Consider the following 68837-nt stretch of genomic DNA (forward strand, 5'->3'; position numbering starts at 1 on the left):
AAGCCGTTAATGTGCACATTACCAAGCTAACCTGCAGATTAACTGATTTGATACCTAGATAATCTGTAGAATAACTGATTTCTGCACTTTAGCGGTAACATATATATTTTGAGAAACATCATTGAACTAGAACTCCTTCTGCCCACACACACCTACGTGATAAAAAAGCACAACTATAATGATTATTAAGATTGATGACCGGTTTTTAATTGGTGTGTTTGTGGTGAAAAAAGCAATATAATATGATATCAATGGATAGATACTTTTCAAGTAATAATATAGTAAATTGAATTTTCAAGTTTTGTGCAAAATTTAAAAGGTTGACGTTTGCGTGTACTAGACAATAAATATAATATATTAAATAACATGTGAACTAATATAAAATAAATAACATGTTAAATAATTAAAATAAATAACATGTTAAATAATTAAAATAACATGAGTAAAACAAACGTGAAGAGTGTAGCATCAAAGGCATGCAAAACTTGTATATATGATTTTTTTAATTAGAATCACTGAAAACAAATTATTGTAATTTGTGATAATACTAGTATTATTTAATTATGTACAATTATCAACAGTTAATTTTACAGTTAGTTATCAACAAAGTTTTACAGAAAAACTTTTCTGTTCTGAATATTTTTCAGTATCAAGCTGTATAATTTTTTTCATTTAGAACATTAGTAAAAAACTAATCACCAATCTCGATCATAACAGTGTGTTTTTCATCTGATAGGTGGCAGAAGAGGTTCTAGTTTAAAATGATGCTGTTCAATATAATACATCTATTGTATCGTTAATTATTTTCTAGAAGGCAAAATTTTTTTATTTTAACCCTTTTGTTTGTAATTGACAAAAGTAACCAAGAAAGACACTGTTTTTTTTCATAGTGTTAAACGTCTAAAGTCTGGGAATGACTGAGAATCCAAAAGTTTTTTAAATGAAATTTCACTCCCCTCCCCCCCCCCCAAAATCCAAAATTTTAAGGGGTACTTTTGAAAAATAGAAGTGTATTTTTTAATGAAAAACAGAGAAATAACTCATAAAAAACATAACATAAAACTTGAAGGGTATTTTCAATACTCAACAAAATATGAGTGGGATGAAATAGAATTTTAATTCCTGAATCACGTATTATTCGTATTCGCAAATGTCCATTTGACACCGCTGTGAATAAATGCTTCTGGGTATATCGAAATTCTGTGCGTAGAGGAAAAAACAAGTCTGTGCAGGTGAAATTAAAGAGAATGTGCCCTCTCTGGAAGAAAATAAGGGAGTATTTCATGGAGGAATGAACAATTTTTTCTTGCCCCCGGGGCATCTCTATGATCATCGTGCACCCCCACCCCATGACGATCGCGGGATAGGTTAGTTTTACCCTATCGTTAGGTATTTTTCCCTTGCATGTAGAGTGGGACTTCAGCTCGGTGCTCCTGTTATGGAGCGCCAACGGACACGATCCCCATTTGGGGGATTTTGGAATTTTACGTGCTTTACGTTTGCAACTTTTTGTGCATATATATAACTTACAGACCCATCCTAAGAGCATCATGGGCCCCACTTTTAGTTCAATCGGGCACAGCATGGAAACCCATGACAACCGCATCCTGAAGCAGCCGCTGTGGTGGTCGAGTGGTCATAGTGACGGACTCGCATCGCGAGGATCCCGGTTCGAACCCCACCGGCGCTAAAGTTGGTTTTCTGTGGTTCCCAACTTCAGGGCGCGAATGCGAGCCGGTTTCGCCACAGAGAGCAACAGGCCTACAACGTTACAAATATTCAATCATTACACTTCACTCACAATTTGAGGTAAAGATGTGGGCTCTTCACAGAGAAAAACACACAGCCTCCATTTTTGAAATATTTATTACGCGCACAAAACATACAAAACGATCGCACACAGACATACAAAAAAACACGCGGCTTTTCCCGCCGACTTCTCCCGGCAAACTCACTGTTGCCACCCCTAATCTTTACAATATTACACATTCACTTGCGTGCCGCCAGTGAATGAGCTCGGCAAGTGAAATCCTGCGGCTCACTGACCTCAGTGAGATTTTACATGAACAACAATATTCGTATAAGCATAAAAAATTCGGAACATAAAATTTGTATCAGCATAAAACATAGTATTCATATGAGCATAAAAATTCAAAACACAGAATTTGTATAAGGATGAAAATCCAGAACATTATATTCGTATGCATTTCTAACAACGTTTCATGAGATCAGCTGCGGTAGTAGTGGTGAAAGGACCTGAATGATCTCCGACTTTCTTGACCTCATATCTGTCCTTAGCATTCACTTTAGTCACTCCATATGGACCAAAACATTTGGGTCTCAACTTCAGTCCGGGGCCGAACTGAGTCCTTTGTATAGCCACCAGGTCACCAACTTGGTACTTGGGTGACTTTTTTCTCTTTTTGTTGTAAGTACGCCTATTTTCAGACTGAAGCTTGCGGATATTCTTCTTCGCCTCTTCTCTAATGACATTTCTTTGATCGTGGAATTCATCTACAGCTTCTTCCACCAGGAGATCTCTTAGTACAATGTCTTTTTTATTTCTCATTTTCACACTGGTTAAAAGTTCAAATGGCGTGTATTTCGTACTTCGACTAGTCGTGCTGTTCAAGACCCTCTGCAACTTATCAACGTGTTTGAACCACTTTGTTGCATCGTCGAGAGTCAACTTGGTTAGGACTGGTATTAGAGTGCGGTGGATTCTTTCGACCTGTCCGTTCCCACGAGGAACACCTGTGGCAATCTGCAAATGCATGATGCCCTCTTCAGCACAATAATCACTGAAAGCTTTCGAAACGAATGCTGAGCCTCTGTCAGTTATAATCCGGTACGGACTCCCAAAAGTCTTCTGCTGAAGCTTCAACTTCTCTAAGGCGTCTTCTGCTGACGTAGACTTAACCGGATACAACCAGGTGAATTTCGTGAACGCATCTACAACAGTTAGTATATGCTGGTAATTCTTATTCGTTGAAGGTAAGGGACCTATGAAATCAACGTGATAAGGTCCTAGTGGTACATCTGTTTTTGGGATTGGGTTCAAAAACAATTCCCTTTTCCCACATTTTTTGTTTCCCAATATGCATGGAACACAACTGAGAATAACTCTTTCTGTCAGCTTGCTCAAGTTAGGAATATGGAACTCTTCCGTGAGAACCTCTTCCGTCTTAGATGTGGAAAAGTGACGTTTTTCATGAGCTAATTTTATCAGCTCCATCTGCATGTCTTTTGGTTGGGTTCACGACCATTCATAAACTTGTAGAGAATGCCGTTCCTTACAAAGTATTCTTCAGATCCACTGTCAGTAAGCAGTGTTCTAAGGGCACAAATCTGTTCATCTTCTAATTGGGCATTCTTCAGTTTCGCCGTCAAGGTGTCATTCACAACTATCATGACTGGGTGTCTACTTAAGGCATCGCAATGCTGCATCCTCTGACCGGTCCTTAGTCTATGAGTGATTTCATAGTCAAATTCTTCCAGAAGAAGAGCCCATCTAGCGATTCTTGTAACAAGATCTTTATTGTCCATGGTCTTGAAATGGTCTCTGAAATGCTGAACAGTCTGTGACAATTTTGAATCTATTACCCAACAGATATACTCGGAACTTCTTCAAGGCTTCGATAATTGCTAGTACTTCTAACTCATAGCAACTGCACTTCTCCTCAGCGGGACTTGTTTTTTTCGACATGTAGTAAACTGGATGTAAGCTTCCGTCATCAGCTTCTTGTAGTAATACTGCACCGTAACCATGTTTGCTGGCATCTGTATGCAACTCTATTTTCCGCCCTTGCTGAAAAATACTTAGCACTGGACTTTCGGTTAGTGATGTTTTGAGCTTCTTGAATGCTTCTTCTTGTTCGGGACCAAAATCAAATGTACGGTCTTTTCTCAACAAATCACTTGGTGGTTGGCGATCTTGGCGTATCCTGAGATAAACTTTCTGAAATATCCAGCAAGTCCTAAAAAACTCTGTGTTTGCTTCATGCTCGTTGGGACAGGAAATTTTTTCACTGCTAGTGTCTTTTCCGCAGACGGGCGTATCGACCCATTTTCTTCGATATGGCCAAGGAACTCTACCTGTCGTTTCAAAAATTGGAATTTTTTAAATTTGATCTCGAGGCCATATTTTGACGCCACTCTTAGAACAGTTTCTAACTTATCCAAGCCATCCCTTTCATCAGCCGAGGGAATGATCAAGTCATCCATATAAATAATAACAACACCTTTATTCATGAGGTCCCTGAAAATGCTGGAAACATACCGCTGAAAGACACTTAAACTGGTGCTTAGTCCACATAGGACCTTATTAAACTCAAACTGACCGTCGGGGACCACGAAGGAAGTGCACTTCCTGCAGTCTTCATCAACATCTACGTGGAAAACCCCGTTTTTAAGATCTAGTGCGGTGTACAATTTTACACCCTGCAACTTATCTAAAACATCTTCTAACAACGGCAGAGGAACACTTCTCGCGCACTTCTCGAGTCTTGGCGACCCACGGCGAAGACGAAACCGATCGCGAAATCTCCAGTACAGTCTTGTGAAGACGAAACTGATCGCGAAATCTCCAGTACAGTCTTGTGAAGACGAAACTGATCGCGAAATCCTCAACAGTCTCGCGAACATGAAATCAATCGCGAAAAAGAACACACAGCCTCCATTTTTGAAACATTTATTACGCGCACAAAACATACAAAACGATCACACACAGACATACAAAAAAACATGCGGCCTTTCCCGCCGAATTCTCCCAGCAAACTCACTGTTGCCATCCCTAATCTTTACAATATTACTCATTCACTTGCGTGCCGCAGCGCCATCTACCGACTACAAAAAGAACTGAAAATAAAAATCCCACATAGATGGCAGCACTGAAATATCAGATACACCACTAGCTACACAGTCAGACTGTTAGGTGCACTCACTTTGTTCCAGACTCTACCACGAAGCTGGGCTGAAAGAGATCTTGGCAACGGGATATGTCCGGTGGCAGAGACCCTGGCGTTCATTCATTCATTCGCATCCTGAAGCAGGGCCCGTAGCGTGAGAACTTCGGTAGGTCCCTCCGAGGTTAGGCTCTTCACAGGCTTCTATTATGAACTTAAAGTACGTAAACAAAAATGACTAATCCCACCGGGCTGGAGTCCTGCCAGCCCCCCTCTCCCCTTGTGGGGGACCTATGATGCCTTAAGACGGCAGTAGGGACACACTTTTTTGGGATAGATATTAAAAAAATTGTTTCAGCCATATATTTCTCATTATCATCAAGGGTTCCGCAGAACAGCCTTATAGTTATCAGGGGTTCCGCGTGAAACTCTACGTTGGCAAACTCTGCCCTAAGTCATTTACCCTAAGCCTTTTCCGACTTTGTATACTTTTTCAGAAGTCGCCTATACTAAGGGGTCTTCTCTTATCCTAAATTTCCCCTCTTAACTTGTTTTTCATCTATTCTATTTTGCCAACTATTGTATCACGATTTTGCCAACTATTGAGTCAGGAGATGGTTCCTGACTCTTCTGGCAGGGTTTACCAACCGAAGGCCTCCTAGAATGTCTTGGTCATTGTCGGCTGCTTTCTTGGAAGCGGATTGGTCAACAGGTTACAAGGTGGCATGAAGTCTTTCCGAAAAAGGGATTTTCAGAGAGTTTTGTCAGACAGGAGTTTGAACTAGCAAAGTTGAGATGAAAGTTTAGTAAAAGCTTGTGTGGCAGATGCAGCTGGGTAAACAGGCCACGGATCAGATTACATAGAAGGACAAGGTAAGGGACTTTATTTGTGTCGTTATATTTTCTTCATGTTACAATTCATTTTCCTTCCCAATTGATTCCTAAAATGCTTTATTAATTAAATAAACTACAGTCATTCTCATTTGCCTTGGTATTGTTTTCACAATTGCATTCTACACTCTTTAATTTTTAACGAAATTGAAAAGGAGGCATTAAGTCACCCAACAATCTGTCATTAAGTGAAAGTCATCACGCTTTTACAAATGCTTAGAAAAAGCATAATAACAATGAAAAATAGAAAAATAAACAAACTACACCGATGTTTACTGTACAATTGCATTACTTGAGTATAAAAAAAATTATAACTTGCACTGTATATTAAAACTTCAGTTGAACCCTACCATGTTTGTTAGAAGCATAAAAGTGTTTTCGATACAAAACCAACGGTATGCCTGAGGAACGACAGGAATGTAAGATTGTGATTTCAGATATTTCTCTTCTATCACGGAAACTAAGCTATATCTAACCATGTCACGTAAAATCAAATATCAGTCACTCTTTTGCTCTGAAAAAAAAATACAACAACAACAAGGAACTTATTTTAGGCGTTTTTTGCTGCTTTTTCAGTGTATATATGTACTTCCATTCAGGTATATTACGGAGATGTTGTTCATATTTTGGAAACATTATTTCCGCTTCCTCCTCTCTCATAATGTGGCAAATATTTCATTTCTGCCACGAGACAATATTGCCACTGAACCTTAATGCGTTGAATTCTAGGAATTTCGTTTTATTTTTCGTATAAAAGAGAACGGGGAAGTGGAAAAAAAGTTTATTTATTGGATATTGCGCTCGCATTGAATTGCCTCCATATTACGCACCGAAACAACACTTTTGTACTTCCCCGAAGCACTATTTCTTGGCCGCTATGTGAAATTCACGAGCAATGGGATGCTCTTGAGCTTAAGTTACTGCGTGATGTTTCTTTTGAATGACGATAAGGCCTGGAAAGTGTATACAGAAATATCAAAAACCGGGCATTTTTACATAGTTCCATACTTTTTGGTGATTTGAGCTTGTTGCCTCTCACATGGGAGCTCGAGCAATATTGCATTAAAACAGTTTTCGCTTATTTGCTTTAAATTTAGATTGCACGTTTTGGAAAACTCTTGCTTCTCATTTCTAGTATGATTGAGGATGACTGTATAATACGTGTTTTACGGGATATAGGGCATACATGTGTGCAAATCCCAACTTAAAATTGGCTGCCATGACATTTTATGATAGATGTTAACCCCCGGTGTAGCCTATGCAATTCGTCATACAAGATTCCCCGGAGGTAGCATTTATTTCCTCCAGGGGGAAAAAATGTCAAAAAAGTCAACTTTACAATTCCCCCCCCCCTTCCCCAAGGTAGCGCCATTACAGTCTCAGGGAGCAGCAATTTGGTGCCTCTGGGGTTTAAAATAATTAGTTTACATTTTTTGCATTGAATTAAAATATTTATGTCCATTTGACACATGCAGGTATACATAAATATTTATGCAAGTTATTCCGATTAACAGTTCGAGAGCAGATATTTGAAGAGGCCGACAACTTCACATAAAAAGAGAACTTCAATGACCATAACTGCACATTGTGCCATACACATTGCCCCTTCCACTACACATGCCACGCTACAGATATAATTTCTCAAAATTCTTCGACATTTTCTGCCACATCATTACTACCCCGATATAATTATGAAGATAATTCGTATCCCTGTACTTTTAATGGAAGCTTTCTTCAATCCGTAATCATGCGCGAAACTCTGGATGAAAACAGCTTTCCTCATAGTTTCTGCCGAGACTCGAACCCAGGTCCTCTTGCATTCCTAGGGTCGTGTCTCCAGTGGTGTAAATGGTAGCATGCTTGCCCAGTATGCAAGATGCCCTGGGTTGGAGTCCCGGTGGAGACAAGATTATTTTCCTTTCCGAGTTCACGTCAGCATAATATCCGGAAAAAATAGCTGTTTCCTTGTCAACTTTCCTCACTTATAAGTTACAGTACAACGATTATGACTATCGATATAAATATTTATATTACATACTTCAAATATCTATAATCAACATTTTGCGATACATTTGAATGAACTGTTATCTTCATTATATTTCGGTTCTCACATTTGCATTGTTTAGCGATTTCAACCACAATTGAGTTTTTCTAAGTTTGGAAACGACTGTCATCTGTTTCGGGGATGACTGGCAACCCATGTTTTCCCATATTTAGAAACTCAATTTACCATATCCATGGTATAGGTTCCGCTATCTCATTCGTATAAGCCAGCGTTTCACCAACCTTTCTGAACCCAAGGACCAAATGAATGCTTGAAATAATTTGATGGAGCACTTGTGTCCCGTATTACAGGACATTCCTTTAAATTTGATTGTGCCGATTTTTTTTACAATAAATATTGAATTTGTAATATTTACTTAGGTCATATATGTTTTCATAGGTCAGCGTTTTCAGAATATATAATTTTATATTATGAAAATACATATTTTTCTGGTTCAATTTTTTTTCTCGCTATTTCTCAGCAATTTTAATAAATTACAGATCTTCCGACAGCGTTTTTGTTGATAATTGGTGATGCCCCGTATTTTATCCTACTTAAACAGGATTGGAACATGGGCAAATGAATGGAGCAAGACTTTTAGCGTTGACAAGTGCATGGTCGCTTGCTCATTCTGGTTCGGACAACCCACGGTTCTGTTACGAGTTGAATGATATCACTATCCCGGATGCAACTAGGGTCACCGACTTGGGAATTCTCATTAATGAACTGCTTAGGTTTTCCGAACATTGTTCAGCGGTGGTCAAAAAAGTGAAGAGACAATGCTAGATTTCATTTTTAAAAAGGTCTCTTCGCGTTCTCTTGAAGTCATTCTTCCGGTTTTCCGAGGCTTAGCTCGTCCTGGACCCAGCTTGGGGCCGCACAAAAATGTTATCCGGTTGAAATTTTCTAGAATGGCAGTAGCCCGAGTAGTGGCCTGAGTAGGGCTTCAGAAAAACCAATTGGCATGGGGTCCATGATTCTTTTAAGACGGTCCTGCCCTTAAAAACTCATTACGTAATTCATTGTTTTGTAGTACATCCGGGATGAAATGTCATGATCAATCAGCATTATTCGGGCCATAGTTTCACTTTTGGAACATATGAGATAGGAATCTGGAATCTGTATTCTCATTTGAATTTAGTCTGATTCAGAGTTTCGTGACTTCTAAAAATGTAGAAACAAAGAAAAGTCAGACCTAGAATGCGGTACATATTCTGAATTTTCCAGTTTCAGTCGCATCAGTCCATTTCTCAGTAAGCGTCTATTTAACACTTGTATGCAACAACAAGGCAACACATAAATTGGCTCAGATGCTTATCGAAAATATGCGATACGTTCCACTCCAAACGATTATTCGAGCAATAAATTTCGATTTGAATGTGGAGAGTCAGACGCGTGAAATTTGAATTGCGATTCCACATGTAACAGCTACTTTGTTTATTTTAGAAACGAAATTATATCCTGCCATCTGTGTGTTATGGAAAACTGCAGCTGAAGTTTTCAAGAATTGTTTTAATTGTCTCATATACACACTCATTTAAATCATGTAACACTTTCGCTGTTTTAGTAGAATTCTGTAGCGAAAGAATAAAACAAACGGGGAATTCGTTTCCGAATTCGGATTATGATTTTATTCACAACTTCCTAAAAACAAACATTTTATCCGAACATATTTTAAACTTATTTGATCCGAGATATTTTATCACATGCTATAAGTTGCCGGAATAATACAAGTAATATTTTTAGAATGATGAATGAATAGTCAAAGTTCATGAGAAAATGTGCCGTTTAGTTTTGAGAGAAGAACCATTAACCCAGAAAAATTTGAAAAAGAAAAATCATTATTTCAATAAAAAATAAATATATCGTGTGTATATATTTGTTACGGTAAAAATGTGATAAATTGGTTTTTATACATACTAAACGGTTATTGTGCATACTTAACAATCGTCATTGTAACATTGATAAATTTATCACTTTCACCGGAGATTATGCATAATATAGCTCGAAATCGATTAAAACTTTAACTGGTAATCAACAATTTTTAATCAATTAATTGATCGATTAATCGAATTTCAATCGAATATTTTTCATAATTATATAATATTAATTGATGCTATAAAAATGTAATTTGTTCATTTCACGCACCTATTCGCTAGAGGTAAACAAGTATAGGAATGGATTAAAAAATTAAGGCTGAAACTTGACACAATTGAATGCTCGTATGCCGAATATATTTTGTTAAAGCCTGGAATTTCTTCATTTGGATTTTGTGATTTTTTTTTTAAATCGATCATTTCAGATTGGTCACTGATTTCGAAACTATTATTGGTTATGTGCAGTTACTTGTTTACCCTGAAACTCCTCCCAAATAGGGTCATTGTGAAGGAGGAACTGATGTTTCTCAGAATGCAAATACAAGGCCACAACAGGCAAAATGCTCAACGAGGTGGCTGAGAAAAAGACGCCCACAACAAATATGGATGGCATATATTTGTAAAATACAGCAACTATATATATATATATATTTTTTTTTTTTGGGGCTGGCAATCGATCAAAAGTTCTAACTGGTTAATAATAAAAATTTAATCGATTAATCGAATATTTTTTGTGACAATATAATATTAATAGATGGTATAAAAATATATTTCACACATTTTACTCACCTATTCGTAGATGGTAATATAAGAATTTTAGGTCAAGAAATTAAAGCTGCCCACTTCAAGCAATTTAACATGCTCAACATAATTGTCAAAACCCCAATAATAACCACAACATAATTGTCAATATTTCTCCACTTGGATCTTGCTTTTCTTTTTAATCGGTTAATTTTGGACATTATTCGCTGATTTCGAAAGCACTTTCGATTATACTGTTGCTTGTTTTCCCAGAAACGTCTCTGGAATGGTACTTATGAGATGAGCTCACAGATGCTTCCAAGAATACGAAAAACTATTGTTCATAGTGGAGACAATAAATTTTGTTCCTCTTCTAAAAACCACATCAAACTCAATTTGATACCGAAATCATCAGTTTTCGCTGAATCTAATTTAATAAAATATTAATTTATATATTTTTAAATATGGTCCTCTAATCAAAATGTTCTACATAGAACATGATTTATAACACATCTAATCGGTTGTTTTAAAAAAAATCAAGTTAATTCACAAACTTTTAATGAAAATTTTAATCGAATTGATCGAGTCGATTAACTCACTCAAAATGTTTAAATGCTATTGGCAATTGGTCGATTAATCAACCATATTTATCGGAGCCTAATATTTATTTATTTATTTATTATATACAAACCTGTGCAAGGCCAGTAGGCTCTAACTCCACAGGTGCACTATTCAAACAATCAATAAAATTGGAAAGAGACGGCAGGGAACATCAGTACACATTCATACACACGAATATATGCAAAGAGAAAAATAATGCATAAAAGATGACGCCAATAAAAAAAAAAAAAAAAAAATCCCCGAACACAAAACAACAATAAAATAAACATGTTTACACAATAAAATTCAATATATAAATCAGAATAAAATACATGTATATATATATATATATATATATATTTAAAAAAAACACAAAAAAAATAAACAAACAAATAATAAAAAAAAAAAAAAAAAAAAAATCATCACATGTAATTCCAAATTGAAATAATCAATAGAACTGATGGAAAAAAAAAAGTTATATAAATAAAACAAGCATATATGCACCAATAAAACCCGACATGAACTAAAATGCATAGCACATTAAAAATGTTGAAAGATCAGAAGCGTTGAGAGAGTGACAGAATCTGTGATATGTAGATGAACATACGAGATCTGGTGGTAATTTGTTCCATACTCTTCCAACTCGGCATCGGAAGTTATAAAATTTAGCATTGTTCCTGGCAGTTGGAATTTTTATTTGTAATGAATGTCTTCTCAGTGTGTCTCGTCGTCATATATACATATAAAATGTTTATTACATGTAATAAAATATTGTGCAATGCCATAAAATGTGTTTATGGTCGTGTTGTTCTAAGTATGGATAGCTTCTCGATTTACCCCAACATGTTTATTGTATAATATAGTGTAATGCGAACTATGCCTAAAAGTGCGAACAATATATCTTGCCTTCTCAAACTCCCATCGAACTCAGTTTGAAACTGGAATTATCGCAATTTTTTTGTTGGATGGACTTGCATTTCACAATGACAAAATTTGATCAAAATATCGATTCTTGTACAATCGTTTTTAGGACACTTTGGTTTCACTAAATAAATCAAGTCAAATTATCATCTTTTTATCAAAATTTTGATCGAGCTTTAATCGGATTGATCGACTCGATTGATTCAACTAAAATTTTTATTTGCGATTAGCAATTGATCGATTAACCGACTCGATTAATCGGACCAACTCTAATAATAGCCAAGCGTAATTGGTGAATTTCATGAATATGAAAAAAAATTCCAAAGGAGCCTAGTATGATGAATATAGTCGGACCCTGATATAGTGATAAATCTACGATCATACCCCCGATATAATGATACGATATATGTATGGATTATCGTTATATCAGTAGCATGTTTAGTAATGTATGGGAATATATAAACACATATTCATATAGATATTCATATAAATGCTGAAAAACCGTTTCACCCGTATCTAACGCTGTTCTTTTACAAATTTCCTCCGTTTTTCGGATTCGGATATCTCAGCGAATATTGCACTTAGATACATGGAATTTCATTTATTTGCATCAGGAGGGTCAGCGCAACAACTTCTTAATTGGAAGTTAGAGCGGGGGGGGGGGCGTTTAAAAATTCAGATTTCTTTTTTTTATATTTTGTTAGACACTGTATTTCCACTTAAAAAAACTGGTACAGGGTAATCTTTGAACACTTGTTGAGCATTTTTCAAATTGGAATCATACCTCTATGACAGACGGTTATTGAAATAAAGGCCGTGCTAGCACTCACTGGACACCCTGTATATAGAAGTATAGCCCAGTGATTCCCAACGTGGGCGTTAACGCCCACTGGGATGCGATCGAATGTTCCAGGGGGCGGTAGAAGCTCTACGGGTATAACGTAGGATCCTATGGGTTACATTGCGTTGGGGGGCGCTGAGAGAAAAAAAATTCTGAAGAAGGGAGCGATGGGACAAAAGGGGGGAAACTATGGTATAGACTATACAATGCTGAGTATTACATAGTTTTACTGTCTGAAAGGTTGCAATAAAAACATTTTGGAGAAATTAATTCATGAAAAATAATTGTACAATAGTTTAAAAATTCGAATAGAGCGAAAAATTGTTTTTTATATATAAATATTTTTACATTGTCTTTTCACACATTTTACTAATATTGAATAGAATTCGGATCCAGCTCGCTTTTTATAGAAAAATATTTTATTTTATATAACAAAAGTATATTAGATAAGGGAAAACTTATTTTTCTAGGTACACATTTTTTCGTATTTTTTGTAGGTTATCCCACGTTGTGAACCCGATGAGTTCCGTAACGAAAGCTTTGGCGATAAATTATTCCAGATGCGACGCAGGTGGCTTCTGGACACATTTCCTTTCACTTTCTTCCATTTGGGAAGAAACATCTTCCGAAATACCGAAGTCCGTAGAGGTATGAGTGTGTTTTCGATCATCCGATGACTTAATAGTAGTATCTACTAGTTGTGTACACAAATACCTATTTTGCTACGATTTTTTGTTCGTATCAATCACACTACGATGTCATTTTGCATGTCACCGGTATGATTAGGAAATAGAACTTCACGAAATTGAATTTTGTGTTTTTATCTGATTGAACTTATGAAGATATCGAATTTTTAATAATATCTAAAATTCGATTTTTTAAATTAAAAAAAAAAATCAAATTTACATGGAATAACTATAGACAGCTAAACTACAGAGTATAGTTTCTTCAAAAATCTTGAGGAATTTCTAGACGATCTTGAGAAATTTCTAGACAATCTTGAGAAATTTCTAGACAAACTTAAAAAGTTTCTAGACAATTTTAAATAATCTTGAGAAGTTTATGGACAATTTTGAATAATCTTGAGAAGTTTATGGACAATTTTGAATAATCTTGAGAAGTTTCTAGGCAATCTTGAGAAATTTCTTTAAAATCGTAAGGAATTTCTGGAAAATTTTGAGAGATTTCTTTAAAATCGTAAGGAATTTCTGGAAAATTTTGAGAGATTTCTTTAAAATCGTAAGAAATTTATGGAAAATTTTGAGAGATTTCTTGACTATCTTGACAATATTGAGAAATTTCTTAACTCGAGAAGTTTCTTTGCAAACTTGAAAAGTTTCTTTACAAATTTGAAAAGTTTCTTTACAAACTTGAAACGTTTCTTTACAAACTCGAAAAGTTTCTTGACAATCTTGAGTTTCTACACAATCTTGAGTTTCTACACAATCTTGAGTTTCTACACAATCTTGAGTTTCTACACAATCTTGAGTTTCTACACAATCTTGAGTTTCTACACAATCTTGAGTTTCTAGACAATATCGAGATGTTTCTTAACAATATAGAGACGTCTCTTAACAATATAGAGATCTTTCTTAACTATATAGAGATCTTTCTTAACAATATAGAGATCTTTCTTGAGAGTCTTGACAGTTTTCTTGAGAGTCTTGACAGTTTTCTTGAGAGTCTTGACAGTTTTCTTGAGAGTCTTGACAGTTTTCTTGAGAGTCTTGACAGTTTGCGTGAGAGTCTTGACAGTTTTCTTGAGAGTCTTGACAGTTTGCGTGAGAGTCTTGACAAATTTCTTGAGAGTCTTGACAAATTTCTTGAGACTCTTGAGAATTTGCTTCCAACGTTTCTTGAGAATTTGCTTCCAACGTTTCTTGAGAATTTGCTTCCAACGTTTCTTGAGAATTTGCTTCCAACGTTTCTTGAGAATTTGCTTCCAACGTTTCTTGAGAATTTGCTTCCAACGTTTCTTGAGAATTTGTTTGAAACGTTTCTTCACAATTTAAAGAAGTTTATTTAAACAAATTTGTGAAATTTTGGAATAAAACCACAGACATGAATTTTCATCGCAGGCTGAATGAAGTTATCTCTGCGACTTTTTAGGCTTGAATGAACTATCTATTCAGCAATTTTCTTGTCCAACGGCTTGGGACCGAGACCAATTGTTAAAACAAGGACCAATTATTGTCCTTGGCTGCCGAAAAAAACCGAACGTATTAGGATCAGTCGTGAAGCAATTTCTACTAGTGATCGAAATGGTCAAGAAACAAATTAAGTCTCACTCATTCCGGGCCTTAATGGCCGTGAAAAAGAATGGATAAGTTGTTTTCGCCAATCTAATCACTTCTTCAAGAAGAAGAAATAGCGTGATAACAATAAAATACAGGGACTACTTCGCAGCCGAAAACAGATTGAATCTCGTTGAGGTTACCATTAATTTACTGACATTGAATTATCGCATTTGCCAAAAGAAATTACTACAGCTATCGATTTACTAGGAGTGGGTTGGACATCTGATGTTTCATCCGCGATACAACATGTTCGAGTAAAATATTCAGCAGTAAAAGGAACCTTGATACGGTCCGATTCATGTGTCGACTACATTTGTTCAGCATAAATGTTTGAGAAACAATATTGATTTCCTGATGTCTCTCGCAATAAATGAACTTTTTTAACGAAAAATTTGCAAATGCTGTACTTCAAATTAAAGGATCTATACAGGGTGTCCTGAATTCTAGTAGGGTATTTTCTTTTCTTTAATAAGGTAACTTCTTATTTGGTCTTTATCTTATTAACCGTTCGTCCTAAAGATATAGTTCAAATCTGAAAAATAAAATAACGTTCAAAATATACTCGGAATAATTCACTCTCTAGAGTGGAACCTCACTAACGTGTTCCCTGTTATACTTTTAACATTGGTTCACGTGAACAGAATTCTTGGTCCCGGCATTCTTTAAGTCGATATAATGTTAAAATTATGCTTAGAACCTTTCAAAGGGGAGATAGCTTAACATGAAAGGTAGATGGTTTTTTTCTCAGCCCGAGATAACAAGGAAACAGTTATTTTCCGGATATGATGCTGAGGTGAACTCAGAAAGAAACGTCATCGTCTCCACCGGGACTCGAATCCAGGCCCTCTTGCATACCGGGCAAGCATGCTACCATCTACACCACTGGAGACATGAGCCTGCCTTCCTTATTTCACGCCCTGTGGCGTGAGGCGCTGAAGTAACCGTCCTACCCGGGGGCCATTTCCTGAAGTTAAGAGAGGCTACTAATGCTTTTACTTCAGCGCCTCACGCTACAGGGCGTGGAATAAGGAAGGAAGGGTCATGTCTCCAGTGGTTTAGATGGTAGCATGCTTGCCCGGTATGCAAGAGGGCCTGGGTTCCAGTCCCGGCGGAGACGTGATGACTTTTCTTTCCGAGTTCACCTCAGCATCATATCCGGAAATAACTGTTCTTTTAATATGAAAGGATTTGTCCACCTGAATAAAAAAAATATTCGTTGTACAAAAATTCAGAAAGGTAAAGTTTGAGTGAATTTACCCATAATGCCGCAGAGAAACCGTGCAGAAAATGATTCAATGTTTTGACAGGAAAAAACAGCTTCTCAGTGAATTTGTTAGAAGCGATGGCTTTGCTTTCTAACAAATGCATGATCAACATAGATTTTGTGCATGTGATTCTGTCACTTCTGAGACAATCAAGAACTACTTTCGGCATGGAGTGTTTCGGTGGGCATTCTGTTGAAAACGAAATCGACGCACAAGAATATTCTTCGATTTAAGAAGTTGCACGTCGCGGAATCCTGACAGAAAATGAATTCGAAGAATACGTCGAAGAGTCGATGAAAACATTCGAACTGTTGATATTCAAAGAGACGATTACATTATTGCTGCTTGTAACCAAGACCAAGATTTGAATGAAGCAGGTGATGAACCACGAGCCGACTTTGGACCAAACAAAACGACTGAAAAAAAAATTAATTTAATGCTGCTGGCATGTAATTTTTTCGTCTGGAAAATTGTGAAAAATAGAGCGTTTTCTGAAAGAGAACTTCATGATCAAATTCAGTGTATTAACATTTATATAAATTTAAACTGTGTTAAGTTTGAAACTAACGCAAATAAAATGGCGAAATTCTTTTCTGTTCATGCTTGCCGGTTAATATGAATTTTGGTCAACGTGAAAAATTCCGACTGAACCTTGTTTCACGTAAAATAGGTCCTATTGTACCAATTTTGAGAGTGAAAATACGTGCCACTAAATAAAAAAAATCGTAATTTTCATACGGTCCCTTGTCCTCTACCATCCAATTACAAAGTTGTTTCCCTGTATCTTTTGATCCCAACAGCAACAAAATCAACGTTTCTAAATGATATATTCCCTGAGATATTTGAATTCATAAATCGGACAAAAAATGATGGGAAAGAGCAGCACACACTATCGAACAATGCATCATTTATGTTGCTTTTTCACAACTCTTTGATTTTTTTGAACTCAAATATCTCGGCGAATGTTCCAATTACAAAGCTGGTGTTTCATTTTTTTTGGGGACTCAAAAAATACAAGGTAACAACTTCGTAATTGGAAGTTAGAGGCTGAAGGCCAAGGATACCATGTAAAAATTTTCATTTTTTTATTTAGTGACACGCTGCATTTTCAATCTCAAAACTGGTACAGAGTGATTTCTGAACACATATTGAAACATTTTTTTGTTTTTGTTTAAATTGAAACCATAGCTCTACCATGAACGGTTGATGAGACAAAGGTCGAATTAGGACATACAGGGCACCCTGTATACACATAAAATTTATTTGCTGTCGGCGTACATGTTCTCAATCAAAATATACAGTTTCATCCATAAATTGTGCCAAGATTCCCATAAATTCGTAAATATTCCCAAAACTGGAAAATTTCGGTACATTTAAATACGGTTTGAGAAAATGTTATTTCCCCCGAAAGGGCTTTTTTTCTTTTTTTACGGCTGAAAAAAAAAATTAATTCACGTTTTCGTGGATAGATAGTGCTGTACGAAAAGAAATCATTGAATTCTGGACCTGAAACATTCTTCTATCACTTCTGCTTCCGGAACGTTCGTACATCATTAGCCGGCGATTCATGGCTGACGTAAAACCCCTTCATTAATTCGTTGTTCATCAATCAAATTCCATATCACAATCAGAACCTTGTGTAAGCGCCAGTAACATGAAAATTCAGGAATGAGCTGTCAATTTTTGCTGCATTTTATATAGGAATTTGATTTTCATATTCCCTTTCTTGCAACGTCTTCATGAGAATTACTTTTCCGCAAACCGCATTCAAATCATGACAATTTCTGTGATTTTTATTAATTTTTCCACTATTTACGAATTCAAAGGATACCCTGTGTAAATAAATTTGATTCAGTCAAATATCTGCGTAATTGGTTCAGTTTGCTATAGGGATAAAAAACATATCCGCTGCCAGTCTATGATTACTGTGAGAATGATTCACTGATTTAAATAGAAAAGCAAGCGCTGATTCAGATGAAACCAAACGATGTTGCATGAATGATCCATGGCATTCAACTGCTTCACAGTGTAATTTATTTCAGAAAAATGCTGAAAAGTGCAATAAAAAATGGAAATGTATTTTCTTCTTTGGTTGTTGTGCATTATATCAGCAAAAAAAAACTCAATTCGGGCTTCATGGGGGAAAAAGAAAAAAAACTATATTTTTTGCTACAAAAGAAAAAATCGACAAATGATATACAGGGTGATTCAGAAAAGATGGGAAAATCTTCAAGAGGTGATAGTACACACCAATACAAGCAATTGGCGTAAAAAAATGCATAGTTTAATATGAAACACAAACGCGCTTGCACATTTCGAAATGGCCGCTCCGCAAACGCATTCTTTTTGAAATTTATCGGGAGAAAAAGGACACCATGCATGCAAATATAACTGGGGAAGAAGAAGAAGAAACCGTGTGTATGCAAATCTGCGTCACGCTGAATAAAAGGCACAGGCTCCAGCCCTGTGAAGTCATTCCAGCGTGCAACTGTTCTAACAGTTGTCCATGCATTATTTACGCACTCATTACGCAGACATGTATTTCATTCATGCATTTTTGCTTTTTCAGTATTACTAAAGTGCGTCATTACACCGTACGTTACAACTGTTAGAACGGTTGCACGCTGAGATAATTTCGCAGGGCAGCGTCAGCGCCTTTTATTCACTATGATGTAGATTTGAATACGGTATCTTCTTTTTCCCCAGGTTACATTTGCATGCGTGAAGTTCTTTTTCTCCCGATAAATATCAATAGGAATGCCGTTTTAACGTTTGCGGAGCGGCGTTTCACAACGCGCTAGCACGTTTGCGTATCATGTTAGACCATGCATTCTTTGATGCCAATTGTTTGTATTGATGTGTGCCATCACCTCTTAAAGTTTTTCCCATCTTTTCTGAATTACCCTGTATACCGACACTAATCCCTGGTAAATAAAATGGCTGGTACACCCACTGTCTGGTAAATAAAAATCACAAATTAAAATTTTCTGTTTCCCCAACTGGACTCTAGCGTCAACAGGTTAATTAAGATGTATTTGAGACGTTGTGCATAAGTAGAAAAAAAAGTAAAAAAAACTTCAGCATGGATTGATATGCGATATCACAAAGCTCATCCACATCTGAACGTTATTTGTGAAAGTATAATCCAAGTACTCATCTCCCATATGTTTCTTCTTTAATACACATCACACGGAGCAAGCATACATATTTCAAATGTTAACATGTCCATGATACCGATAAAAGTGATTATTTTCTGACGAAACGCAAATAAAGTAAAATACGCGATTTGTCGAAGCTTCATCACGGGAATATGTTACCGTTGTTCCGGAAATTGCTTCACCTGGATTTATGGCTCATAAAATGTCGATACATATATATATAAATACATACGTCTTCGTTTCTCACTTTAATAAGGAAAGTTATAGAAATGAAGCCGATGAATGAAGATGCCAAAAATGTTATTATATACATAAAAGATCGGGAAAAGAGGTCGAGAGACTAACCCAATTACGATAAGCAAAGAGAATACGCGTATATACACAGGCAGAAAAAAAACACACATTAATCCGCTAGCATTATCTTTTTTATACAAAGGGAAATCTTTTCTTATTGTAAGAGAATGTTTTTTCTATTTCATAGGGAACATATATATCAGAAGCTGCTTATAATAAATGAATGATGTATAAATAAAAACGGGAATAAGTTCGTATATATATATATAAAAGAAGTCGTGTTTTTTTTTTCTTATCAGTTCCAATTAGGATATATTGATTCGCTCACATAAGCATCCACTATGCTTAGAGTGATGAAGGTAATTTCCTCTGTGTTTTAAGATTCTCATACATCAATTTATCATGTGATTTTAATAATTCTTCTGAAGAAAATTCAAACATTGACTATTTTTCAACTACCTTATTTATTCAAAATTTTGTAACTTTTAAACATACTAAGTTATTACGCATCGTAATATAATACAGGGAGAAACTATTGTACCTTGAACATAGCAAATGAAATTGTTTTAATGGTATCGCATTTTAGCTGATGTTTTTGGAGTTCAAGAGATTATAAATATATAACCTTACAACTCAATGTGCGTTCACCTTTTTGCCTGCAACTTTGGCACAGGTTTTACAAGTGGCTTATTACTGTAACGAAATTGTGCGCTTGCATTTGCCGTGTTTATTCTCAACATTGTGTACAAGTTGGTTAACTATATTTTGTAATTATAATCTATGTAACGGGTGGCCAACCTCGCACCATTCAAGGGCCAACATAATGATGTGCTGCAGTGTCACGTTCCGCACCAGTGACAACACTCCAGTGTATAAGCCGTATCCATAAAATTACCCTGCAAATACAAATGCAAAAACAATGCCACAACAGGCAAAATGCCCGACGAGGTGGCTGTTAAAAAGATGCAAATAACAAACATGGATGTCATATGTTTCAAAAATACAGAAACCCAATTAAAAATGCAATTAGAAACAATATATATAAATTATAAAATATTATATAATGCCCATGAAGAATACTTATGGTTATCTTATTCTAAATAACTTCTCGATTTACCCAACATATGTATGGTATTTCTTTTTAAACGTATCAATTGTGTTACAATTTACTACCTCCGGGGGTAAGACATTTCATTCATTAACAACCCTATTAGAGAAAAATTCCCTGCGACACCATAATCTAGAATAGTCCCTTACCATCCAATACTGGTGTCCCCTTGTAAAAGCAGTCAATTGATGCCGTACTAATAATTAGTGTCCATCTATAATCTATGTAACGGGATTACGTTGAAAATTTTCAACACTTCGATCATATCTCTCCGACACCTGCGTTCATCCAATGTCAACATATTCAAAAAATGAACGAAGACACACGTAGATATTCTGTGCACCCATTCAACCAAGTCTACATCCCTCCGTAGTAATGATCTCCAAACCTTTCAGCATACTCCAATTCCAGGACGACCTACGCCTTGGAAAAACGGAAGAATGAGTTTAGGAGAACGCAAAGAGACCTTTTTGAAAATAAAACCGAGCATTCTATTCGGTTTTTCGACCACCGCTGAACAATGTTCAGAAAACTGAAGACGCTCGTCGAAGAGAATTTCCGAATCGGTGACCTTATTTTCATCCGGGATAGTGACATCGTTCAATTTGTAATGTGGGTTGTTCGTACCAAAATGAGCGACCATGCACTTGTCAACGCTAAACGTCGTGCTTCATTCATTTGCCCATGCTCCAAACCTGTTTAAATTGGTCTGGAGCAACTCCCTATCGCTTTCATTCCCTATTACCCCCATTAGCTTCACGCCATCTGCGAATTTGCTAGAAATCCCATCGATTGCCTAATCGAGTTTATCGATAAAAAGTGAAAAAGTGTGGGGCCAAGGACACTTCCTTGAGGAAATCCACTTGTGACACCTGTCCAACCAGAGAATTCCCCGTTCACCATAACCCGTTGTGCCGTATCTCTTAACAACGATTATATAAAGAATTCAGTAAGTTGCCCCTCCCCCCTCCCCAATCTCAATCTCGTGTAAACGCTTCAAGAGTTTACCATATTGGACCCGATTGAATGCCTTCTAGAAATCAAGGTGAGAAACATCTACATTGTTACCTTTACCAAAAGCCTTCGTTACGTGATCATAGAAGCAAAGGTGGGTTAGTCACACAGGACTTCCCCTTCCCGAACCCATGCTGATTATTTCACAATACCTTATTTTCTATTGATTATTAATTAAGTCTATCCACTTCACCAACAGTTTTTGATAATAATTTCCAAAATTTTCGAGAGGGAGCTCATCAAACTCATTGGCGATAATTGGACACAGCCTCTCTACTACACTTTTTAAATATCGGAACAACATTAGCAAGATTCCAATACCTTCGGACGATACCACTAGCCCCCAACAATTGATTCGCACATTCCCAGAGGACCCTAGAATAGATCATCTGGTCCTGGTGCTTTGTTCGGATATGCATTTTTTAAAAGATGTAGGACCTCCACATTTTCGACTTGAATGTCGTTTAGGATTTTATTACTCCATGCAACACACGTACTTTAAATATCGTATCCTCTATTAAAAATCGAAGCGAAAAAAGACATTGGAATGACTACACATACCTACGTTGCTCTCTATCCTAGACCCTCCTATCGACAGGGACTTACATCCATTATTGGCGTACCTAAAATATGATTTTGAGTCGGAGTCAATGTTATTTGCCAACCTAGATTCAACGTCCTTTTTACTACCCCTTATCAACGTCCTTCTTTTATCAGTAAACAATGGCAAGTCACATTCTCCACTTTTATACTCTCTGAATGCTCTTTTCTTTTCAAGATTAATATTAAGCACGCTATCCGTGAATCATAGGGGGCGCGATGTACAAACACTCTTTTTTTTTGAACAAAGGGAATGACGTCGCGCAAAACAGAAGATAGCTCCGTACTAAATTCTTCCCATTGACTTACCGCTCCGACTAATTCCTGCCGATCTTTGAAAACTTCAGCTAACTTTTCTCTCAAAACATCAAAGTTACTTTTCCGAAAACAAGGAACCAGTCTTTAGTTACGAAGATTACCCAAAGGAAACTCACAGATAAAACTGACGAAACGATGGCTTCTGATACATGCTACTAAATACATGCGAACCCCGCACATGTGCCTCGTCCATATTCCTCTGCGGAACCTCTAACGAATTGGTACATGCGGGAATGTGCGTGTACGTGTAGTGAAATCTGACGTGAAGTTTGTTTCTGTGTAATGCTTGTCATGTGTAGTGCTGCCATCTGCCACCTCTCTAACTATGAGTGAAGTGTAATGATTGAATAATTAATCGTTTTAGGCCTGTTGCTCTCTGTGGCGAGACTTTTTAATGGGGAAATCGGCTCGCATTTGCGCCTCGAAGTTGGGAACCACAGGAAACCAACTTCAGCCGACCACCAATATTGGGGTTCGAACTCGGATCCTGCGAGTCCGTCACTATGACCACTCGAACACCACAGTGGGCTCTGATACATGCCGATACAAAAAATTACCGAGCGCCAACTTAAGAAAGTCTCTTTCATACTGATCTCTAGCTGAAAGATTTTCCGTGTCTGTATCCAGGTAATTGAAATCCCCTAGTATTACAACCCTATTATACTTACGCATGTAAGAAATTACATCATGATATTTGCGATGTAGTTTGGATCCCTATTCGGCGGATTGTAACAAACCCCAACAATAAGTTCATGACGTCTTCTCAAGTTCAACCCATACTGTTTCAATATCACTTCAATGCACGTTACACTTCACAGCCTTCAAACATGATTTATAAACACTCCACCCCCTTTTGTATACGATATATTTATTTAAAAAAAGTATTGTATCCTGATATGTGTAAGAGAGATTCATCCCCATCGTTTGCCCAAGATTCTGTAATGGCTATAAGATCCAGGCCCTTTCAGCTATCATAGTTTCTAAAAGATCTTTCTTTTTGACTCCTAGCATTTATTAGCACACATTTAAATTTGCCCTGTGATTTAGTGTCAATCGAGAAGCCACCCAAGTCAGAGGTGGGTTATTCTCCGTGAATACCGTTGTTAATATCATTAACTAATCCGCATTCCCGAATACGTGGTCCGGGAGTAAAACCCTGACGTAAGGCTATCGTGAACCTCCCAGAACCCACTCCTATTCAGCTGAATCATATCCCAACGGGGCCACCTATCGGTAAATGCGAGCCGATGACGAGCCGATTTCCCCGTTAAAAAGTCTCGCCGCAGAGAGCAACAGGCCTACAACGGTACAATTATTCATTCATTACACTTCACTCACTATGAGTTGAGAAATTCTCATAGTTTAGAAAACTGATTGGAGATGACAGCAATACACATAACAAGCACTATATAGAAGCAAACTTCACGTTAGGTTCACAACACGTACACACACATCCAAACATGTACCAATTCGTTACGAATTCCGCGGAGGAATATGGACGAGGTGTATGTCTGGCTTAGTAGTAGTAGTAGTATCGGTTAATGCGAGAAGCTACAAGAAGATGAACCCAAGTAAGGAGCAAATGCCCTTGGGGCTTAAATTGAATTGGTCGATCCTACTCCTATACCCCCACTACTTCTGGGCAGAGGTGGCTGATGAAAAACGTCTCGAACGTTGCTAATCTCCTCTCCCCCAAGAACCTGTAGCTCATCCTCGACTACCCCTTCACCCTCTAAACTGTCGTATAGTATGATAGTAATTTTGCAGCCTTGAATATTTATATGAGCTCATGGTGATATTTGTACCCAATACTACCTTCATAGTAATGTTTTTTGCATTCCCAATAGTATAAAAAAGGGAAAATTTTGTAAAGTAAATAATGTATGCATGTAATTCAAATGTGAATGCCCAGCACTGTCAACGGAGGCTCTGTTTGATTGTTCCAGTCGCAGTGCGGGCTCTGTGTGTATTCTGTGGGTGTATATATTGCATGTTCTGTAAGGGGAAGGACGAGCAGAACTGCTCAGCGCTGTGGGCGGAGGCTTTGTTTCTTCGTTTCCCGTCACAGTCGAGGCGCTGTATATATGTAATTTGTATGTATTGTGTATTTAGACCATTCTGAAATGTCTGCCACTTCAACATGCCAACTTCTTTTTCTTCTTTCTTGCCCACAATTCTTTTCCACACTTCTTTCGAAATCCCAGGCGGTGGTCTCCGGTCCTTATGTGCCACTGGGCGCACGTGCAATTTTTCTCCCTAGACATTGGATTCAGTCACCCATTTTTGTCAAATGTCTTACATGTTTCATTGAGTTGATGGCTGGCTTCATGATGACGCGAGTAGTTCGAAACTTGCGAGCACGGGGCAAGAGGAACCACTACTATAAATGTTTGCTAACTAAAAGAGGCAGAACTAGCCGACACAGTTCTGCCTCTTTTTAGGTAACGGAAGTAAGGTGCTTTGCATCAGTCCTGGGCTGTGAGCGGTTCTATCTATCTATCTATCTCTAAACTCTCGTTCCTCAACAGGTGGCTCGACGACAAGTGGGTCCGTTATAACCGGCCCCTCTAAAGCCTTAACTTTTTCTCGTAACGCTTCGACCTCGTGTTCCAACTTTGTCCTATCCAAAAACTGCTTACAGTTGAATCTATCAGCTACTATCCCCCTAGATAAGGGAAACCTCCCGGTACAAGCCCTACGTCGCACTTATCGAGGTCGAGGCATACTAACACTATTGCTGAAAACTAGATAATGATACATAAAAAATAGGAAAATGAGAAACGTTAACAGGAAACTAAGTAACGTAAAATGTATTAGAATGCGAAATGTACGTGAAACATTATTTATACGAAAAATTAAGTAAAATAAAATGTTTAACACTAAACCACGAAGAAGAAACTATACATCTATATGTATAATAACACACTCCTAAAAAAGTATCAAGCTCCAGCGTAGAATTTACAATTATTAGTATTAATTAGCTAACTCCATTCACTAACACTAAAACAATAGGGCCGAAATAAAAAAAAAAATACTGAGAGTGCCCGGAAAAAGGATTACACTCTTCGCTAACACTAAGGTGCAAAAAAAACACGAATTTATATGGAAGAAGCGGAAAAACACAAACCTGGCGAAAGCACAATAAAAATTAAATGAGAGCGAGAAAAACATTTTAAGTCGATCGAAAGTGCACAACGAAAATTAAATAAGTATCCTGAAAAATAATGCTAAAGCTTAATTTCGGAGTAGGTCTTATTTTCGGAGAAACACGGTAGTATCAAAGGTATTGACAAACTAAAGATTTAGAAATATAATTTCCCTATCTGTACAAGTGTAATAATGAATTATTATGTGCATTTCACTTATATAAATATGTTCCTAACTTCACTGTTTTTACATTTGTTTAGATATATATTAATAATGATATTTGTGCCGTTATTTCGAAATTTTAAGTTTCAATATATGATTTACGTTAAAAATACTCATTTTATTATTTTTCCTGTAAAGTTTGTATTTTTTATGTTTGTAATCTTACCCATTTCAAGGTACAACAAGGCATGCTTTACAGGTACAAGACCCCTTGCTGTATCTTGAAACATTTTTGCCTTTTCAGAAATTCATATTTCATGATTACAGTAAGAAGGAAAGGTAATTTAATCTCTGTGAACGATATCACATACAGTATAGAGATGATCAAGATAAATTTAGTGAAATTACAACGGTAAAAATTGATTGTGGGAAAAAAAGTATGAAATATAAATACGTAAAATAATTTCAAAGTGGGGAGGGGGAGTGAAAATTCAGAATGAAATAAAAATTCACATAAATTTCAAACCTCAAAGAAAAAAAGTCTCAGTTTAGTCTCCATTTAGATTTTAAAAAATTAAACACATTTAGAAATTGTTATTTAAATACAAAAATTTGAACTAACCCTTGTTGTCTCACAAGGAGCTTTTATCAATGGTATATTTTATCTGAAATTCAGTACTGAAATGCCATCTTTTGTCGGGTTTACATTACTTGAGATCACAAAAATTTATATGTTGGGATAGCATTGACGCAACAGTACGACCTCCGTTTGCCACCTGCTTATTCGGCATACAGTATGTATATGGTGTATTAATTATTGATGTTTAGGAATATTGCTGCACTATGAAATGAAGAAGGAATAGACAGCGAAAGAATGAATTGAGACAGCGATATCACTTTAACCACTTTCGCGTGGATGCTGGATTTGACGATTTCGAATGTTAAAAGAAAAAACAAAAACAAAACTTGTCCAAAAGAAAAGCTAAATTTGTCTTGAACATGATATTGCTATGGTGTTCTATGTTCCACTTGGACTCGTCCATCATTTATTTCATTGGGAAAATTAATCTCAGGTCACGCTGTATATTTTTTTTTTCTTCTAAAAATGTCACCCATAGTGTTTTTAAACACATTAGAAAGTCGTAGTTTTTCTTAATTTCCCTTCATCGTGCGTTTCTTTTTCTTTATTGTGTTAATAAAAAATTTTTAGTCAGATAATAATTTTATGAAATTGTAAAACATTTTTTTAATCAAATCCAAGATTATGAATTCTGCCTCATATATTAAATTTCATTAAAAAAACCCGTATCAACTTAAATCTCTAGCTCATTTGAAAGTGACAGCTAATCATTTCACAGGAACGGAACCCTCTTGTAATGAGAATTAATCAATGGCAAGCAAAAGAAACAAACAGAATACTCTACAGAGATTACAAGTGTGGAACACACACACAGGAGAAAGAGAAACATTTCCAATAGATTGGAGAAAGTTTTCCCTGATCACACGAAACTAAGGACTCGAGGAAAAACAAAAGAGCGTGGTCATTTCATCCATAGTCTGAACGTCAAAGAAACTCTGAGAGAGAGCGAAAAGAGACAAGCCAGAGGAAAAACCATTAATGAGAAAATCGATGTTTGATCTCGATTTATAACAAACTCCATTGAAACAAAATTGGTGGTGACTTTGGAAAGAATCTTCACAACTGAAAACTTCATTTACCCACTGTATCGATCAGAAATTTGGTCTCTCACTCGGATTCTTCCATCTCGCGTATCGATTCCACCAGAGATGATCGAATTTTTCGCTTCTTTCTTTTTCAAAGTTGATTTTTTTTCTCCATCGAATTCTCTCATATCTCATCTTGAAACTTCTTGAAACTAAAATCAAAAACAAATATCATTTCTTGTTTGAAAATAACTTCCATGTAATGATTTTAGATAGTTTCTATACGGGATTTTTCCCATGTTGAAATATAGCCGAATCATATTCAGCAGAAATCCTATTTGTTTCGTTTCGATATTGACTTAGTTTTGAGAGAAGAAAAGAAAACTATATATATTTACAACCTGAATAGTGCTGAGATCACAAAAATATATTACTCCATGCCTGAGAACTGCAACTATTGTCTGGAATCTGAATAGACGAAAATCTGCTATAATAGTAAATGTTCGAGATTTACATCCCTAGACAAATTTCACTTCTATATATTTTCAGAATATAAACCTTTTATGTCATGTAATAAAGTCTGAACCTAAACAAGAATCGGAAGTGCTTTTGTCTCCACTGAAATTACAGAAACTGCATACGACAGCGAGACCGGTGACTTCTTACAGTCGGCGACATATTGCGCCAAACATGCCGAGGTATATTATTCAAACTCCTTCACTTATGTTATGTTGTCAAATTTGTATCTTTAATATCCAGAAAGAATTGTGAAGTTTACATGCAAAGATTAAACTTATGAGCATGATTTTTCTTTTCGGTGCGGGTGCAGTATTTTAATACGTTCAACAATGCGTATTTTGTGAACGCGTGCGGATATATGTAATGCACCAGGGGTCGGGTTCTCGTTAAAAAGGCGCGATGGCACGTGCCTCCCTAGAAACATTTTAACTAAATTTCATTTTTCAAATTTATTTTGATATCAACTTAATACGATTGAATCACTTTCAATCAAGTGATAAAATTAGAAAAGAAATGTTTTTTTGGAATCACTAAATGAAAGAAAAAATGCATCCCGTAAAAAATATAGGCCATATGGTCATCGCGTATACTTCTAACTATCAAGGTTCGGTGGAGGATTCCATTACGCGCCGGAAAGAGAGAGCCTCAGGGGGAAAAAATAGATACATAGGGTAGGGGGAAAAGATGATTGTTGCACATTATTTATTATTCTTCTGCTACGCAGAAAAGAACCCTCATGGACACTAATGCGGCCATCTAGCTTTATTTTTTAAATCGCCTTTAAATTGCAATATAATTGGATAAAAAAAATATAATCAGTATTTAAATACAAGGTATCCTATTAGTCACAATTTTGATTTTATCTCATCAACCCTTCATCGTCGAGCTATGGTTCTAATTTAACCAATGATCAAAATGTACTCAGAATTCACTCTGTACCAGTTTCGAGTATGGAAATATTGTGTGTCATATTTACACATAAATAAATCTAAATTTTGATACTGTCCACCTGCCCCCTTAACTTCCAAATAGAAATTTGCCGCCATGTCTCGCCTGAGGGAAACAAAAAAAAACATTCATTTTTCTAATATTCGTTGATGCATTTGAAATCGAAAATCAGACAAAAGTTGAGAAAGAACAGCATAAACAAACGGACAACGTTTCTTTCCCTCGTTTATATTGTTCTTTCCCAAATTTTCTCCTGTTTTGAATTCAAATTTTCAGTGAAATTTGCATTTAAAATTATTTTTTCTTTTGCTGTCGTCAGAAGAGACCCGGCAACAAATATCTGATTATGCTTTTATGGTGTCCATATGAATTCTTAGATTTTGTGGCGCACTTCATTTTGATTCTTGAAACTGATACTGAGTCGTTTGTGAAGATTTTTTGAGAATTTTTTTTTAAATTGGAACCATACGACGAACGAACGGTTGATGAGATAAAGGCCGAGTTTAGACTTACAGTACACCCTGTATACGCACTATATAGTACACAGACTAAACTATACAGGTGAAACGATCAAAATAACAATATTTTTGAGATCCTTTTCCAAATATTCTAATTCATATTATATGGCTCACAATTCTTCATGTTGATTTCTATGTATTTATTTGGCGGTATTTTACAATTCTTGGATAATTCACATACATTTCAAACACCTCTTTCAAAATCCTTCGTAATAAAATCGCAAAAATCCAGAACTCTCCTCTCTCGCATCAATCTCCGGAAGAGAGAGATTTTGTGTTAAGTGATAGTTAGTTCCTTGGCGCACGGCAGTTTGTTCGTTTGAACGCGTGCTCGAGTACTTCGTTAAAAAGGGCTAGTTTGTCTCACCTAACGAATAACAAACGATCACAAAATAGTGATTTAGTCTCGAAGCATTTCTCCGTGAAATGAAATTCCGACGTCGGCAGCAAACCGGAAACGGAAATATTACGGGAAATTCTCTCCTATTTCAGTTCACCGGATGAGAGTTTTCTTACTTTTTTCCCTCGACTCTTTTCCTTATTCTTTTTCTGCTCTCGTACGTCGGTCTCGCTCCTTCGTTCTCATCTCTCAAAAGAAACTGCTTTCATATTCTACACTGACGTATAAAAGACACGCGAATAGAAAATGTTGTGAAGGGATTTTAGATGAGTTCCCAAAAGAAAGTAGGTGGGAAGTAGGTGTATATATATATATACATATATACACCTGCTTTCCAAAGAGCTGTTGCGTTTTCATTTGAGAAATGCGTTCGTGAGTGTTTCGCACAATGGAATGAAACACGTGTTTGAATCCTAAAAAGAAATTCTTATAGCTAATACCTTTTTGAAATTAGATATCTGAGTGTGGCTAGAACCAAAAGTCATCTTCCTCCATGTTCTGAGGAAACTTCAGCGATGTAAATTGATTTGTATGAACAGGGATTTTTGAAACCGATAGCATCGATTTGTTATCATGACTTACAAAAATTCTCTTCTATTTGAATTTCATTTAATCCAATCCAAATTCTGAGAAGGAGTTTTATTCCTCAGTGTTATATTGAATATTATTCGAATGAAGTGCGCATTGCTTTTAAAATGGGTGTATACTCATATCTTCTCACACACCGTTTATATTTTGAACCGTAGGTCATGAATGTATTTCTCCATGATAAAAGGGGTAATGATATATATAAAATAAGCACGTTATTCGAATATTTATTTCATATTGATAATTTGTTGAAGAATATGAAATTGCACTGTAGAATATATATATCATTCCGGCCTGCACCAATTCGTTAGAAATTCCGTAGAGGAGTGCTTACGAGGTGCAAGTACGGTTAAGTAATAGTGTAGAATATAGAACTGTTTTCATTTTCTACACTGGCATGTAAAAGGCACGCGAATAGAAAATGTTGTGAAAGGATTTTACACGAAATCCCAAAAGGTAGTGGGTCGGAAGTAGATTTATATGTATGCAGTAAAACCTGTCTTCAACGGAATCGCAAGGACAGAGATTTTTTCCGTCGAACGCAGGTTTCCGCTTAATAAAGGTTCAATCTTGACATAATGTGTAAAATTATGTAACTATCTCGTATGTAATTTAAATAAAATAAAATAAATTAATTGAAAATACAGTAAACAATTTATATATAGATAAAATGAAGTAATACACATTATATTTACTCTATAATTACTAAATACTTCGATTTTCCCAGAAACTCTGCTTAAACTTCACCACACATTGTTCATCTGAATTAACGACGTTTACGTTCATTTAACTTTCTTTAAAATTTTCAGTGAGGGTGTCAACATCTCTCGTGTCAGGTGTAGCTTGCACATTGTTGTCTATGTTTAGATAATCCTCAGCACCAGAGTATGATTTTTGTTGGTATTGGGGGGACATTATTTTTACTGCACGATCACTGTAAATCTCGGTGATTTTATAATGACGTTTTTTTCCCACCTAAACTTTGCCGCCCGGGCCTTGTGCCTTCGCTTCCGTCTAAACCGGCACTGCTCAGCACTGCGATTATGGAAAGCAGCTTGCATATAATTTTGTGACTCTTACAAATAATCCAACACTTACCCTAATTTCTAACTTAAAAAAACCTGCTTTTCCGGAAAATTTTGTTATTATTTCAGAAAGCAATTAAAGGGTCGAGGGGAGGGGGAAGAGTTTCAGTCCATATAAAAAAAATTCAGAAGATGGAAAAGAAAGTTTTTCTAAAAAATCTGGTATCGCTTTCTGCACATGCCACAAATTCCTTTTCTACTGCGCATGTGGTGGACTCAGATCGTTTTTCCCTTCTGCGACTGTGACTAAAGTCATTATTACCCCTCTGAATCTTTCTTCCTTTATTACACCGGACTGAAAGCATTTTTGCTTCCGGTGTTTTACGTGGTTGAAAGAGATGGTTCCGAGCAATAAAAAACCGCACATATATTAATTTTGATTTGTTTGGCGTGAAACCGTTTCTTCCCCTGAGCCTTCAATTGCGTCGCTACATATCGCTTTTTAAAACCACATCATCAAGTATGGAAATGGTTTTTCATTGCTAATCTAAGGGTCGGTGAAGTAGAACTCATTGACAAACAAGGATAGCACAAAAAATTTCGATAGAGCGATGTAACATTTTGTATGATCCTTTGGACTATTGGTCGTGAAACACTCCATGTCTTTGCGTGAAATTTCCTGTTAACAGGTACAATTTTCCTTTCCGTTTCCGCCTTAGACACGTTCCGTTTGATCAAGGTTTTTTTAATGTGTATTTTGGCATTGGACTCACGAGACCGATATTTTCGTTGACCACCCTTTTCCGTTGAAGATAGGTTTTGCTGTATAAATGTTACGTATACATGATAAATAATGACTGTTTACGAAAATTCGGTAAACAGTCATTATTTATCATGTATTATGCCATTTTTCGCCTGTAAATAACCAATAAAGCACTTCCCTGCAAATATCACAAGTTAAGCATGCTTGGCGACAGTTTTGATATGTTGGCGATGTCGTGACGCCAAAGGAAAGGATTGGATTTTCCGAAAAAATAGAAGGATTCTCTCGAAGCTTTTTCCGGGCCTATAAAGTTGCGCCAAAAAAAAACAACTATGAGCAGTTTGCAGAATTTTATTTCGAAGACGATTTTTTTTTCTCTCTCTCTCTCTTATTAGTGTCGGTCGTGTTTCGTCAAAATCACTGCTTGCGAATACATGTATGTAGCAGTTCTGTAACATAAATTTGTGCCGTCCTTCAAATTGCTTCGTGCTTTGCCATCTCGAGTGCTTGTGAGAGGCATTATCAGGAAAAATATGCATCTGCTTTCCAAGCAATTGTTGCGTTTTCATCGAGAAATGCAATCGTGTGTATTTTTATCAGTGTATTTAAACACGTGCTTGAGTTATAGAAAGAACTTCTTATTGCTAATACTTTTTGAAATTAAAAATTCGAGTATGCCCAGAAACAAAAGTCAAACGTACTCCATATTAGAAAATTTCACGAATGTAACTTGTATAAACAGGGAGTTTTGACACTGATAGCATCGAAGAAAGATTTGTTATAATGGCTTGAAAAAATGTATTAAAATTTCTTCGCGTTGCATTTTACCTAATCTCATTATATTTCCTGGAAGGAGCTCATTACTATTCATTTATTTTTCTTAGAACGAATGATATTCAAATGAATTGTGCATTGCTTTTATAAACGTATTTATGAAGTAATATTCATTGTATAACGAGAACGAACGTTTTCAAATGCTAAGAATCAAAGTAGAGTCAAACAAGAAACCAAAATATATGAATTTTTTTTAATTACTCCAACTCTAATAAATACAAAAGGGATAAATAATTCTTCCTAAATCCAAGTGTTTTGCGTTTCGTTTGACGTTGAAAGCGAGTCTCATTTACATAATTGTACATTGAATAAGCTCGGAACACTGCTTTATCGACATAAATAGTTGAGTTTATTCCATGACCCAATCTGTTGTAGCGGCGAATGCGCTACCTCAGTCTTCGGCTATAATATAAAGATCGACACGATTCTAAATCAGTGGTGCGCGAAATTTTGAAGCGCGACCCATATTTGACCAAACAAATTTTTCTGCGACTCCTACATAGGCTGACCATATCCCGGAAAACCAGGATATTCCGATTTTTTGCTAGTAAATGTGCTGAGCCGAAAGAACTTTTCGGAACGCTTGTTCCGATTTAAATTAGCTGATATTGACTTTCAAAGAGATTCAATTTTTTTTTTTCAATATCATACATTGTTTATGTAACTTATTATATTTATTTTATTTTATTTGTTTTTCGATGTACTTAGTCCTCCTTATGCAAGATGGAAGTGCACCGAGGTGTATGGCCTTGATTGTTGTGTACAGGGTGATTAAGAAAGAATCATCTGATTTCAAAATGATACATGTAGTTTCCTCAACTGAATAAATGAATTCTTTAGTTTTGAAATATTTCTAAATAAAAATGACTCTCTTATTTGGAAGTTTTTATTTCTCGCGACTCTCTTAGTGCATTGATGCGAATCCCGGTTTGCGCACCACTGTTCTAGATCGCCATCTACACATTACCTTTCCGCTGGTCGGATGTTTCTAGCATGTTTTTTATAATTACTACAACCTAAATGATTTTAACTTTGTTAATCGTTGTTTACAAACTCTGTTAGTTAATTGTTGTTAATAAATATTTGAGTATCATTGCCTCGGCTTTTATTCCCTGCATTTGATGCGATAAAAGCATCAAAAAGCCTCAAGCACGTAAAAAAAACCATCTGAGAATATTATGAATTCTTGCCGGATTGGGAGTTTGCAGTATTCCGTTCTTCCCGTTTCACTGTCAAACAACTTTGGCTGGGTTGGCTGTATACGTAGGTGTCCATGCTTACACTATCAAAGATTGGTCCCGCAAAATAACCGAGTAAGACAAAATCACGTAAGAGTATGTTGAAATTAACAACATATACGAAACAGGTGGTTTCTTTAGAAGGATACAAAAATAAACTGTAAAATATATCAACAGTAAAATTAATGCTTAAATTATTTTTAATTATTCCTTCAAACTTATGTACGTCACTTTGCTATAAAAATCAATTTAAATAATACTTTTTTAGTTATAACCGTCCTAAATTATGATGGATGGACTTGTTCTAGTGCGGCCTTTATTCTTATATATCCTTTATTCTTCTTGCCTTTATTCACCGAGATTCAGATGACACACAGTATTTTTGTCTCCTCACAAACTTTTTGGTCACAAAGCCAAATAATTCTGAACACCCCACGCAAATGTGATAAGTCTTTTCTCATTAGGATCATTTATTTCGATTACAATTCTGATGGCATTCTCAAATGTCGGAAAAAGGTTCTTTAGCATGATCTGTTAAGGTAAACTCGTGCGGTTCATCCACATTTGTCTCAACTTCATTCTCAAATCCAACATATTTTTTTGAATAACCCAACAGGGGTAACGCTTGCTATGGATTTTAACTATCCCATGTGCCTTTTACTTGCAAGCTCATTTTTCAGGATAAAATGCAATCTCCAGTCCAAAGTTCACAAGTGCAAAATAAATCATTTTCGTCGAAACATCAGTAAGTCTCAGTCAGTCAGACCAATGTATACCAAGAAAAAAAATGATGAATTCGTTATGATTGGTGATAATATCTTGGAATACACACAAATACAAATATGAAGCCTCAACAGGTAAAATGCCCAACCAGGTGGCTGTGAAAAAGATGCCCATAATAAATATGGATGTCATATACTTCAAAAATACAGCAACTCGATTGGCAATGCAATCATAAAAATTGAAAACTATATATACATGATAAAATATTATGCAATGTCCATAAACATATTTATGGTTGTCTTATTATAAGTATGGATAACTTCTCGATTTACCCCAACATGTTATCGTATTTCTTTTTAAATATGTTGGGGTATGATGGACATAATGACACAATTGCTTGATGGCAGAACATTTCGCAACCACCACGTAAAATTACTAGAATACTCTTCTGTGTGGAATAGCATGAATGAATGAACGCCAGAACTTTGCCACTGGACTTATCCCGTTGCCGAGATCTCTTCCAGCCCAGCTTCGTTGCAGAGTCTGGAACACTCTGCGAACACACAAAAGAAACAAAACAAAAAAAAAAACATACAAACTTTTTTACAACCTATTTTCCCCGGACAATTGGGTACTGTCGCGATTAACAAATTTTGTGGTGATTACAGGCAAGATGGGATTAGGAGTTGGAGAAGTTTCGGGGTTTAGTTAAGCTGAATGTACACATATTAGGATGGAGGTATGTTTTAAAAGCAATTGAGCCCCCATTGGGGATAGTTGAGCAGGAGGGGTGGTGGTGCCAGCCATGCTCCCGTGCTTCAAAGTTATTGGGGTCAAAGTCTAGAAGTTCTGGTTGAATGTTTTCCCTAAACCTAACTGCGTTTGTATAGACTGCTTCCATTTGGAGCTTTAGGTGTAGTGGGCAGTTGCCTGTGATCACTTGGAGTCCGAGCGTAGCTGTTGTGTCATAGGCTCCGGTTATTGTTAAAAGAAATTTCCTCTGTGCACTATCTAAAGCCTGTTGTGTTTGTTTGGTTGGATGCCTATACCAAGCTGAGGCGCCATGGGCCAAGAATCTCTCGACCACCGTCTTGTAGATAGTGTTCCTAATGCTTTGTGAGATGCCCCAGGATTTTCCTGCTATTTTAGTTAGTTTAAAATGGAAGCGAGTCGCTTTTAGTTTGCGTTCATTGATGTGTGATTGCCAGCCGAGGTATTTTTGGATGGTTACGCCTAAATATTTGAGATTGTTTACGCATTTAATATTTTTACCATTAATTTTGATCCTAGGGGGATATTTATTTTTTGTAAAACAGAGAAATTGTGTTTTTTCTGTTGAGATTTTGAGGTTATGTTCATTAAGCCAATTCGAAAAATCGTTAAGAATTTTAGTTGCCTTTGTCGCTAGCTGTGATACATTTACTGACCCTATCACAAAGGCAAAGTCATCAGCAAAGGCTTGGATATGTGCATCTTCCGGGAGGGGGATTTTTAGGGCTTGATTGGCCACAAGATTCCATAAAGCTGGTCCGCTACACGAACCCTGTGGACAGCCAATATCCTGTTTTCTAACCGCCAGGCCTTCCGGTGTTGTGATTAAGACATGTCTATTTGATAGCAGGTCCGAAAACATTGATTTAATATTGTTAGGGAAGGGAGCTTTGGACAGTTCTTGGTTTATTGAGGAATAGGTCAGGTTGTTAAAAGCTCCTTTAATGTGTGGTGGGCCGCTGTGGTGGTCGAGTGGTTATAGTGACGGACTCGCGATTCGAGGATCCGGGTTCGAACCCCACAGTGGTGGTCGGCTGAAGTTGGTTTTCTGTGGTTCCCAACTTCAAGGCGCAAATGCGAGCCGATCTCCCCGTTAAAAAGTCTCGCCACAGAGAGCAACGGTCCTAAAACGATAAATCATTCAATCATAACACTTCACTCATAGGTAGAAAAACTGGTGGCAGATGGCAGCACTACACATAACAAACATTACACAGAAACAAACTTTACGTCAGGTTTCACTACACGTACACGCACATTCCCGCATGTACCGATTCGTTGGGGGGTTCCGCGTGGGGGGGGGGATCCATGATGTTCTTTAGTCAGCCACCTCGTTGGGCAATTTGCCTGTTGTGGCGTTGTATTTGTATTTGTGTATTTGTATTTAATATCGATACTTATAAAGGCGACGTCCAGTTCTTTGCTCTTGAATTCGTTAATTTTAGTGAGTATTAGGTTGAGGGCATCATCTATAGAATTACCTGACCTAAAGCCGAATTGAAGGTTAGAGTTATAGTTTTGAGATTCCAGGTGAAAGTTGAGTCTTTGAGTCAAAAGTTTTTCATTTACCTCCTACGGGCAAAAGGGTTATTGGACGATACGAGTCGATTACATCTGGTTTTTTATCTGGTGTTTGAAAGAGTATTACTTGCCGTATCTTAAAGATGTTGGGGAATGTTTTTAGTTCGAAGCATTTGTTGAACAGCGTGAGGAAAAGAGTTGGGTATTGTTTGTGTACATGCTTGATTATCGGGCCGTCAATACTATCAGGACCGGGGGCTTTGTTTGTCGGGATCAGTTTTATAATCCTATCCACTTCGGCCGGACTGAATGGAGGGTCATTGTAGTTCAACGATGTCATAGTGTTCGTGCTCTGTGCGGTGGACGTGTCAGGTGATGTGGGAAAGAGTTTTTCCAGAATTATATTAGCAAAATCTCTTTGGATTCCTTGTGCATCTTCTCCAAGAAGTTTGGAAAGCTGGGAGGGGATGGTGCTTTTGGATTTAACTGTTTTATATTGTTTACCGTAAGGATTAGAAGCTTTATTACAGAAGTCTCTGAAGGTTTCTCTTTTTGATTTGCGAATTAGTTTATAAAATTTTGCTCTTTCACGTTTAAATATTATATAAAGTCTGGGTTTTTCATCTGGGGAAGCTTTTTGTGTTCTAAGCTGTAGAGCTTTGAGTTTAGTTTGTGCGGCATTTACTTGGGGGGGTCCACCAGGAGGTTTTGATATTAAGTTTGGATGCTTTCTTTTTAAGAGATTTATGGCAAGCCTGGAAAATTAAGTTTTCCAACGCTTCTGTTTTGGCGTTGAGATCCTCCGAGGTGTGTGTGTGGAATAGCATTGTATTAAATATTTTTTATGCACAGACTGAATTAGGAACTTGTCAAATCCACCGAACGGTTTCGGAAACGAAACAAAATCATCGAAATATCGTTTCGGAGAAATCTTTTATCCGTAAGATTCTCTGAATGAAAGACAAAAAAAAAACGAAAAGTGGCACAAAGCTTCTAGATGACAGCTCGAGGCAACCTGCCAGCTGTTGGTGGTGAAATCGGAAGCACGTACTGTATTTCGTGACCCCATAAGCGTAATCAGTATTCGTGGATTTGGATTTCTCTATTTTTTTCGAGTTTCAACGGAACAATAGCATAGCGATACATTCTATTTCTCGAAACTCTATAAATAAATTAATCAAACTTCTACCAATAACAGGTTGGCATTGAAATCTTTCGCTTTTCATAATAAGTTATACTTTTTTCCCCCGCAATGGCAACTGCTGTTACTCGCACCTTTTTAACATGCAATTTCCGATTAAGACTCCGTGATACGTATTCAATTCCAGGACAATGCAGTTAGGTATGGATGCACGCCATGCTTATAAACTCATGATTCGCGATCAATCATAAACCCGTCAGTTTGAACTTCGTGATATTGTAACCAGCATTTTTTTTTCTATGTATTTCTATATATATATATATTTCAGTTACTATTATCACCTAATACCGGGTAAAAACATTGAGTCGCGCAGATTGTTGTTCCATTGATCCGCATATGGCTGCTTTGATCGCTTAATTATCACCGAAGTACAGGGAGGTTATAAAGAAACTGCCACTACTCAGACGTATGCTAACGCCAATTCTGATGGAGGTATTTTGTCGAAACTTGGTATGTGGTATATATGAACCACGATGATTAGAAATATCTAACAGAAAATAGTTTGGTATAATTAAGTACTGTCAGTACAATTAAGTTGAGTAGTGTCACTCTAATTATACTGACACTATTGCGAGCTATGTAGCGCCCGTTGTGGTGGATGTATTTCATTGAAGCTCAATATATACGTTGATTGGACCATGAGCGGAAAAAGATGACTGCGATCACTTTTACACCTGGTGGTCAAAAATTGAAGTTTTTTTATTGAATCTTTCTTTTTCGCCATAGTCCATATACCCAAATTACCAAGTTCTATCAAAATACCTCCATCAGAATGGGCGCTACGTATAGCAGCTTATTTATAATCTACCCTGTATAAAACCAGTGGTGATGAAGGTTCGAAGTAAATTTATCGAGAGGGCACAATGCAGTGGGGTCTAGATGAGGAATTTATATCCCAAAATATTGTTGTAATTATGTATTTCTATCTGTTTCTATATGTATTCTAATGGATGGTTATGATGTCATGAATATATATATGCTAAGCATTTTTGAAGTTGTGGAGCTACCTCGGGGTAGCTCCACAGTGGTAGTAGTCAGTACAACAGATTGTAGTTAGAAAGTATTGTGTTCCAATAATACATTTACACAACTTCGATGTGACAAGAACATTTACACACCTTCGGCACAACTCACATCTTGAAAGTGAATAAAGCGTTAGGAAATTACGCAATGACGAAAGGCCGGAGTTGTGCTCGGTTTAAAAAAAAAGGAAGGACCCGATGGTACTACTGAATTTTTTTTGTTTAATATGTTAAAAGTTCCAGCACAAAGCCGTACAGTGACAGTGCAATTCAGCTTGAGAAACAATCAACGAGATTACAGAAACTAGACGGATCTCTGCTTAATGATATCAAGTATTATCGGCTGCGAATATTGCTACATCTGGTGATTAAAAAAAAAAAACTTTAGAGTAAACTGAAAAGTAATTTTCTCAAATATTTCTTACAAGAAACTAAACAATATCAACTTTTTAAAACATCTGAAACTACACCTCATATAATTCAGAGAAATTCCTGAACGTACTGAAGAACAGTTATTGTTCATAAGGAAAGGTGTGGTTTTTTATCTGAATCCGGTGAGGGGATTCTAACTAAAAGAATTAATAGATGAATTTTTTTTCTTTATTTTTTTAACTTTTTAGCACTAGAAGTATCGACATTTCGTTCTAATTGGAACGACCGATGCTGGTCAAAATGACCAGAGGTTGATTTTCCACTATATGATTTTCGCAATATTTTTTTTATAATTTTGACGTGTAGATATGGGCGTAGGAAAGCATTTTAGAATATAAAACCTTGGAGGATTTCAAATAAATTTTATAATTAATTTTTATTTTTAACCTCTTCGCTGCAAAGACACACGTATGTGTACACTTTTTGACGCTTTTCAAGATAAGACTAGACGTATGCGTAAGGGTACAGAATTAATTAATTAATTAATTTTTTAATTTTTTTTTTCTTAAAATTTATATCCACTTCCAATAAGCGCAAATCAATCGATAAAAAAATAATGAATGAACAGTTTTGGCTCAGGTTTGAAAAGGATAATTTATCTACTTACAAGTTCCCGTTGCAAAACTACTAAACAAATAATATTTGCATTCTAACCATTAGAATTACAATTGTATTCGCACATAAAACTTTCTACACTTTTCAATACCTTTGTAGTGATTAACGATGACAAAATCTATTCAATTTATTTATTAAACTAAAACAAATCACAAAAATCACTACATTCGCATGGAACGGACATACACCTACGCGACAACATGTGACACCTCAACCAAAACACCGAGTGTCATCTCCCGACGGCTTTGACTTCTCTCCCAACCACAAGGAAAGAATATGTATTATATCCGGACGGCTTTAACCGATTCCCCACAGGTAGTCCCCCACCAGCGATAGCGAGAGAACTACCTGCAAGGCAACCTGAATCTGACCCGTCTACCTGAGCGGGTGGTCATGAAAGTTTGGTCCTCGTCACTGGAAGTCTGTTGATCTTTTGAAGTTATTGTTGCTTGCTGATGCTTTGAACTTGTGGTTGCTTGCTGTGAAGTAGTTGTTGCTTGCTGTGAAGTTGTTGTTGCTTGCTGTGAAGTTGTTGTTGCTTGCTGTGAAGTTGTTGTTGCTTGCTGATCGTTAGAAGTTGTCCGCTGATGCTTTGAAGTTGTTGCTTCTTGTTGATCGTTGGAAGGCTTGTGGGCATTGAAGGGCAGGTCATCACCACAGATGTAAGCCGGTTTGACTCTGTCTATGCTTACAGATACTGGTCGACCTTTTATTAGTATTTGGAACACCTTTTCTGATCTTGACAGTACTTGGTAAGGTCCCTCGTACGGAGGTTCTAGGCCTTTCTTCACTCTGTCCGTGCGGAGGAAAACATATGAGCAAGACAGCAGGTCCTTGCTGACAAAAACAGAATGTTTTCCGTGGCGAACAGTCTGTCTTGGGCTTAAATTTTCCATGGTGGTCTTCAACTGATCAACGAAGCTTGATGGATCGGGGTGATGACGACTAGGTACGAAAAACTCTCCTGGCAGCCGTATAGGTGCACCATACACCATTTCCGCAGTTGTAGCTAGCAAGTCCTCCTTCCAGGCGGCTCGAAAACCCAACAGAATCGTAGGAAGTACTGTTACCCAGCGGTTAGTTGCGTGAGCCTTGATAGCGGACTTAAGGGCTTGCCCAGCAACTTTGAGATGGTCGGCAAACTCCTTGGGCAACTAGATGATCGAATTCCCACTTGGCTGCACGCAGCTTGTCCGGTGGTAGCCTGCGAGGTTTTGATGCAACTGGCGGGCCTTTTGCCTCAATGCAGTGTTGGACGTCATGTTTAACAGCATTAAACGTTGCTACAGTCTCTGTCAGTTCAGGGAACTCGGTGAGAATTCGATGAAATTCACTATTGTCCCGGATGCATTTCACTGCTGGGGATGGTACGTCCGCACCAGCAATCTTGCAATGTGAACGAAGTTGAGTGAGTGGATCGATTAATTGACCGCGCCGAACATCTATAAGCAGTCCGAAATGCCGCAGAAAGTCAGATCCGATGATTGGACGTGAAACGGCAGCAACGATGAATGACCAATGAAATGCACGACGAAGTCCTAGGTCTAGTTTTAACAGTCGTTGACCGAAGGTGTGTATGGCAGTTCCGTTTGCAGCAAACAACTGAAGCTTGTCTGGCTGACGTCGGGAATCTTCTTTGCGTAGTGGCAGTACAGATACATCAGCGCCAGTGTCTATGAGGAACTGCACGGAAGATGACTGGTCAGACAGATATAGCCGGAAGCACTCGAGTTTGCCGTCACTCTGAGTATCGAGTGACGGCCCAACTAGTTTCCCTGCTGGTTGAAACTGCAAGGCTGGACACATTTGGTTGCTTTTTCTTTGAAACGCCAGTGGTACCAGCAGTGCTGGTAATTTCTGTCACGACTGCTGGAACGCTGACGAGATCCTTGGCGATTTCTTGATTGGGATCGAGCACGCGTTTCGAGACGCTGCAAACGGGAAGAAATGTCCATTAGAATGGTCTGCATTTGCGAAGCTTCAGCTGAAACCGCATGAATTGCAGTGGAGCTTTCCGCGGCGGCAAGTATGGCATCAGCCATTTCTGCCAATTTATCCAGGATATCATTGGATATCGTTAGTATTTGCTGAACATTTGTAGGCAGCCGCTGGAGGAAAAGATACTTCAAAATATCATCACTCACCCGTTGCCCAGCTTTACTTCGCATTTCCAGGAGAAGGCGTGATGGTTTCCGATCACCCAGTTGCAATCCAGAAATTAGGTCGCGCAACCGCTGTTCCTCCGAGTCCGCATACTGCGTGCACAAACGGTGTTTTAGCGTAGCGTAAGATGTTGCGGTGGGTGGGCTGGTGATAATGTCCCCGACAACAGACAGCTCCTCTGGTTGCAAGGCAGATACGATGTGATGATACTTGGTCACCTCGGCTGTCACTCCTGCCAGAAGAAACTGACTTTCCATCTGCCTAAACCATATCTCCGGATTTGCTCGCCAAAACGGTGGAGCTTTTACGGAAACATGGGCGATATCTGCCGAACCAGTTGCGTTTTCATCTGCCATTTTGTTTTGCTTAAATCCTTTGGTTGCCTGTCCTCTTCACACTATAGGCCACCAGTTGTAGTGATTAACGATGACAAAATCTATTCAATTTATTTATTAAACTAAACAAATCACAAAAATCACTACATTCGCATGGAACGGACATACACCTACGCGACAACATGTGACACCTCAACCAAAACACCGAGTGTCATCTCCCGACGGCTTTGACTTCTCTCCCAACCACAAGGAAAAAATATGTATTATATCCGGACGGCTTTAACCGATTCCCCACACCTTCGTTACATTAGAAACACATTTACCGGTAACATATTTTTTTAGGCATTAAAAATTTATCGCCTGCTTTGTTATTACGAAGCGTGATCTGAGATCGCTGTCTTTTTCTTGATACAGTAGCGCTTGTTGTTGTTTGCAAAATCCTGGTTCCTGAACGAATTAGAGTCTCTAAGCTCTTCAGTTAAATTTCAGCAAGAAGAAAATTAACTTTCCCACAGTTTTATTTATTTTTTCTACAAATCGACCAAGTCTTTCTTGAGGCTACGTTGAATGATGTGGAAAACTCACACTGGAAAATGAATGATATGTGCGAGGAATGCTTTCAAGTCATCTGATCGACACTATACTTCGTTTCGTCGAAAAACTCGACATTTTCGGAACTTTCTCGTCACTTTAAGAATATATTTTTCAATATTTGATTGCATCGAATATATTAGAAGAATATTTCCCTTCTTCTTCCCCAAAAAGACACTGAATGTAACTTTATGTTTAAACGCGTCAAACGCATTTCATATAAAGTGCCTGATTGATTTCACGTGGAATTTCTTTCCGATCTTTTATTTATCATACCTACCAAGGTACTATTATTCTGCTTCAGTACTATAGCAAGTATTGATGGAGGAAAAACAATCATCGTGTGCTCAAATTTCAACTACATAGCTCTCAGATAATAATCAATGATTAGCATCCCTACGTTTTTGGCCGTGTTAGTATTGTTATTTTATAATTAGTCGATCACTAAGTATGGTTTCAATCAGCTGAAGTAAGAATATTAGAAGCAATATAATGCCACTATTCGAAATATTTGCCACTCGTGGCTATGAAAGTGCCTACCGCGTAAACAGTCAAATTGACCGGTGATGGTCCTTCTAAGTATAACTAAAAGTATCTCGACCTTTTTTATTTTACATGTAGGATAGTTGGACACCACAATATTTAAGCATCAAAATTTCACCATTATAAACGATCTGGTTCATAATGAAAACAGAGCGAGAAGATCGCACATGTATCTCGGAAAGATGCTTTCTAGCAGAAAATTTGGTTTGGACCAAATGGAATGCTTTTGCTGGAAACTTAGGAATTGGTGTAAATCTTCAAAATTAACAGACAACACGGAAAAGCAAGGTAAGACGCGACGACACAGAGTAAAACGCACGTACATAATTCAACGGGAAGCAAAATACGAGTCAAATACGTACGCGGAATGTACGAGGACGGGCATCTAGTGTGCATTGCATTATTAACAGAACCCCCCCCCCCTAAAAACTAGAATAACAAGTAGGAATAAGACGGAGCGAATAACTCTCATTGGGAGAAACACGCTGTGTATACACTCGTAGAAACGTTTTAAACACCTAAATGTTTCAAATGTGCGTTCGCAGTCGAAATTCAACTCGTAACATTTTAGCGTAATGTCGTAAATAGCCAACAACATTTTGACAATGAAATATTAAAGGCAGTGAAATTTCCACCATTGTTAATTTAGGTAAACAGACGAAGTATACAATTGTGCGTCTGTGCTTCGGTAAATGAGATAAATCGGTTAATATTGATAATTAAAAATCGTCTCGGCAAGTTTGAAAATGTTATCACCTTTCCAGGCTATTATGCATAATGCCCAAGCGCCGGTGGTGAATCTGATAAACACTTGAAAAATATAATTTTTAACGGTGATTATATGAAATACTCAACCGTACCATGTAAATTTAATAAATACTTGAAATTTATCGTTTTTGCCAGTGATTATGCATAATACCTAGTGTGATTGGTGAATTCGAAAAAAATTCTGAAATGAATCTCGATAGTATGTTTGATAAATGTTCCCCGATATAACGAACATTTATTTGATGAATTTCCCGATATAACGATTTTTTTTCGAATATTCTCCCTGTGTGCACCTCTTAAATGAAAGCGTGGAAAAATTCGCTAAATAGAAGCCATTTTTTTAAATGGAAGTTCGTAATATGCGGATGTAATCATAAAATGTGTTAAATGGCAGTTCATTATACCGGGGTACAATTGCAAAGTTTGTTAAATAAGAATTCCTTATATCGGGGTACACTTGTAAATTTTTTTTAAATAACAGTTCGTTATATCGTGATCCATTGTTGAATTCGTCAAAAGGAGTTAATTATAAGAGTTAATCGGGGATGTTTTAAAAAATTCATTAAATTAGAGATCATTATATCTGTTTCGCACTCTAGGCGACAAATACGGTACCCTTGCATAATAAATGATGGAATTCTGATCGTGCCTACCTTTTATAATTAACTCCATTTGGCGAATTCAGCAATGTACCTCGATATAACGAATTCTTACTTGTATATTTATATATCAATATGGAATGGCATTATGCATAATAAACGTCAAATGATGCTCATTGTTGATGTTCATCTAGATTCCCTTCTCCGCAGTTTCCTCTTTTCTTTATGTAACACTGAATTTTAATATTGATCTTGTCTTATCTGAGTTTTGTATCTTAGACAACTATCGTCATCGCACACATATTATTTATATATACTGCCTACGAAGTCGTACTTCAAACGACCATTATATTTCAAAATGCAAATTATTTTTTTGTAACTCAGGCAATTACTAAAAGTATTTACTAGATTTGACAAGGGTTGCAAAGAGATGCTGTCAGGACTCGTCAGGTTCTCCCACCATATCCCGCACACACTCGTAGAGTATCCAGCTAATATCCCCCATGGGGACACAGCGGGGGCCTAGTGGGACAAATGCGATTAATTCAGCACGATTTACCATGTTTACTAAGGAAACGTCTGTATCATTCATAATCAAGGGTAAAATAGGTAAATTCAGCCAAATTTATCAAATTACCAAAATGGCCAGGATTTACATTTACCTTAGCGTGCGATTATCGAGTGGAGAGTAAAAATGGTTGCGGTACCTCGACTCAATAAACGAAACCAATTGAATAGGAGAAGCCAAAAAAAAAGAAGAAAGACTTCTCTGGGAAATTTCTACAAAGTTTTGTATATTCAATAATATTAATGTTCTTCTTCTTTTTTTTTTCCTTTTCCAGGAGACGTATGATGTCTTCTCCCTCACCAGCATTTGATCGAAATACTATACTCGAAGAGGAAAGAAAGAAAGAAAGTAAAGAGAATGAAAAATAAGAAAGAAAAAAAAAAGAGAAAGAAAAATGTGCAGTATATTTGAGAACAACCATCTGTAAAAAGTAGAAGCGCACAACCACAAAAGGAAGTCGAAAAGACAGGAAAATCTGACGAGTAGGAGATAAATTGTAAGCAAACAAGAACGATCAGTCATATTTGGGAAAGAAGCCAGGAAAACCCCTGAAAATAAAAATAAAAAAAAAGGAACAGAACGAATGAAAGAAAATTTCTTTTTAAAAGGAGGAATGAAATTTTTTGAAGTATGAAAAGCATACGATTTGGCTCCGGAGACAGACTCTCATCTTATTATTATTATGGTTGGAATTTATTTGTTAGATTCTCCTTTTTTTCTTCTTCTTCTTTACATAACTCCAGAAATGCATTTGCTGTAGTATGACTTATCCATAAGAACAGGAAAAAAAAATGTTATATTGGTTTTTGAAAGTGTGTGATTCATCATATATTAGAATAATTTGTATCTATGTTCTGTGTTTATGTGTTCTGACACTATATGATCTGTAAACGATGAGAGGCCAATGACTGGTGACCTTTGTATAGAGTAGACTCTCGACTATCAGGTATCCATATTATTCCGCATAGTAAAAAACGAATACATAATAATTCTGCATAATTTCAAGCTGAAAAAAAACCGGATTTGGGGTGTGGCAACGTGAAGTCGACCATTAATATTCCATGTGCTGCAGTAGCCTCCCTTCGAAACCGGATCGGTTTTTGCGGGGATTAGAGCAAGTGGAGGGACATTGTATCGTGGAAGAGGGCAAAAGGGAAGAAAATCTCAGTCACATCAACTTCAAGGACTTTTGAAAAACTGAAAGCTGTGAGTATTGACGCTTTCGTCTTAGACCCACTTTTTGGCATTTGCATTATCATTTATCAATGAAGAGTGAAATAAGTTTAAATAATGTTTGTAAGACTTAAACTTACATTTTACGCCAATGTTGTGCTTATTTTAAAAGCGTACAGTGTGTGTTTATGTTTCGTCCAATCAAGAATTTATCCTAAAATCCAAACTGTGTCCAATATTTTTATTATTGGACCATTTATTCTTTAATAAATTTGTAAAATCTACAGTTCAGTACATAACAAACATTTATTAAGTATACGCCTCTCAATTTACATGTCAGAACATATGAAAAGGGGAGTGTTTTGGTATAAAAATGACGTTTTTCATGGTATGGGTGGAGATAGGCAGTGAACATGCATAGAACTGTGGCCTTTCCAGTGTTTCTGTTATTCAGCCCACCGTTCATTAGCCCGGAAAATCCAGAGCATTGGCGTACGCATGGGAGCCGAGATTATAGTGTTATTTCACAGGAAAAACGTAACCCCATCCCTTAAGACGATAAAAAATTGACCTCCCCTGAGAAAATTCTGCGTACGCCTATGATCCAGAATATCCTGTATTTTCAAAGAAATCAAACGCCTGTAACCCTGCTCTACTGTTCGGGTCTATTTTACCCGAAACCAAGTCTGCTTCTTTATTAGATAACTGTTTGTCAATGAATTTTATGTATATATATGTTTTTTTGAATTTATGAGACGCAGCTTAAAATCTATAAGGTCGATGTGTTCTGTATTGCTGTATTCAATTCTTCTGTCTTAATTTCGAATTTCCTACCATTCTTACATACGGGTCAATAGGCCCTGAAGAAGATTTTTTTTTTTCAAAGCCTTAGAAGTTTCTTTTTTTTGTGCAATAATAGGAGGATGATTTTTGTTTTTTTCATTGAGACTTGAAATTCCTTATGAAATCATTGAAGAATAGGGTATCCCAATCGGTATTCCGTGGAACCCTACGTGTCCAGAAATCTTCACTAGCAGTAACGAGAAAGAGCAATGAACAGACCGCGGCGGAATAGCTCTTAAGATCATGTTCTAGTCTTACAGAAAACCGGCTGCGTGAGGAGATTTTGATGTTTAGGAAGGCAAAAACTCATCTGCGCGTTCGAATAACGGTCTCTTGTATGCCGAACGAGTGCTCCACATATAAGCTATGAAAACAGATAGAATATTCCTTCCTTGGATCGTATATATGTGCTGAATGGCTCCCTGAAATGGACAGTGAGTGCCAACATTCTGCTAATAGCTCGCAAATGACACCAAGGCAACCAGATAGTGACGCATATGTAGATATTGGTGTTTAGGAAAGGAAAATTCATCTCTGCTTTCACGGTGTGTGTCATTTACGACATATTAGCAGAATTTTGCCATTTCCTAGCATGGAGAAATTCAGCACATATATGCACTCCAAAGAAGAAATATTTTATCTTATTTCACAGCGTAGATGTAGAACACACGTCGGGTGTACGAGAGACCGGGGTTCAAGTCCCCGTGAGGGCAGAGATGAATGTTCCTTTACTATACCATCAATATTTTCTCACACAGCCAGGTTCTTTGCATATATCCCTTATATATTTACATAAGAGAAAAATTCTCTACATTTTCCTACACTTTTGGGACTCCCTAGACTACGAATTTAATTTGAGATGTTCCGCTCTTAACAGAGACTGAGAAACACTTTCAAGTCTCCTAATAAATGAATGTGAAAGGAAGCATAGCTGTGTAAAAGCTTTGTGTGCACTCCGATATTCTGTGTAAACGTTTTGCTACCCCTTGTACATAATTTCTGGGAGTTATAGAAAGTCGTCCTCGTAGTAGCGATTGTTTGAATTGAATGTTAGTGCACACGCACACAGTCGACGTATAATTGTTTTATTCATTTATTCATTTGCGAATGGTTTGGAACTAACATGATATTTCTATAACCAAATTACTGATCAAATTTTTTTTCTCCCTCTATGATATAAAATAATGGTAATTGCGTTATCTAAATGGTTATTTCTATATTCAAATCAAAGCTCACACCTATGCAAAAAATAAATCCTTTGAAAGAACCAGAAAGCGAAGAATCTATACCTAGACCCGAGATCATACGAGCAGTGAGTCAGAAATTACACTTATAATATTGATTTATATAATGTAGCTAAAGTAATTAGAATTTGGAATTGAAATTTATTAAACATGAACACATCACAGTTAACACAGATACAAAACACATATAGTATTAAATTCTGAATATTACACCCAAGAGGTCACACGATACGTCCAGGTTCCATTTATATTTGACATTATTCAAGTTATTATTATGAAATATATACGCATTGGTTTCAATTTTCTATATTGTTATATTCTATTGGTGCAACGCATAAGGATTGTTTTTGAGCTCCGGTTTTATAACTTTATATTGAATTCCAGTTTGTCTATTTTGTCTGTCTGTTTGTTTTATTTTGAATATATATATATAAAGCAGGGTTTTTCTCAATAAATAATAACATTTTGTAAAGGTGAAGATTTTGAGTCTATAATCATTTTTACAGTCCTGGGTCATGGAGATTTTTTGGGATATATTATCAATTACTTTTTTTGTAAAGCATTTTTGACCATGTCTCGATATTAGAGTCATAGCCCCCACCCAAAATTGTTGGCTAAGAAATGACTCAGGGGTATGCACTGTTTGCCAATTTCAGTCGGAACCCACAGGCCACTATGTCATATTTAGGATTTAGGATAGCCCCCACCCCAAATTGTAATAGCATATTGAATAATAGGCAGAACCCAAGCAAAAATATATTGTCCCAAAAAAGAGTCCGCTGTAGTGGTCATAGTGACGGACTCTCATCACGAAGGTCCCAGGTTCGAACCCCACCGTCGTCGCAGTGGTGATCGGCGGAAGTTGGTTTCCGACTGCGAGGTGCGAATGCAAAAGCCGATCTCCCCATTAGAAAGATTCGCCGCAGATAGCAACAGGCGTACGACGCCTGTTGGTAAAAACTTCAAACACTTCACTCATAGTTCGAAAAAATATTTGGTAGATGGCAGCACTATAACACGCATTACAGGGAAACTAGGTTCACAACACTGATATGCACATATTAACATGTACCAATTCAAGATATACAGAAGACTGGATGTTGTGAAGATATTTCTTATTTGAGATGTTAATTTTTTAAGGAAGGAAAAAACTCATCTCTGCCTCTACCGGGAGTCGAACCTGGGCCCCTCGATTGCCGGACGAGTGTTCTGACCACTAAGCTACAGAGGAGATAGAGATTTGCTAGAGCATATATGTGCCGAACGGAACCGTGCAATGGACGGTGAACCGGACGAACAGAATGCCTCCAAATCGTTTATTACAGCAGTATGTGTTCACATGACCACCGACACGAGGGATAACACATTGCAGACGAGTCACAAATCCAGCAACGGCAGAGTGCAGCGGGTCTACATACACGGTTTACAACGGTGAACTGGTTGTGACGGTTATATGAACAAGTTCTTATAACCGTCTCATTTGAATATTTCCACAGAAGTCGCTCCAGACCCACCTATCGGTTTCTAGTTACATAAGTTTGTTACCGGTCTGTTTCTTTAGTCATTTTTTTCCTGTCAAAAATTTTTCGTGACTTAGCGATGCTAACCCTGCAAATCGTTATTTATTTCGGATATTTTTCCGGTTTTTATTCATTTTTACTGTTTCTACGGACTTTTTGCCCATCCTGTAATATAAAATTGGTGAGAAATCAACTGAATGTTGCATATGTTTAGAAATATTCATTTTTTTTATTAATTTTCACAAAAACAAGAGATTCGAGGAATATTGATATGATATAAATACATTTTTTCATCGATATAAATGCAACATCATCTGCATAGCATTGATCCATTCATCAATCAACAATCCTCGAACATCGTTTATGTATGTAAATACCTGATATTTGATCAGAGCTTTATTTATTACACATAATGTAAAAGTAAAAAAAATATACTTTTGTTTGTGCAAATTGATAAAAAATGCATATTATATTCAATGACGGTGGGAAAGAGAAACGTGGACTGGACAAAGGAAAAATACACATTAAAGTTATGACAATGCTTATCAAACTCTTAAATGAATTCTAAAGAATTTATTATCTGCCGTTAGCGTCAGAAACATTTGTGCGCAATTAGCAAAGCGGACTTTCCCGAAATTCCATTTCGTTGCACTTTCTGATAAAATGAATTCTACCCGTATCCACTATTAATGGTCAGACGCAGTGAGAGTAAAATATCGATTAAGCATTAGTATTATAGTTTGTTCCAACTTTTCAAATATCATTTCTTCCTTTGCTGAATTCAGATTCATTAACAGTTTCATACAATATCTATTAGAAATCTATTTTACTAATTACAAACTTCATCAGAAATATAAAAATACCGTCTTTTTTATCTTATGAAAAAAAACTGAATTACGAAATTATTAAATTAAATTTTGAAATTATATCAGAAAAGAATATACCTTACGTATGTTTTAAATACTCTTTACATTTCAAGTTTTAAATACTCTTTACATTTCAAGTTTTAAATACTCTTTACATTTCAAGTTTTAAATACTCTTTACATTTCAAGTTTTAAATACTCTTTACATTTCAAGTTTTAAATACTCTTTACATTTCAAGTTTTAAATACTCTTTACATTTCAAGTTTTAAATACTCTTTACATTTCAAGTTTTAAATACTCTTTACATTTCAAGTTTTAAATACTCTTTACATTTCAAGTTTTAAATACTCTTTACATTTCAAGTTTTAAATACTCTTTACATTTCAAGTTTTAAATACTCTTTACATTTCAAGTTTTAAATACTCTTTACATTTCAAGTTTTAAATACTCTTTACATTTCAAGTTTTAAATACTCTTTACATTTCAAGTTTTAAATACTCTAACAAATTTGTATGATGTATGAGAGAAAAATTTCATTGTAATTAATCCCATCATGTTAAAAAATAAGAATATATGAAAATCTTGATATTTTACGAATGCCATTCGCGTCGTCTCTCAAACTGAACCACTCCCACATTATGCCGTAAATTAATCATGAAAATATCAACATAAGAAGAAACATTTTTTAAAATGCATTTGTTTCTTATCAATAATGAACTCTATTATTTTTATCCACAGCATTTTTGTTTTCGTGCGCCTGTATCAGAGAGTAGGGCTATGAAATGTAATGCTGCGGAGATTATTTTCTTTTCTTTTAATTCCTCAACTTTGGTATTTAGATAGTAAAGCTTAACACAAATGTCTGGATGTCTGCTGAGTATGCGAATACAATGCAGATGAAAATTTCAAAAATAATTTTAGGTAAATGAAAGAGAAAGCATTCTGTGCATAATGTAGGTGGATCCGATTCACATTGTTCTGCTAGAATGAAAAACAAAACCTCTCAAACTAAATAAGATATGCATTAATGCAGTTTGAATGCCAAAATCCCTGGAATCAAAAAAAAAGTAGGTGGTTTTCGCTGCACCCAACTACACCTAACTAATAAAAATAAGCTAACGTCACACGTCACAACTTAAGCATCTCTGATGCTTACCCGGGCACTCCAATATTTAACATAATTGGGCGTATGCATTATTGGAATCTATTGTCATAATATCTTTAAAAAGCACTACAGTTCAAAAGGCTTTTCAAATTATTAGTGCGTTTATTGAACATTGGGCAATATTTGTTCACTAAATTGAAAATCAACTTAAAGTTGATTGATTATAGCTCTGATAGATTATATCGGAAATGATTCTTTTTTAGAAATGAAAAGAAAGAATATTTCTTCTCCATCACATCTAGAATAAATTCCCAAGACTCTGACGGTGCATACATTCATGTATAGAATATGATGAATAACTTTACAATTATTATAATTTTGTTGAAAAAAAATATGTCAGAGATTATGACAAGGTAGATTAGGATTTGTTGAATACATAAAATATTCATGGAAAAGTATTTTTTCCAAGTCATTTCTAAAGAAAATTTCTTCGAAATAAAAAAAATACGTGAGTTAATCTGAATTTAAAAAAACCGGAAAAAAAGGAAAAGTGTCAAGAGTAGAGCAAAAGAAAATAATTGAAATGAAGAAGCGTGTGTGTCCAGTAGAAAAAATACTCTTCTTTTCATCTTGATTCAGAGAATGAAGAAAATATAATTTTCTCTCTGCTATGACGTTATTGTGTCATCAGATTTCATTTTCTGGAGTTATTTTTGAAAACAATGTTTTTTTTCCTAGGCAAAAGTCTTAATAAGGGCGAAGATAATGATAAAAAACAAAAGACGGAACATGAAACAAAAGTCTGAAGATTTTGATTCAACGACTAATGATGAATTTTGATACCAGAAGGAAAAAAAAATCACTGAAATTTGTCTCTAAAAACATTTATAAACTTTTTCTCAAAATTTATCATTTTTCTGTAAGTTTAAATATACTTACATTAACAAAAACATTTAGAACAATGCTGTCGGATTCACTGTATATTTGAATTATTTGAAGAAAACTAACTACGGATAAATGATAACAAAAACTGTAAAAAGTTGACGTTTCTTAATTGTTGGATTCTGAACTAGTAATTCATTTCGCCAACAATGTAAAGCCGCTCTGATATCACTGCAGGTACAACGTAAGCTGTTGTTCTGTATTCCTTTCAGGCCCTGGTGCCACAAATGTGAGAGTTGCTTTTTCTCGCTGTAGAAATGTGTTGATTCATGTTCGCATCTCAACAGGCTCAGATTAATTACACAGATAGAAAACCACTACGGACATAAAAATTACAAAAACACAATAAAATAATGAAAATACAAAATAAAATTACTACTAATAATTAATAGCAATAATAAAATTGTGAATAATAATAACTAAAAATATAATTGTCCATAAAATTCCATCACACGTTAAGAATTGAATTGTGAAACAATCTCGTAATACAAAAACACATATACGTAATAAAGTTATAAATTGATAACTTGGGTAGTAGGTTTTTTTTCTTCTTTTGATCCCAGGAAGTTGAGCCCAGACTTATAGGATCGTGTATGTTTTAACTTAGAAATATGGTGAATATGAACTTTGGAGACTTTCCTCAAAGGGCAGATCTATCAAAATTTCTATATCATCAAAAGGCGTTGTATTTGTATTTGCATATTTGTATCTTAATGTTGAACTTTCGGGGTTTTTTCAAGAGGGCTTACTTGGGGGGGGGGGAAGGAAGTGCCTCTCAGAAAAAAGTGTGATTTATTACATAAAATTTAGCAATAAAATTTCTTCAAAATAAATAAGTAAATAATTAAAACTTTGAAGGGAAAATATTGAGAAAAAGATTTGCTGACACTTGGATTTTTAATGCATATTTTGAGCATCAAAAATGCAGAAACATTTTGATAATTCTCAAACATTTATGCTCGGATGTGAAAGGGTATCCTGTGAAAGGGTGTATCCTGTAGGATCACCTCAAAGACCTCGTCACCTACTTCTTTACCGCGCACCAACTCCGGCCATATCGCCATGGAACAATTCACTACCGATCGAGTTCGCACAGAAATATTTTTCTCCAGAGAAATCTTTTGCCTCAACTTGAATAGAATGGATTTCCATCGAGGGAATATTAATGCAACATCTATCAGTGGCCTCCTCAGGTTCGGTAGTAAAAGAAATTATCATCTATGTTCTGCCCCGAGATCGAAAACACGGACCTGATTGCAGCCTTCGTGGTGGAAGACGAGTATCTAAACTCTGTGACACTTGTGGCCCCAACCAGGTCTACTGCGATATTCCCGGGATTAATATAGAATTCCAACATTCTATCTGTAACAGTGCGCATGTACATGTAGAGTAATTTGTACAACTGTCTGTGGATTTTGGTACCACAGACAGGTATGGTATACGACTACAATTTAAAGTTATTTCTTTCTTTCATACCGAGCACAACTCAGGTCTATCGCCATGGACAATATACACACAATTTACTGGCTTCCTGAGAAAACACAGCAAACATTGCATTTCTAACGTCGACTATATTTTACTTTTTACGCGTAAGCAACCTTCAAAATTGTAATTGCTTTTCAGACACCCGGTATATACACATACACACAATATACGTATAAACTTACAGACAGACAAATGGGAAATCGTTTGTATAGGCATTGGTGTTCCCATAATGTCAAGCATTCAAGAAGGTTCTTCCAAACAAAACTGAGCGATGATACAGAAAGCGAGCGGGAGTTAACCGTATAAAGGTGGTTTTTAATATTTTCCTGGTTCACATTATAACTGCCTCAGTGAATATCACTAAACCTTCTGTAAAACGCCACACCATTTTCCAAGGAGATTTTTTATTTTCGATTGCGTGAGTTGATAAATGTCCCCGCCCCCCGAACACAAGATAATAATGAAAAAACAAGGAAGAAAAAAACCCCATCGTCTTCTGTTATTTATGATGTAAACATAATCGTATATTAACTACCTCGAAAGACTTTGAACAACAGCTGACTTTGCCAACTAAAGGTTGATTGACAGGATGGGAGAGGACAATATTAGGCAAAGCTCTCTTTACAAAGATAACTAGGTTCGAGATTTCCAAAATAAAAGGGTTTTAAATAAATATATACATAATTTCATGCACAGAAAATCTCATGTTGTTATGTTATCCAAATATGATATATTAAAAATATTATCACTGGCAGCTGTTGACAAAACTACCATGTACCTCGAAAATTTCACGAACATAATTAATCTGATTCGTTCAATTTTACACCATCAACCTGAGCCTACTCTCAACCCAATCAATTCAAACGCAATAACAAAATTTCTTTAATGTATGTGTATTTCTCTAATTCACCAATTAAATTATATATTTACCTACCATACCGTTAATAGCCAGAGTATATAATTAGTATACGCTTATTACATGCATTTTTTTGCGTTCCTCACAAAACAAATAGATGTAATTCTCCTTATTTCAGATATACATTTTCAATTCTAGTTATTAGGTTGACACACAACTTATAAAACTATTCGAATAATTACTATATTTGATTTTCCTTTTCAAATCTATAGACACGGAAAACTAGCGTGTTTAATTAACATAGCGTGTTTAACACAATTTTACTAATTAGTATAGCATATTTACCATATTATATCATGTATTTACCATATTATATCATGTATTTACCATATTAGAGGTAATATTTTTGCAATGGAGAAAAATACTGTAGATTGAGAAAATGCTAAACTTATGAGGTGTTATATTAGTATATTTTGAAATAGTAACAAGAAACATAGTATGACTGGATATTCATCAATAAGACCCATATAGTTCCATGTGCAAACAGCTAAATATTTATACGATTACTGACGTTAAAAAAGAAGAGCAAGGATAAAATACCATTATGATTTTACAAAAAATTATCATACGAGTTTATACGTATTATTCTTTTATATAAAAAAAGTAGCATCGTGGCACAAAAACCTATTGATAGACATACATCAGAGAGCTCTACGAACAAGTAGAATTATTAGAACGAAAGCTCCCTTATTCTTAAATATTTTATCATCCAGTGCCTTTGATAACTGAATAATAGTTATCTCTAATGATCAGTCCATTCACTTTTATTCAACGAATGTTTTTCCTTTCTTTTTCCGATTCTGCATATCGGCACGAACAGATGAATTTCATTTTTCACTCATGACAATCTGCAGTGATTCCCATCTTTTGTTGCGAGAGATTATTTTCCGTTTTTTTGAAGAAAAGAAAAACCAATACTTTTATTTCAGAGACTTTTCAAGGATTTTCGCTCTTCTTCTTTTCTTTTTTCTTTTCACTTGTGACTCGTTGTTTGTGTTTGTTTCTTTCCTCGTTTAGCAAACTACGGCTCGTTCGATTTTCGATATCACTCTTTCACAGGTTGCGACGACGACGTCTTCATCGTTATCGACTGACAAACGCCACGACTAGGTCGACAAAGAGTTTCAGGCTATTAGTTCGATGTCAGTCTTCTACAAGGTCAGCCTTCCTCCTCAACTCAATTAAAAAAAGGAACGGATTTGATCGATTATGTTCGAGTAATCCATCAAAAGTTTATAAGGGGAAAAAATTATTCAAAGAATTATTATATATTTTTTAAATATCTATTTTCTCCTATCGTCTTTTTTCCCCTTCGTTATCTTTGTTTATACATATTATGGGAATCTTTCCTGAAAATTGGTGTTTTAATCTTTAATTTTTCCACAATGAGATTAAAGTCAAATCATCATTCATTTTATCTTTCTGTAAAATTGTGATAACTTGATGGTGAAAATCCACGGTTATCAAAACAAAAAGTTGATTAGTCATGTGTGGAATTGCACATGATGTAATATGTGAGAGAGAAAACATTCTACGCTGCCAGGAACGTAACAGAAATCAAAGGTATGTATAGGTATTAACCCAGCTATGAAATGAGAAAGTATGAAAAAATAAAATAAATTAATCACAAAAATACACTAGCCTTATAAAGTTGAGGCAGTATCTAATAAAGTCAGAAAAAATCATAAAAATTCCATGACAAACAATTATCTGGTACCGAGACAGCCTTTGTTTCGGGTCAAATAAACCCGAAACCTTTTCGCAGAAAATTGAAATGACTTCAGGGAATTGTAGAAAATCATTCCGCTAGCGGGCACTGTTTTTATTGCAGACTTATTATTTCTTCACTTATTCATTTGAGTATGGTTTTTTTTAACTAACATGCTTATTTTTATAACCAAAAACTACAGTAACCAGTTTTTTTAACTCTATGTTGCAAAATAAATGCATAAGTGGTTATGTGTGTTATAAGGCATAAAGTCATTCATATTTTCTAAATAGTTATTTCTCAACTGCAAATCGAAGCTTTCACCGGTGCAAAAAAATAAAAAAATATTTTGAAAGAATCTATATCTGAACTTGTAAATAACGAGCAGTGTAGTGAGTCGAAAATAATGTTTCTAATAATGGTTTGCATACAATACGGTAAAGGAATCGAGTTTTCAAAACTTAGAATTGCAATACTTGCTTCAGTATATCTAACTCGTGGAGAAGCAAATGATATTAAAATTGCAGGTTTCAGCAATATGTCGAACTTCAAAAACTGACCTTATAAGAGGACTGAAGTCTGACTGTACAAAATCCGTATTGTATGAATTTTCGTGTCTTAGAAACAAGTAATTTTTTGGAGAAAAGCTGTAGTTCACAGAACATTTTTCTTATCTGCATAAAAATGACAATCTGTCTAATTGCAATTAATTAATGCAATTATAAGCAAAACTTTAATGTCTAAATTAAATAAAAAATGTTGGATTTGTGTATAATTGATTCAAAGAGGTTTGTAGTTAGTTCTTGGTTCGTCAAAGTAATAAACAAGCACATTGAAGTGAAAACAAACAAGTCGTGTCATATTGACCCGGACGTTACAACTGTGAAGTAAATTCGAACAGTAGAGCCGGGTTAAAATCTTACAATGTTGCTACTGAGAAGGTTAAAGTTTCAGTCCCACTCTTGATATGATTTGAGTACTATGAGTGGAATATGGACCGAGGTCGGATTGCAAATATCTTTCTTCTTGATGGCTACTACCGTCTCTATCTTTTTGTTGAATGATCCAATTTGTAAAAAATCGCTATAATGGATAGTAAGAAAGTCCTTTGGCCACATTTTATTGGTTGATTCAAGGATCATTGGTATGCCTCAAGAATCAACAGAGGCATATTTTAAATTAAAAAAAAACTATCTAAATAACGTGTAGACCCCATACATACGGCATTCATATTGCAAGTGGTTGTGCAGTTATTCAAATATAAGAAGTAACTTTTATACAGACACAGACACCTTGTGCTCGAAAACCTAATAAGAAAGTTGTTGCCCTATCTCTCTTGAAGCCAACCAAAACAAATTCCACGTATCTAAGTGGTCCACGTTTCAATATTCGTTGAGACATTTGAATTCGAAAATCCGAGAAAGAAAGAGAACGCATAATAAACTTGTACTTTAGTTTATGCTGCTTTTCCCCAAATTTTATCTGATTTTGAATTCAATTATCTCAACGAATATTGCAATTGGAAATGTGAAATTTGTTCGTTGGCTTCAGAAAGAAAGGGTAACAACTTTCTAATTTGGTGTTTTAGGACAGTATGATCGTATAAAAAGTTAGTCCTTTTATTTTCGTAACTGTACAAGCTTTTGTAATATGAAAGGCGTATCTCAGATCTACACGTAATTCGGATAATTTGTCCTAGTTAGAAGTATGCCTCAAGAATCAACAGTTTGACAGTAAAACAACGCGGAAAAGGGAATTAAGTATATAAATGGTATTTGTGTTCCAACTTTACCCATCAATATGTTTGATAACTTTGGTATGATTCCAATAAGTGAAAAATTTATTTTTTTTAAATTAAAAGTTATATGAAGTTATATTAAAATTTATTTATGTTCCCGGTTTGGGCATGTGAGTCAAGGCAGGTGTAAACACATAACTGGAAATTATACAAATAAAGATAAGAACAAAAAGAGAAAATATAAGGAACAATGAGGAGGTCGTTCTGAAGGGGAGAACCCCCGACATTGTTCCAGAGAAGCAAAAAATGTTTCTGATGATGACAAGCCATAGAATGGCTAAAATTACCATCCCATCTGAAAAATATGTTTTTTGAACAACTTTCTAGAATTAAAAAAAAAACATGTAACAATGATTTGTTACATGTAATTACACGTAATTTTGTTACATTTCATCATGTAAATGAGATTTTCTTAATGCTTTTTCTGACTTCTTAAATATCTTGAGTTGGCAACGGATATTCATCTTGTTTTACGGGTCTTAAACTTCACCCACGGTTTTTGATTCGTCAATTAACGCCATTTAGCTTTTAATTTTGTGACACCACAATAAAGTTGCATTTAAGGTAGGATTTTTGTGACTTTTTAATTTCTTTTCATAAACTACTTTGGAACACACACTTGTATGGTGGTGTCCATTATTTTTTATTTTTTTTTATTTTATTACTAATGCTTTTTTATTGTATGTCTAGGGATTTTCAACTCTGATTTTTGCATTTTATTAAATTTGCTTTTCTTTCTCATGTGTTTTGGACTTCTAAAGCTTCTTTTTGCAAAAATGTTGGGGAACGGTTGGTAGTATTAGCCATTCTAGGACTTGCCATCATCAAAAACGTTTTTGCTTATCGGGAACAATGTCGGGGGTCCCCCCTTAATAACGATCTCCTCATCGTTCCTTATATTTTCTCTTTTTGTGTCTTTATTTGCGTATATATATATATATACATATATATAATTTCTATTATAGTTTTACAAGCTCTTAAGCAGAAAAAAAAAGTATAATTCATGAACGTTATAAGTATCATTATTTCTGTTTACTTTTGTACGACAGTTTACGTTTTACGAAAGTAATGGAAGCAAATTCAATTAACGACTCTCAATCATTAATTCTATTTTACATTGAAATGATATTTTCCATTTATCATTACAGTTTAGCTCTGTTTTATAATTTGAATTTTTTCTTACTTATATTTTCATGGAAATTCTCCCCGTACACCCCCGGATTGAGAAAGTGATGCATTTTCTTAAAGAAAGACTTTGAATGACTGAAGAAATGACTTTGAATTTTATTATAATATATATGATTTATACTAACGGATATTTCAATTCGATATCTAGTTTTAATTCTTTGCGAAATTTTCAAAAATATTTATACCTTCTGTTGTTCAAGTAACATAGCTGTACTGGTACGTAGTTGCTTCAGATTGCTGTGAATTGTGTTTCATTCATTATATTTCATTTCATTTTTTTCATTATGTTTTACTCTTGAAGTCATTGAGTTGTGTTTCTGTTTATAAAACATCTAAACTCTTATATAACGATAACCACATATATCAGCATTTCCCAACTTGTGGTCCGCGGGATCATTTCCATTAACTACCATTGCAAGAATAATGCATTTCGTGCGGTGAAATTGTGATTTTGTTTTTGTAATTTTTTATGATAAATGCTAATTAGGGCAAAAACAATACATTTTGGATTTGTGATTGGGATGGACGTCGAAATTGACCTTCTAACGTTTACAGAGGTCCCGGGATCATTAATCGGCACCGCAGGGGGGGGGTGGTCCGTGGTACCTTGAGTTTCTCTACGGAGAGGGGAGGAGGAGTCAACGACGTCGAAAAAGTTTAAAACACAGTATCCTATATAATTATATCACTCTCAGTTCCTGGAAGAAATCCCATAGCGATAATATATGAAGTTGTCTATAACGATATTTCTCGTTTGCAGCAATATCTCCTATACAGAGTATTTTTGGTGTAAACTTATACAAGCTGCTTCAAGGAATCTTAGCAGCATCTCCTAAGATAAGGCTTAAAAATATCTCGTAAAAAAGCAAAGCAATGTAAATAATGGAAATAAGCTGCTTAAATATAGAAATGTAATCCTCTGTTTTCTCTGCTAACGGATAAAACTTAACAAAACATGGATAAACTGATAAGAAAAGTTTTTTTGCAAACACCCAAACTGTAGTTTCACTTCCAAAGTATTGTCGAAAAAGGAAAACATCACCTTGTCCGTGGAGTGGAGAGACAGCATGAGGTTTAAAAAGAAGTTGCTAGCCCCGTTTTTCATTCTCTAGTTAATTTTTAAAAACATAATTTCAATTGAAAAATAGTTTTAGCTTTCTCTCAATATTATCCGATAACACACACACACACACACACACACACACACACACACACACACACACACACACACAAATCAATAGGTGATATCAGTAGAACTTTCGTAAACGTATAAACATCAAAATTAAAATTAAAACGCAGTAAATTAATTTCCACATTCGATCTACTCCCACTATCTCCAAAACAACCTCACCTTATACAAAACGAATGGCAATTCGATCCATTTTGCCGCTATGGTAACTATGCCGCTACGGTCTGTACGTGTGAGAGTGAAACCAATCTTATATCGAATTGGAAAGATTTCAAAACGTCACTGTACATCAATTTCCCAATGCTCCAATGTCATTAGAAATAAAGACGTAAGAACGGATACTCGTATCGAAACAATCACGCATTCAGCCCAAAAACTTTTATGAATCAGAAATTCACATTTGAGAAAAATTTCTCCATATCGCTATACACAAAGATTGCGATCCCTGTACACTTCAGATTTGCCAAACCTAAAAATTTTCTGATGTTTACTAGACCTGATATAAAAGAGTAATGATGTGTACATAATTCATCTATTCATTTCATATTATTTAAAATTTCACCATATTAGCATAATTGCAGTGTTCACATGTAAATATTCATTATTATAATATTTTAGGTAATGGTACATATACAGGGTGTTGCCTTGCAGTGGCAACAAACTCAGAGAGGTGATATTAGGCATCAGAGGAATAAAAATTGTCATAGAGCAGGGTATCGCAAACCACGTTTAGCCGCGCGCGCGGTGATAATCGAAAAAATATTTATGAAGAGTGGGACAAAACGGCCAGTAATAGTTATAAAAAAAAGATTTATATGACATGATTACAACACAGCCTATTTTGTACAAAATAAAGTACAATAAAGTACAAAAGAGTAAAATAAATAAGTGCAAAAAGGATTACTTTACAGCATGATTACAGTACAGCATGTGCGGAACAATTCAATACCAGAAAGTGGAAGGAAAATGATTGCGCAGGAGTTGTTGACGCCTCAGGCTATGTTGTAATCGTGCTGTCAAATATATTATTGGCTTATAATACTTATTATTGGCCTTTATTTATTTATTTATTTTTGTTAATCTCGACGTCACATCCTTTATAAGTGTTTTTGATATTTTCAGCGATTATATAATTATATGGTTTGCGATACCATGTTCTATGGAAAGTGATATCCCTGATATCACCCCTCTGCTTTTGTCGCCACTTCAAGACAACACCCTGAATATATTTCTGATCGATATAATATCTCTTTTTCACAATATTTTTTTTTCAATATAATTCACCTTGTGTCCATCACATAATATCTTCATTCCTCTCTTTTTGTATAACCAATGTTAATCTTATGTCTGGTAAGGGCATGGGTTATCTCCGAACCATCTAAATTGATTTTTCTAGATCCATTGTGTCTTTCCAGCCCAAAACAGGCGCCAGAAAATTGAAAGTATTTTTTATTATACCCAATTAAACTAATTTGTTAGCGCACTAAAGTTTTTGAATCGGCATGGGTATGAAGTAAATTAACATAATAAAATGATCTTGTGGACATTGTACAGTGGATATTCAGTATCAGAATGAAACAACGAGAAAAGCAAGTACAAGGAAAAATACGAAATTACTAATGCATTTGGGTACCTACGTGCCTCTTACGAGTGCTCACCTCTTATGCAGTGTGCCCCTCACCCATTTGTACTAAGTAAAGGTCTAATTTTACCTTTTCTCGTGTGTTTCCTTGCTGCCATCGTCTATAGGTACTTGTCACTATATACGATGTGGCAGCAGTAGCTATTATTTGCTACTTGTGTACAGTCACTGTATTTGAATGAATGGTGCCAGAACTTTGCCGCTGGTCTTGTCCCGTTTCCGAGATTTCTTCCAGCCCATCTTCGTGGCAGAGTCTGGAACAGTATTTTGTGTCAAAAAAAAAAACAAAACACACACACACACACACAATTTTTACAACATATTTTCCCCGGACAATTGTCGCGAATAACAAATTTTGTGGTGATTACAGACAAGATGGGATTGGGAAAAGTTTCGGGGTTTAGTTAAGACGGATGAATGTACACATATTAGGATGGAGGTATGTTTTAAAAGCAATTGAGCACCCCCCTCCCCCCCATGCCATCTCATCTGTTATCTTACACTTGCCATATTATATACACAGGATACAAAAAGAAAAATAAATGAGAATCTTATTGTGAAATAAAAAAAATATATATACATCCATTTGGGAGTGAGTCATCTCGCTTAACACCTTATTGGTGAGCAAATGGGTTTAATGACTTGCGGATTCGACGCCAGCATCAGTTTTATTGGGTTGAGTTCACTCGCTCCGGTGGATTTAATGAAAATGTACAAAACATAAATATTGTGTGGGGGAATATATACAATTAGGGATCACCCGTGGCATCTCGCTTAGCACCTTATTCGGTGAGCAACATGAATACGACAATATGAGTACGCACGTGTTTTGTGGAAATGAAATGCATGAAGAACTTCAATAGAGGAAACAGAAATACACATATATACACATTTATATACATATGTATAACTGCCGTCGTCGAGTCGTCTCGCCCTAACCCTATTTTGGTGAGCAATGTGAGCTTGGTTTAAATGGGGGATTGTCTGGAGAGAGCCTCAGCTAAGGATCAGCATCGATCTTGGTATTTTGGTTGATTCGCTCTGACCGGTTATATGCGATACAAAATAAAAACCACATGTAATGTGGTTATTATGAAATCATTTGTGTCACCGCCTAGCACCCCCACTAGAATAGCGGAATGAAGGACACTTGTTGTTATCACATTTACATCATTGTAACGGGAATGCCATAAAAATTCTTGTTCGGGTCCTGTTAGTTCATGCTATATCTTGCACATGTAATGGTTATGTATTAGTAGCGGCAGTCATATGTGGATATGTTTGTTGTTGTTGTTTTTATCGAAGTCACTGTATCTGCGCATTGTTCTATTTTATTTACTGTTATTGTTATTCTCATTTAATAAAGTCCGTCACGGTCCGGTCCCTTTGGGCAAATGGTGGAAATTGCCGACGTCGATAGAGCATGGACCATGTTTGATTAAAGAAAATAAAAGCGCTATCAGGCTGACCGAAGATCCCATTTGGATCAAATACCAAATATTAATAAGATTTGATGGCCAACGCAAATGAAGACGCACCCAAAGTGTGTCAAAATGCATTATGAATTTCGTATTTTCTGTTTTATATTTTCGTTTTCGGTTTTTTTTTTCTGAGAGGGTTGTTCCTTCGGAGATGCTGCTGTTGTTTCTCTGAGGGTTTTTTTTATTGGGAAGAGATTCATTTAATCTGTCTCAAATATCAACGTTTTTGAATTTTAAATTAGTAATATAACTACATTTTGTCAATTTTTAAGGTCATTCAAACAAAACAGGAAAACATTTTTAATACCTGAAAATTTTATAGGGAAATGTGAGGAATTTTTAAAAAGTATGCAACGATATATGAATACGAGGTAAGATAAAAGTGGAATGAACAGAAATAAAATAATTTAAGAATAATTCAGTTTCTTTCGCATCATTAACCACCGTGGAAATTATCAAACCAAGCATCTGTGGATACATATTAAATACGCAACTTACCATCAGCGGAACTCTTCCATAAGTAGCAGAGACCTGTGAACCGTATCTTCATTTAACCCCAAGGGTTTTTCTTTTGTTCTCGAAAACTTCTAGAAATGAGATTACACATCACAAGGGCTCCCTACAGGACGAGTTCACTAGGTTTCCCGTACGTGTGTGTATCTTAATTTTTTTTTTCTCCCGAGCCGGAAATTAGTTATTTACACTGAAAGGTCAGGGAGATACAACAACTCCTATTACCAGCGGGAAAAATGGGAACGCGAACAAAACAACAAAAGGAAAGTTAATGCTGAAGCAATTGCATTAGAGGCATGAAAAATTGGTAATCCTGTTGCATTATGTTCAGAGGGGGGTGAAAGCGTCAAATGCGTAAAAAAAAAAGGCTTCTTTAATCTTGTTTTGTTGCTTTTCGAACTGCTTGCTGTGTGCGGGGGATGCAAAACAAAAGCGCTACAGATCCTTAAATTAATTGCATTCACAATCTCTGGGTTATGAGAAAATGGGAATATAAACGTAGGAGTGGTCGAAAAATATATAAATTTCTTTTATTTCGGACACATCTAAGAAAATAATCAATCGAATAATAAAAAAAAATATCTTCGTGTGAAATAATCAAGTTATTTCATAATAATTTCATTTCCTCCAGTTGAAACTTTATGTATTTTTTTTTCAATAAATATGAAATTTTCATTAAGGCATAATGTAGTTGCATAAATTTGCAATCAAAATGTTTTTTGAAAATCCAAGTCACGAACTTTGATCAATTACAATCAAAATTTTAAAAGTTTCAAATGGGAAAATGACTGAAATTTTGAATAAGAATAGGTCATATATATGACATATTTTCATTTATAGTTTAATATTTTACAAACGCTTTAAATACATTTTAATTATAAAATATGTATTTTTTGAAAGGAAAGAAAGCAGCAAACATTTAATTTTTGTTCTTCGAATATAACATAATAATATTGAAATAATCATGAAATATTTATTAAGTGATATTGCTTATATGTTTAATGTAAATCTATTTTGTTTATCAAAAATATCATTTCTAGAAGTAATAAACAAATAGACACCAACAAACAATAAACAACTTCAGCTCATATTGATGGAAAAGTGCGTCTGAAAGAAATAAACAACCGCAACCACAAATAGATATAGTCTATGCAATTATATATATATATATATATATATATATAAAGGTGGGTTTGAAAACGAATCTATAAGATCTTAAAGTTAGGTTCAACTCTTTTGCTTTGAAGAATATCTTGCTCAACAATACAGAAATAGAAGAAGTAGAAAGCTATGTATACCTGGGACAAGAAATTACCATGGAAAATGGGATTATTAATGAAACGAAGAGAAGAATCGGGATCTTATGGAAAACCTTTGGCAAAAACTTCCCTATTCTGAGAAGACACATGACATTATCCCCGAAATAAAATGTGTTTAATAACCAGTGTGTGTTACCAGCACTGACTTATGGGGCTGAAACACGGACACTCACAAGCAAGGCGATATAACGCCTACGGAGAACACAAATGAGGCTGGAAAGATGTATGTTAGGCATCACAAGGACAGACAGAAAACGAATCACTTGGATAAGAAGCCACACAAAGGTATATGATATCCATGAAAGAATTAAAGTTTAATTCTAAAGCATTTCCATTTTAAACGCTTAATAATTAAACGTTTAAAATAGGAATGGGCTGGACATATTGCAAGAAGACAGGACAACAGATGAACCACAAGTATTCCAGATTGGTACCCCGGTCCAAGAAGGCGTCACCACGCCAGATGGATCGAGGAGATCAGAAAAGTGGCTGGAGTCAACTTAGAGGCTAAATCATCAGATAGAGCAAAATGGAAAACTTTAGAGACCTTCATCCAGCAGTGGATAGAAAGTGGCTGTTGTTGTTGACCATGATGATATACAGGGTACATCGGTAACAGGGCGAATCACGTTTTACTGGCGAACCGTTGCTTCTAGAGGCATACTTCCAATTAGAAAAGTTTCCAAATAACGTGTAGTACTCAGATATGCCATTCATGCTTCGACGGATTGTACAGTTATTAAAATAAAATGAAAACTTTTTATACCGTTCCCTTGTACCCAAAAACGCAATTAGAAAGTTTTTGGCCTGTCTCTCCTGATGGCCACAAGGAATAATCTGTTTCAAAGTGCAATATCTGCTGAGATATTCAAATTCGAAAAATTGAGGAAAGTTGGGAAAATTAAGTGTTAAATACAGATAAATCATTTCACACGCATTTAATACTGTGTTATGCTATTTTTGCCCAACTATCTCCCGTTTCGCTAATTGGAATATCTCAGCGAATACCGCACTGAGAAACGGGTAATTTTTCTTTAGTTGACATGAGGAGAGACAGGGAAAGAACTTTGTAATTGGATTCTTGAGCACAGGGTGTCCGTGTAAAAAGTTAGCCCTTTTTATTTTAATTACTATATTACCCCTTGCAGCATGAATGACATATCTGAGTATCACATGTTAGTTGTAAACTTTTCTTCTAATTGGAAGTATGACTTTAGGATTAATATTTTACTATTAAAATGAAATACGTCCTGTTACTTATGGATCCTGCACATGTGTAAAATATCGAGGGAAATTGAATATAATTGTTAACATGAATACTCAGAAAACCAGTACTTACTGCTTTTACCGTACATGAACCTCGTACACGTTAC

At 35.9% G+C, this 68837-nt stretch overlaps 1 protein-coding gene across 1 annotated transcript; it reads right to left on the reverse strand.

Moving 5' to 3' along the window:
• Positions 1-42731: 42731 nt before the first annotated feature.
• Positions 42732-43484, reverse strand: LOC149081680 (uncharacterized). The gene has a single exon (XM_089236969.1). The coding sequence runs from the start codon at positions 43482-43484 to the stop codon at positions 42732-42734; it is 753 nt and encodes a 250-aa protein (XP_089093095.1).
• Positions 43485-68837: the final 25353 nt, after the last annotated feature.

This window comes from Pholcus phalangioides, unplaced genomic scaffold (assembly GCF_987345545.1).
Source record: "Pholcus phalangioides strain wild (caught in Gottingen) unplaced genomic scaffold, Ppha-v1.0 ptg000009l_1, whole genome shotgun sequence".
Classification (NCBI taxonomy): Eukaryota; Metazoa; Arthropoda; class Arachnida; order Araneae; family Pholcidae; genus Pholcus; species Pholcus phalangioides.

Excerpts from the sequence above, each read along its gene's own strand:
- LOC149081680 (XM_089236969.1), bottom strand. The coding sequence starts at position 43,484 with ATGGCAGATGAAAACGCAACTGGTTCGGCAGATATCGCCCATGTTTCC.